The 72,089-nt window shown below is 42.6% G+C and overlaps 1 protein-coding gene across 1 annotated transcript; it reads right to left on the bottom strand.

Annotated features, from left to right (window-relative positions):
• Positions 1-15,380: 15,380 nt before the first annotated feature.
• WNT11 (Wnt family member 11) lies at positions 15,381-53,126 on the bottom strand. The gene is made up of 5 exons (XM_070751620.1): positions 53,047-53,126; positions 40,306-40,541; positions 36,950-37,227; positions 34,258-34,550; positions 15,381-15,627 (listed from the first exon to the last, which is right to left on the bottom strand). The coding sequence occupies exons 1-5, from the start codon at positions 53,124-53,126 to the stop codon at positions 15,453-15,455; spliced, it is 1,062 nt and encodes a 353-aa protein (XP_070607721.1). The 3' UTR covers positions 15,381-15,452.
• Positions 53,127-72,089: the final 18,963 nt, after the last annotated feature.

Raw genomic sequence — 72,089 nt, 5'->3', positions numbered from 1 at the left:
TGGCTGATGGTCATGTTTGCATAAAAATTCCTCACTCACTCACTCCTTTCCCCCTTTCCTTCCTTTCTCTTCCTTCTTCTCTCCCTATCCCTATTTCCTTCCTTCCATTCCTCCCTCTCTCCCCCTCCTCTCCCCCTTCCATTCTCTCTCCTTCCTCCCTTCCCTCTTTCTCCTTCTATCCACCTTCCCTTTCTCTCCTTCCTCCTTCCTCACAATTTTATTCCTTCTTTTTCCTCTCTTCTTCCCCTGCTCTCCCCATTTCCTTCCTTCTCTTCCTCCCTCCTTCTATCCCCCTTCCCTCCTCTCTCCTTCCTCCTTCTTTCCCTTTCCCAATTTCCTTCCTTTTCTTTCTCCCTCCTTCTATTATTATTATTATTATTATTATTATTATTATTATTATTATTATTATTATTTAGATTTGTATGCCGCCCCTCTCCACAGACTCGGGGCGGCTCACAACAGAATAAAACAATTTATAACAAATCCAAATATAATTTAAGATATTTAAAAAAACCCGGTTTGATTTAAAAAAACCCATTTACTAAACAAACATACATACAAACATACCATGCATAAATTGTATATGCCCGGGGGAGATGCCTCAGTTCCCCCATGCCTGATGACAAAGGTGGGTTTTAAGGAGCTTACGAAAGGCAAGGAGAGTAGGGGCAGTTCTAATCTCTGGGGGGAGTTGGTTCCAGAGAGTCGGGGCCGCCACAGAGAAGGCTCTTCCCCTGGGGCCCACCAACCGACATTGTTTAGTTGACAGGACCCGGAGAAGGCCCACTCTGTGGGACCTAATCGGTCGCTGGGATTCGTGCGGCAGAAGGCGGTCTCGGAGATATTCTGGTCCAGTGCCATGAAGGGCTATCCCCCTTCCCTCCTCTCACTCTCCTCCTTCCTTCCCTCACCTAATTTCTTTCCTCCCCCCTCCTTCTCCTTCTATCCCCTTCTCTCCTCTCTTTTTCCTCCTTCCTTCCCTCTCTCAATTTCCTCCTTCTCCTTCTATCCCCCTTCTCTCCTCTCTTTTTCCTCCTTCCTTCCCTCTCTCAATTTCCTCCTTCTCCTTCTATCCCCCTTCTCTCCTCTCTTTTTCCTCCTTCCTTCCCTCTCTCAGTTTCCTCCCTCCCTCCTTCTCCTTCTATCCTCCTTCCTTTCCATCTCTGCCCCCTCCCTCCCCCCTCGCCCCTCTCATTGTGTGCCAGGCATCCTAAAACCATTTGCAAAGTTACTTCCTGTCTTGAAGCCTCTTTCTAAATGTTCCCACATGGTTTCTATCGTTGGAGGCTGCCAGAGTAATAGCACATCATTAGGGACTTGGGATGGAAGGCCTAGACGTGAAGTGGAATTACAGCCCTCCGAAAGCCATTCTTTGCCTAATTACAGCCGGGCTGGGAATGGTGGACTCGGGGCAAAGAGATCTTGCCCCAAAGGAGAAGCAGAAGGAGAAATCAGTTGTGATTAGAAATGTTTCTTGTGTGCTTAAGGAAAGCCCTTCCTTTTGTATCCAAAGGCATTGGTTTGCATTTGGATTCCGGTAATCCCGAAACTGCCCGGCCAGTTTTAGATTACGGCAGGGTCCATGGAAAAAGTCAGAATAATGGAGAGCAACAGCAAAAACCAAACAAATGGTTGGGAGAAACAAAACAGGTCAAGGGTTTGGACTTTTAGAAAAGTATTTCTGTGCTGCCTTTATTTAAGAAAAAAGAAGAAAGAGAAAGAAAGAAAGAAAGAAAGAAAGAAAGACAGAATGGTAGAAAGAAAGAAAGAAAGGAAGAAAGAAAGAAAGACAGAAAGAAATAAATAAAGAAAGAAGGAAGGAAGGAAGGAAGGAAGGAAGGAACAAAAGAAAAAAAGAAAGACAGACAGACAGAAAAAAAGAAAGAAAGAAAGAAAAAAAGAAAGAAGAAAAGAAGGAAGGAACAAAAGACAGAAAGACAAAAAGAAAGGAAGGAAGGAAGGAAGGAACAAAAGACAGAAAGAAAGAAGAAAGAAAGAGGGAAGGAAAGATAGATGTAAGAAAGAGAAGAAAGAAAAAGAAGAAAGAAATGAGAGAAAAGAAAGTAAAAAGAAAGAAGAAAGGAAGGAAGGAAGAGAGAGAGAGAGAAAGACAGAGAGAAAGAAGGAAGGAAGAAAAGAAAGAAAGATAGCTGGAAGAAAGAAGAAATAAGAAGAAGAAAGAAATGAGAGAAAAGAACGAAAAGAAAAGAAGGCAGGAAAGAGAGAGAAAGAAAGAAAAGAAAAGAAAGAAAGAAAGAAAGGTGGGAGGAAGGTAGGAAGGAAGGAAGGAAGGAAGAAAGAAAGAAAGAAAGAAAGAAAGAAAGAAAAAAAGAAAATAACGGGCTCCTATGAGAACATTGTGAGCCTTAAGAAAGACCCTGATTCCCATCCTATTACAGCCATCAAAACTCTACGCATAAGTCGAGGGCTTCCTGCATGTAACCTGTTAGAAAAGGATTTCTCTGTGGAGCAAGATAAGTTCTCCACGTTTAGGAAACGGCAATTTATTTGTGGACGTGATTGAGTTAATTGATTGGGTTTTTTAATATAAGGGGATTTTAGTTTAGAATTTTAACTATTAGATTTGTACATATAATATTATTGTATTGTATTTTGTGAGCCGCCACGAGTCCTCAGAGAAGGGCGGCATACAAGTCTAATTAATAATAATAATAATAATAATAATAATAATAATAATAATAATAATAGTAATAGTAATAGTAATAGTAATAGTAATACAGTAGTAATAGTAATAGTAATAATAATAATAATAATAATAGTAATGGTAATGGTAATGGTAATAGTAATAGTAATAGTAATACAGTAGTAATAGTAATAGTAATAGTAGTAATAATAATAATAGTAATAGTAATAGTACTAGTACTAGTAATAGTAATAGTACTAGTACTAGTAATAGTAATAGTAATAGTAATAGTAATACAGTAGTAATAGTAATACAGTAGTAATAGTAATAGTAGTAGTAATAATAATAATAGTAATAGTACTAGTACTAGTAATAGTAATAGTAATAGTAATAGTAGTAGTAGTAATAATAATAATAATAATAATAATAATAATAATAACAACAACAACAACTTAAGAGGAGGAGAAACGGTTAAGTACGGGAACCCAGCCTTTGAGGGCAACCGGCATCTCCACCTACATGGGTTCCATTCCCGCCCTTGTGAGCCAAACGTGAAAACACTTTTCCCTGCATTTACGTGGCCCCCGTGACACCACCTTGACGGATATTAATTATTTTAATAACCGGTGACCCCCAGATGGGGTTGGCTAAGCTCTTTCCAAACTTTTAACGTGTCTCAGACTGCGGGGAGAACCTTTTGATCTCAGTTCCCCACGCTGGCCAGACTTCCTGACAAGCTAAATAGGAACAGATTTCCTTCGATGGGCAAAGAACCCCATGGAAGGATCCGTCATAATTCCCTTGGCTGCCTTTGCATCGTTTGTCCGGGAAAGGAAAATGGTTTAGAGATAATTTACAGCCCGTTTTAGTGGGAGCTGGATTCCCACTATTGTCCTATTCCGTCTCATCTTTGTGTGTTTCTATTCCCTCCATCTCTTTCTCTGTTTTGCTAAAAAAATAAGAAAAGCATGAGTGACATTGATGGATCCCAACAGTTCTTTGCCACTGGTAGTTGGTAGTTTTGGCACAAGTTCCAGTGGATCATATAATAATAATAATAATAATAATAATAATAATAATAATAATAACAACAACAACAACAACAACAACAACAACAACAACAACAACACTAAAAAAGGAGACCGAAGGACTGGTACTGGCAGCACAAGAACAGGCCATTAGAACAAATGCTGTCAAAGCCAGAATTGAAAAATCAACAGACGATCCAAAGTGCAGACTCTGTAAAGAAACAGATGAAACCATCGATCACATACTCAGCTGCTGCAAAAAGATCGCACAGACTGACTACAAGCATAGACATGATGCTGTGGCACAGATGATCCACTGGAACTTGTGCCGGAACTACCAATTACCAGTGGCAAAGAACTGGTGGGATCATGAGCCCAAGAAAGTGGTCGAAAATGAGCAAGCAAAACTACTGTGGGACTTCCGACTTCAGACTGACGGAATTCTGAAGCATAACACACCAGACATTGTGATCATGGAGAAAAAGAAAGTATGGATCATCGACATCTCAATCCCAGGGGACAGCAGAATTGAGCAGAAGCAGCTAGAGAAATTAGTGAAATACGAAGATCTAAAAATCGAGCTGCAACGACTCTGGCATAAGCCCGTGAAAGTGGTCCCAGTGTTACTTGGCATGCTGGGCGCAGTGCCAAAGGATCTCAGTGGACATTTGAAAACCATCGGAATTGACAAAATCTCCATCTGTCAATCACAAAAGGCCGCTTTACCGGGATCGGCAAACATAATTCGCCGCTACATCACGCAGTCCTAGATGCTTGGGAAGCGCCCGACTGCTGATGAAATACGAAATCCAGCATAGTGATCTCGTTTGCTGTGTTGTATTGACATAATAATAATAATAATAATAATAATAATAATAATAATAATAATAATAATAATAATTCCAGCTTAGGAATTCTGAAGGAATTACCCCCCCTCTCCACTTCAAACATTTTATTCCTCTCCAGAGTAAATATTATATATCCCTGATGGCTGTTTTAAAAAAGAATTATATAACCATCGGGTTATTGGGGAAAATAATAGAATAGCGGAGAAACACGCGTTTGCAATTTATCCAATCGGCGGTAATTACACTGTTGGGTTTAATACGAAGGCAGCAGGGGAAGAGAATGTCAGGTCTTATTTCCGTAATTGTTGGTTGCTATTCTCCTTTAGGCTGATCAGACGTAAAAAAACACCATTTGCAAGTAGGAAAATATCCCCATGCAAAGGTAGAACCGGAGCTTGTATTTCCTCTCTGCATAGTGTATAATTAATTTATGTTGAACTGCATTCATATAAATCAAATCAATCAATTAATCAATCCCAGTGTCCAGTTAGGTCTCACAGAGTCGGCCTTCTTCAGGTCCCGTCAACTAGACAATGTCAAGGGGAAGGGCCTTCTCTGTGGGGGGCCCGGCCCTCTGGAATCAGCTCTCCCCGGAGATTCAAACAGCCCCTACCCTCCTCGCCTTTCGTAAGAATTTGAAAACTTATTTATGCCACCAGACTTGGAGTCATTAGATCTCAGCCTCTAGCCACGGAATACAATACTTAATATGCTTGGTTAGTGTTTGAGTGATATTTAACTTTTATAATGTTTTAGATTAACTATTTAATTAATTGGATCCAATTGTTTTTTCTATACTTTTAAAAATTGTTGATATGCTGTGAGCCGCCCCAAGTCCATGGAGAGGGGCGGCATACAAACCAAAGAAAGAAAGAAAGAAAGAAAGAAAGAAAGAAAGAAAGAAAGAAAGAAAGAAAGAAAGAAATTTCATCTGCACAACTATTCCATTTGCACAACAGCATGTGAAATTGATTGTCAATCAGTGTTGCTTCCTAAGTGGACAGTTTATCTATCTATCTATCTGTCTGTCTGTCTGTCTGTCCGTCCGTCCGTCCGTCCGTCCGTCCATCCATCCATCCATCCATCCATTCATCCATTCATTCATTCATTCATTCATTCATTCATTCATTCATTCATTCATTCGACTTCTATGCCGCCCAATTCCCGAAGGACTCGGGGCGGCTTACAACAACAATAAAAATAAAAATATAAATACCGGTAGATACAAAACAATAAAGGAAGTCGAACATTATCAAAGACTAAAACATTATCTAAAACTAAAACCCCATTAAAAAACGTTATTAAAAAGGACGGTCATGGTCAATGAAATCAGTTTGATTTCACAGAAGTTTGATTTACTTGAAGTTATATTCTGTTTTGTAAGTGTTCCCTTTATTTTTTTGAGCAGTGTATATATTTTTTGAAGGTTCAGGAGGGAAGTGTTTTTAATAGGAAAGTGAACACAAGAACAACGGGGCACAATCTGAAGTTAGTTGGGGGAAAGGTCAGAAGCAACGTGAGAAAATATTATTTGACTGGAAGAGTAGTAGATGCTTGGAACAAACCTCCAGCAGACGTGGTTGGTAAATCCACAGGAACTGAATTTAAACATGCCTGCGATAAACATAGATCCATCCTAAGATAAAAAATACAGGAAATAGTATAAGGGCAGACTAGATAGACCAGGAGGTCTTTTTCTGCCATCAATCTTCTATGTTTCTAGGATCCAATGTCGCTTGGTGCGACCCAGGGGAAGAGCCTTCTCTGTGGCGGCCCCAGCCCTCTGGAACCAACTCCCCCCAGAGATTAGAATTGCCCCCTTGCCTTTCGAAAGCTGCTTAAAACCCACCTCTGCCACCAGGAATGGGGGAATTGAGATCCTCTTTCCCCCTAGGCCTTTACAATTTTATGCATGGTATGTCTGTATGTATGATTGGTTTTTATATAATGGGTTTTTAACTGTTTTTAGTATTGGATTTTGTTATATACTGTTTTATGGCTGTTGTTAGCTGCCCCGAGTCTGCGGAGAGGGGCGGCATACAAATCCAATAAATAAATGAATGAATGAATGAATGAATGTTTCTAACTCCAGGGGAGGTCTTTATTTTGGCAGGGGGAAACAGGGTAAAATAAAAAATGAATTCGAAAGTTGAATCGGAACTAAGCGCAGAGCGAACGAAAGCACTTGGGGGACAGGAGCACCGATCTTCCTTTCGCCCACGAAGAGGATGAAATTTCCCAACAATCTTGACAAGCCAGGACACAAAGTTACACAAAGCAGAACCAGCCCATTAAGCTGAAGGGCTTCAGTATGTACTTAGGGCTGTCAGGGTAAATCCTAGCCGAAAACCACAGAAATAGGCCTGAGGAGAGAGGGGTCCTTTCACCGGTTTTATTGTAATCTCTTCCGCTGTCGATCCCGGTGATGCAAGAGTGATAAATGTCTCTAGGGCAGTGATGGCAAACCTTTTTTTCCTCCGGTGCCGAAAGAGTGTGGTTGTGCACTATCATGCATTCTTTTAATTAATTAGATTTGTTGTTGTGTTGCTTTTCTACCCTGTGAGCCGCCCCGAGTCTTTGGAGAAGGGCGGCATACAGATCTAATAAATAATAATAATAATAATAATAATGTGGTCAGGCGGTAGAGAAAGCAAGTAGAATGCTTGGCTGCATAGCTAGAGGTATCACAAGCAGGAAGAGGGAGATTGTGATCCCCTTATATAGAGCCCTGGTGAGACCACATTTGGAATAATACTGTGCTCAGTTCTGGAGACCTCACCTACAAAAAGATATGGATAAAATTGAACGGGTTCAAAGACGGGCTACAGAAATGGTGGAAGGTCTTAAGCATAAAACGTATCAGGAAATATATTGTTCTCACATGTATTTGTTGTGTGCTCATGTGTTGTTGTGGTTGAAGCTGAAGTAGTCATTGACAGGAAGGACATTGTAGCAGATGATTTTATGGGCTATGTTTAGGTCGTGTTTAAGGCGACGTAGTTCAAAGCTTTCTAAACCTAGGATTGTGAGTCTAGTTGCGTAGGATATATTGTGTTGCAAATGGAGGTTGAAACTAATTGAAACTAATCAAGGTTCTGTCCCAGCAAAAACTTCAGAAGAGAAGGATTGAGGGGTCGTGATTTCTGACAGCCTCAAAATGGGTGAACAGCGCGGTAAGGCGGTAGGGAAAGCGAGTAGGATGCTTGGCTGCATAGCTAGAGGTATAACAAGCAGGAAGAGGGAGATTGTGATCCCGTTGTATAGAGTGCTGGTGAGACCCCATTTGGAATAATACTGTGTCCAGTTCTGGAGACCTCACCTACAAAAAGATATTGACAAAATTGAAGGGGTCCAAAGACGGGCTACAAAAATGGTGGAAGGTCTTAAGCATAAAACGTATCAGGAAAGACTTCATGAACTCCATCTGTATAGTCTGGAGGACAGAAGGAAAAGGGGGGACATGATCGAAACATGTAAATATGTTCAAGGGTTCAATAAGGTTCAGGAGGGAAGTGTTTTTAATAGGAAAGTGAACACAAGAACAAGGGGGCACAGTCTGAGGTTACTTGGGGAATGATCAGAAGCAACATGAGAAAATATTATTTTACCGAAAGAGTAGTAGATGCTTGTAACAAACCTACAGCAGACGTGGTTGGCAAATCCACCGTCACTGAATTTGAACATGCCTGGGATAAACATAGATCCATCCTAAGATAAATTACAGGAAATAGTATAAGGGCAGACTAGATGGACCATGAGGTCTTTTTCTGCCGTCATTCTCCTATGTTTCTATAATAATAATTCATGAATACCCACATACAGTGCCTGAGGAGGGCGAAAACAGCTTCCCCTGCCCCCTGGAGGGCCTTTGGAGGCCAGAAATGGCCTGTTTCCCAACTTCTGGTGGGCCCCGTAGGCTCGTTTTTCGCCCTCTCCAGGCTCCACCCTCCACATCCTGCTAAAGGATCTCTGGAAGTCAAAAACGCCCTCCCAAAGCCTCTGTGCGAGCCAAAAATCAGCTGACCGGCACAAACAATGCATGTTGGAGCTGATCTAGGGCAACAGCTTGTGTGCCAGCAGATTTTTCTCCGCGTGCCATCTGTGGCATCCGTGCCATAGGTTCGCCATCACTGTTCTGTCTCTGTCGTCCAGATTGTCCTAAAGGTGATTATTTTGTGACAGCTGTGTCAGGAATTAAAAATCCCTGGGTGTTGTGGTTAGCTCTGGCCCTGCTCCTGCCCCAAGGACTGTGGATGTGGGGGAGACATCCACATGCTGCAGGCCTGTTTTGCCTCTGGTGGAATCTGCTGATGAAGGCTCCTCTGACCAAGAAGACATGAGTGGCAGGGAGGAGGAGAGTGTGGCAGACAGCTTAGAAGGAGATCAATTATCTAGCTCCTCCTTGGATTCGGAACAAGAGTTAATGATACAGCCACGCATGCGGAGAGCGATGCATAGGAAGCAACAACTGAGAGATTATTATCAAAGAAAATGAGGCCACCTGTGGTTGGGTGGGGCTGTGGTCATTAGTGAGGCTGCTATAAAGAGCAGCCTGTGGGTTTGGCCATTGTGGAGGATTATCTGATCGTTGTGTTTCGTGACTGCTTTACTGACTTTGACCTTTTGTGTGCTGATTTTCCCCCGCTTTGAAACTAAACCAGAGCAAAGTGTGTTTCACTTTGTGAAAGAAGAAGGACTGTGAATTGCCTCACAGCTGCAAGCTAAGTATCACAGAACTGATAAGGGACTTGTACCAATTACCAGTTTGTTTGGAGACAAGGGCTCTTTGCTATCCCAAAAGAGGGCTTGGTTTAAGTGAATTTTCCTTATAAAGAACATTGTTTTGAATTTTCAAACGTGTGTGTGTCTGAAATTTGTACCTGTGAATTTTGGGGAGGATTCTACCAGAGAGCCCGACAGGACACTGGGTAATATCTTAATGCAGAAGGTAGGCCTGTGTTGAGAATGTTGAGTTATTTAGAGGCAGTTGAGCATGCAGCAACCTAGTAATTATGTGAAAAGTATTTAACTGGGCAAAAGCTCTGTGCTCTCTGTCTGTTCGCTGTGTGCTGTTGCTGTTCAAGGAAGTATGCTTTGAAGAAGCTGTAACGCTGTAGAAGTTGGTTCCTGTGAGTTATTGAACTAAGATAGCTGTAGCTTCCCTTGTTTCATGTCCTGCCTTCAGGTGCATTAGAAAATAATGCATTGCCATTCTCTCTTTTATATCCTGCTTGCAGGACAAGGATGTGATGTGAAGAAATATATGGATATTCAATTGCAATTCAGTTCAATTTATTAGATTTGTGTGCCGCCCCTCTCCGAAGACTCGGGGCCAAAGACTCGATGGCCAAAGAGAGAAGGGGGAAGTAAAAGTCCTTCCCCCAAAGACAGGTGAGCAGTTTTTACCCACAGCTCTGTTTTCTAACAGGAAACAGGGTTGATCCCTCTGGGAGCCCTTGATCACTTTGCTAATGAAACCGCAGTTAATTGGAGTCAGACCGCCAGATCCTCCTCCCACCCACACTGACCCCTCACCTGAGTCACCCCCAACCCCCCCTCCACAAATTTAATCTACAGCAGCTTTAGCTTAAAAACCAAGGCAGCTTTGGACGTGAAGGGGTTGAGTTCAGCAGCAGATTCCTGTTACCGTGCGCAGCTTTCGTTAGCTTGGGTGCGCATGTGTTCCACTGTGGTTTTGCTTCTGCACATGTGCATGAATCAAGATTTTGTTAGGGTACACATGCAAGAGAGATTTTTTTTTTGCTTCCGTGCATGCGTGGTAGTAAAAAAAATCACCAAAATCTCTCATGCGCGCACATGCGGAAACTTCAGATTGTGCAGAATGCAGCCGCGAGAGCAATCATGGACTTTCCCAGATATGCCCATGTTTCCTTAACACTCCGCAGCCTGCACTGGCTGCCCATCAATTTCTGGTCACAATTCGAAGTGTTGGTTATGGCTAGCGTTGGGTGAACCGAACTTGCATAGTTCAGGTCCGTGCAGAACGTTGCGGTGTTCGGCATACCGAACCTGGACATTTTACAAAGTCCATGTTCGGGTTTGGCGTTCACTCGAACACCGCGGTGGGCGGGAGGGGGAAGCGGGGAGGGCTCTGAGGCTCAAGCCGCCAACTCGGCTTGGGTGGGGAGCAGGAGGGGCGAGTCCAGACCCGGAGCCTGACCTCTCCCCCCACAGTGCTTCACCTCACGCCAGGCCAGAGGGGTGGGGAGGCAGGTTCTGCTGGCCGGCTATTCAGGATCCCGGCCGGCAGCTTCAAGCAGGTGGTGGGTGGGAGTCGGAGGCGGGGAGGACTCTGACTCAGAATATTTAAATTTAAAGAGTGTTTTAGTCAGCCGCTGCAGGACCCGGCGCTGGGCAGTTATGATGCTTACGGGAGGAGGGCGAGAGATGGGCAACACGAGATTCAGCAAACAAACTGGTGAAGATTGAGCTGGACAAAAAATGTAAGTGTCTGAAATCTGCGGGGAGCTTCTGGATTTGGGATTAGCCCTCAAAGCTGCCACCGCCAGCCCCAGATAACCTCAGCGGTGGTGGCTACGGTAAAAGAAACCTAATCCTACGTAGCTTCTGCTCTGGCAATCTCACACTACTTACCAGAGCTTACAAAACTTTTGCCAGACCCATCCTCGAATACAGCTCATCTGTTTGGAACCCATATCGCATCTCAGACATCAACACCCTTGAAAATGTCCAGAGATACTTCACCAGAAGAGCCCTTCACTCCTCTACCTGTAACAGAATACCCTATGAGACTAGACTTTCAATCCTGGGCCTAGAAAGTTTAGAACTAAGACGCCTTAAACAAGATCTAAGTATTGTCCACAAGATCATATGCTGCAACGTCCTGCCTGTCGGCGACTACTTCAGCTTCCACCACAACAACAAAAGAGCACACAACAGATTTAAACTTAATATTAACCGCTCCAAAATTGACTGTAAAAAATATGACTTCAGTAACCGAGTTGTCGAAGCGTGGAACTCATTAGCGGACTCCATAGTGTCATCCCCAAATCCCCAACACTTTACCCTTAGATTATCCACGGTTGACCTATCCAGATTCCTAAGAGGTCAGTAAGGGGCGAGTACAAGTGCACTAGAGTGCCTTCCGTCCCCTGTCCTATTGCTCTCCTATATCTCCTATCCTATACCTTTCTTCTATTCCTATATCTCTTCTTCTATTCTTTCATTGATATGTTCTATTCCTATACCTTCTTTTCTATTATTTCTTAGATATATTTTACTATGAGTATCTCCTCTATAACCTTCATCATGTATTTTACTGTGTGTATATAGATATATACCCACTAAAACCCTCATTGTGTATTGGACAAAATAAATAAATAAATAAATAAAAATAAATAAAAGAAGACGAAAGCGACCCGATCATGGGGAATGAATGGGGTGCCCCCAACTCGATCCAGCTCCCAGAAGAAGGTGGGTTTCACTCATTCCCCATAATCGGTTCACTTTTGTCTTCTTTTACCGTAGCCACCACCACTGAGGTCATCTGGGGCTGGCGGTGGCGGCTTTGAGGGCTAACCCCAAATCCAGGAGCTCCCCGCAGATTTCAGACACTGACATTTTTCGGCCTTCCCGTAAGCAGCATAACTGCCCAGCGCAGTTGGAGGGCGAGAGATGTAACCGAGCTGGTGAAGATCACGCTGGACAAAAATGTAAGTGTAAATAGTAGAGGGAGGAAGGGGAGAAATAGAGGGAGGGTGTAGTGGTTAGCTCTGGCCCAGCTCCTGCCCCAAGGACTGTGGATGTGGGGGAGACATCCACATGCTGCAGGCCTGTTTTGCTCCTGGTGGAATCTGCTGATGAAGGCTCCTCTGACCAAGAAGACATGAGTGACAGGGAGGAGGAGAGTGGGGCAGACAGCTCAGAAGGAGATCAATTATCTAGCTCCTCCTTGGATTTGGAACAAGAGTCAATGATACAGCCACGCATGCGGAGAGCGATGCATAGGCAGCAACAACTGAGAGATTATTATCAAAGAAAATGAGGCCACCTGTGGTTGGGTGGGGCTGTGGTCATTAGTGAGGCTGCTATAAAGAGCAGCCTATGGGTTTGGCCATTGTGGAGGATTATCTGATCCTTGTGTTTCGTGACTGCTTTACTGACTTTATTTATTTATTTTATTTTTTTATTATTATTTATTTTATTTTATTATTTAGATTTGTATGCCGCCCCTCTCCGCAGACTTTGACCTTTGTGTGCTGATTTTTCCCCGCTTTGAAACTAAACCAGAGCAAAGTGTGTTTCACTTTGTGAAAGAAGAAGGACTGTGAATTGCCTCACAGCTGCAAGCTAAGTATCTCAGAACTGATAAGGGACTTGTACAAATTACCAGTTTTTTTGGAGACCAGTGCTCTTTGCTATACAAAAAGAGGGCTTAGTTTATTTGAATTTCCGTTTTAAAGAACATTGTTTTGAATTTTCAGACGGGTGTGTGTCTGAAATTTGTATCTGTGAATTTTCCGGGGGATTCTACCAGAGAGCTCGACAGAACAATTACCAAAGTAGGTAACCTCATCAGTTTTAGCATCATCACAACATCACCAAAAATTAGGATGTTACCTAGTTTGGGTCATGAAACATAGGCACGAAAACCCCCAAGCTCAGAGGGCACCAGGGACCCCTCATTATGACAAGAAACACAAGGAAGCATTATTACCAATGGGTTTATCCACGGATTTTTTTGCTCTGTCAAATGGTATTTTTTTTAAAGATTATTTTTTAATAAATGAAAGGAGCCAAACAGCTGGTTAGCTGCGGAGCAAATCAGCAGCCATTAGCATCATATTTATTTGCTATAAAGCTTTGGAGCCCCACAAGAGATTTCACCAAAACAGAAGCGAATGTCCTTGATCAGATGGCAAACTGGGCTCGGTCCGTAATGTCAGCCATATTGTGAGTGCGCCCACCACATGCTCTCGAAAGTCCAGAGGTTTCTCTCAACCCCTCCCCTACCCCTGAGGCAGGTTCCTCCCGAATCGCCCAAACCGGTAGCAAGTCGCTGGTGATGTCACATGATGTCAACAAACCAGTTCTGTTGGTGGCGGTCCGTAGGCGCCGCCATCTTTTATTTTTTAAAAAATTATTATTTATTTTTAAAATTTTCTTCTGCACATGGACAGAAGCCAAATTTCCGACACTGCCCATGCGTCACCATCTTGTCTTTGGCTTTTTTTAAAAATCAGAGTTTTCAGCCACATGCACCGCAACGCGGGAGGAAGAAAACCGGTGGCGAGGTAGGTTAGAACCCACCCAGGCAGGAATTGCCGCTACTGTTGCTACCCAGGTGCTGCGTGTGCAGCTTCAGGTATCTGGCGTGCGCATTCATGCATCCCAGTGATATTTTACTTCTGCGCATGCACAGAAGCAAAATCTCACTGGGACAAATGCTTCGCACCCCAGAGCCCCAAAGCGGAGCGCGCAGCTCCAGTTTTACTACCAGTGCAGACTCCTCATCCATACCAGTAGGAACCCACTACTACTCCCTCCCCTCCACACAGAAGTAGCCATCCCATCTGTCTCCACGGCCTCTTTCATGGAAAAAAAAATATATCACCAGATACAGTGGTACCTCTACTTACAAACTTAATTCATTCCGTGACCAGGTTCTTAAGTAGAAAAGTTTGTAAGAAGAAGTAATTTTTCCCATAGGAATCAATGAGAAAGCAAATAATGTGTGCGATTGGGGAAACCACAGGGAGGGTGGAGGCCCTGTTTCCTCCCAGGAGATTCCTAGAGAGGCCCCACAGAGGCTTCTCCCCAACTTTTCCGGCCTTGTTTCCTCCCAGGAGATTCCTAGAGAGGCCCCATGGAGGCTTCTCCCTGCCTTTTCTGGCCCTGTTTCCTCCTAGGAGATTCCTAGAGAGGCCCCACGGAGGCTTCTCCCCGCCTTGTCTGGCCCTGTTTTCTCCCAGGAGATTCCTAGAGAGGCCCCACGGAGGCTTCTCCCTGCCTTGTCTGGCCCTGTTTCCTCCCAGGAGATTCCTAGAGAGGCCCCACGGAGGCTTCTCCCTGCCTTTTCCGGTTACAATTTCAGAGGCTCGGGTTTGTAAGTGGAAAATGGTTCTTGAGAAGAGGCAAAAAAAAATCTTGGACACCTGGTTCTTATCTAGAAAAGTTCGTAAGTAGAGGCGTTCTTAGGTAGAGGTACCACTGTAAAAGGACACAAAAGGAGGGGAAGAGTTTTCCAGCAAATGTTGGCAAGAATAAAAACAAAACAAACAAACAGAACATTTTAAGGGTTGAGCATTTCCATTTGGGCTTTTCAAGCAATGCTTCCAGTTTCAGGGGGGGAAAAACAACAGAAATAGCAAAATGGAGGCAATGTTTTAAGGGTGAAGAGAAGCAAAGCTAGAAGATAAACCATTCCAGGGTGGAAGAAGTTCGACAAAGCACCCCCTTTTTTAAGGGGGGGGGGAGCTGAACGTCATTGTATAAATCGTCCACTGCATTCCTGCAGAAAAGCCTAAATTTTCCTGCATTGGGTCCGTGCATTTTAGGGAAATTCGTTTTCTATTCCCCCAACGCATTATGACGCCCAAGACCGCTGACACTCTGAGGTCCCAAATGGCGAAAGGTGGGCCGGCCGTGACCAAACCCGAGATTCTCCTTCTCCACAATTTCTCACGACAATAGTGCCTCCTTGATGATGTTCAAAGTCCTCACTTTCGAAACAGTTTTTGACGACTTTGACGTCGTCGACGAGCGATTGTTCGAAAAGATGGTCGAAGAATACAATCTCCGTTGGCCAAAGTTTAGGATTGGTTTCTTTGGATTAAACCCGGCAAGGAAGTTTGTTTGGTTTTTTGGCCCCCTCCTTCTTTGAGGGTCCCGTTGGCACCGATGTCTCCCATTTGTCACACCAGGAAGCAGCGGAGAGACGCAGGGGAGGCCTCACTTGCACACGTACCTCTCGACAGTCCGCTCGCATTTCTTGCAGGTGACGTAGCAACACCAGTGATACTTGCAGTGGCATCTCTCCACCACCGTGTCCATGTAGGGATTGTAGCCCCGGCCGCAGCACATCAAGTCACAACTGTCGCTGCCGTTGGAAGTTTTGTTACATTGCCTGGAAAAGAAAAAGAAACAACAACAGCCAGTGAGGGTGGACCAAGGCTTTTACAGCATCCTTCCAGTCTTTGTAGCACATGGAAAGAAATCGGCGAAAATGCCCAAAGATGTTATTTCTGCGCCAACTCAGGAAGCTCAAACTGTCCATGGAACTGCTGATCCAGTTCTACAGAGGAATCATTGAGTCAGTCATGTGCACCTCTATAACTGTCTGGTTCGGTTCTGCAACCCAACAAGACCGACACAGACTTCAGAGGAGAATCAGAATTGCAGAAAAAACAATTGCTGCCAACCTGCCTTCCATTGAGGACCTGTATACTGCACGAGTCAAAAAGAGGGCCATGAAAATATTGACTGACCCCTCACATCCTGGACACAAATGGTTTCAACTCCTTCCTTCAAAACGTCGCTACAGAGCACTGCACACCAAGACAACTAGAGACAAGAACAGTTTTTTTCCCCCAAATGCCATCACTCTACTAAACAAATGTATTTATTTATTTATTTACTTACTTACTTACTTACTTACTTACTTACTTACTTACTTACTTACTTACTTACTTACTTATTTACTTATTTACTTACTTATTTACTTACTTATTTACTTATTTATTTATTTACTTACTTACTTACTTACTTACTTACTTACTTACTTACTTACTTACTTACTTACTTACTTACTTACTTATTTATTTATTTATTTGTATGCCGCCCCTTTCCATAGACTCGGGGCGGCTCACAACATAATAAAACAATTCATAACAAATCTAATAATTTACAATTTAAAAATTTAAAGTACTTACGAAAACCCCATTTTTAAGCAGCACTGTCAAACCTTTTACTAAATCTGCACTTCTATTTCTAGTAGTTTTTCTCACAATTCCTATCATCCTTTTCCTCCCACTTAGGACTGTACGACTGTAACTTGTTGCTTGTATCCTAAGATTTTTATTAATATTGATTGTTTCCTCATTGCTTATTTGACCCCTATGACCATCATTAAGTGTTGTACCACATATGACTCTTGACAAGTGTATCTTTTTCTTTTATGTACACTGAGAGCATCTGCACCAAAGACAAATTCCTTGTGTGTCCAATCATACTTGGCCAATAAAATTCAATTCAATTCAATTCAATTCTATTCCATTCCATTCCATTCTATTCCATTGTATTCTAATATTTATTGTTTCTTCATTGCTTATTTGACCCTGATGACAATCATTAAGTGTTGTAACCACGTGATTCTTGACAAATGTATCTTTTTCTTTTATTTACACATATGCACCAAAGGCAAATTCCTTGTGTGTCCAATCACACTTGGCCAATAAAGAATTCTATTCTGATTCTATTCTATTTCTTCCTCCTTTTTCATTCCCTTCCTCCTTCCCTTCCCTTCTCTTCCTTTTCCTTCCCTTTCTTCTTCCTTTCCCTTCTTCCTTCCTTCCCTTTTCCTTCCCTCTTCCCTCTTTCCTTTCCCCTCCTCTCCCCTCCAAACCCTTGCAGCTCTTTCCCAAAATGACCCAGAGGGGAAGGGTCTGCTTTGCACAAAGCCATCCTTGATGCCCCAGTCAAGTCTGGGTGAGGAAAATTGGGGGGGGGGGTTGCTCTCACGTCAGACCCCTCCATGTGAAGGAGGGAGGAAAATGAAGTAGACCCAGAGGCAGGGTTTTGAGCAATCGGTACTTTTATTCAGCTCAGAGAACCAGTGACAGCTCAGCAAAGCAAAGTGACAATTCAGCGAGTACCGACTGACTCTGCCTGGAGAAACCGCTCCTTTTATACATTTGCGGTTCCCGCCAAAGCTAGAGCCGGCCGCGTCTGAGCCAATCAGGAGCGACTTCCTGCTTGGGCTCAGACAGCGCTGGAAAGAGGAACAAACTATTTACAGAGTTACAAGGTAGCCATTTCAGGATACAACAGAAAAGAATCCAGCAAAGATTTATGGGAACAGCCCCCCCCCCTTTCAGCGCTCTGGGATTGATGAAGTGTTGAGACCTTGTTCCAGGTCTGCCCCGCGTATTATTCCTGATGCCGCTGCCCCCTCGCTCCGTTTGTTATTCCAGATCTCCGCACTACAGGTTCAAGTCCTGTCTCTCCCCCACCCTTAGGCCCCTCCCCTCCCTCTCTTAACCCCCCTCTTTTTTTCCCCAAGCCTGGTGTTGTATCCTGAAATGGCTACCTTGTAACTCTGTAAATAGTTTGTTCCTCTTTCCAGCGCTGTCTGAGCCCAAGCAGGAAGTCGCTCCTGATTGGCTCAGACGCGGCCGGCTCTAGCTTTGGCGGGAACCGCAAAAGTATAAAAGAAGCGGTTTCTCCAGGCAGAGTCAGTCGGTACTCGCTGAATTGTCACTTTACCTTGCTGAGCTGTCACTTGTTCTCTGAGCTGAATAAAAGTACCGATTGCTCAAAACCCTGTCTCTGGGTCTACTTCACTGGCGACGAACGAACGGAAGAAACTTCGCGTGCAACATGGACAAAATCCAGATCGGCCAGGCTCCGGAACTCTTCGATCCCGAGAAAATGACATGGGACGAGTACATGGCCACCTTCGAGATCTTCCTCGAGGCGGCGGGAATGCAGGACGCCGGAGCCGATCGCAGACGGGCTATTTTTCTCAACTACTGCGGCGCAGAGATCCGTAGACTTGCCCAAACTCTCACCGAACCAGAACAAGCAAGAACCACAGCGTGGGACGTACTTCAACAGAAACTAGCGAGCCATTTCAAACCAACCAGACCAGCCATGGTTTACCGGCATCAATTCCACATGATGGCTCAGAGAGAAACCGAGTCGATCAGCCAATTTACAACGCGGCTTCGAACGGTACTTGCTCAATGCAAGTTTAAAGACCCGGAAGCTCGCCTCACCGACGCCTTGGTTTTCGGCATGAAGAGCAACACAGTGAGAAATAAACTCCTCACCGAAGAAGAGCCGACTCTACAAACCGTAATTAAATTAGCGCAGACCGCGGAAGCAGCCGACGCAGCGGCAAGAGAATTAAAAGAGCACGGAAGGCGAGAAATCATTGCCAAAATCGACGCCGAGTCTCCCAGCGCCGTGGGAACAGACGACCTCAGCCAGCCAACTAGCAACGGGGACAACTGCCTCCTCCTGCAAGACCAGCCGAGACACCCTAGAGCTACTCACCCAGCCCCCTGCGCGGGCTGCCGGGGAAATCACCAGCGCCATCGATGCCCCTTCCGAGACGCTACTTGCCGCCGTTGCAACCGGAGAGGCCACATCGCCATCGCATGCAGGGCAACGGCACCAGAAGAAACTTTTGCCACACAACAATACCAGCGACCTCAAAACCACCACCCCCAATCGCGGGAAAGGAGACCGTTCCGCAACTCGGGTCAAAGGAACTACTCAACCGCTAACCGCGACTACACTAGAGGTAACTCTCAATTTTCCGTGAATAACACGGCAACCAAAAAGGGGGCTAAAATTGTTATCTCATTGTTACTAAATAACCAGCCTTGCTCAATGGAGCTGGATACGGGCTCGAGATATACCATCATGCCCTGGGAAAAATTTAAGCTATATATGCCTAATGTGTCTAAGGCTGACCTAACTCAAACCTCTTTGGTGATCAGAGACTTCCAAGGGGGGGTAATCTCGGTCCTGGGAACAGCAAATGTACCTATTGCATTTAAGAATGTTAAATGTACCCTTCCCATGCTTATTGTAACGGGGGCCAAACACTCCCTGCTGGGTCTAGCGTGGATGGAACCGTTGGGGATCGAAATTTCGGGTGTGTGTAATGTAAACTGTGATAATATGCCTAACTTTGTGAAAGAGTTCCCTGAAGTGTTCAGCCCCACCTTGGGATTGTATAAGGGACCTCCTATATCTTTCTCTATTGACCCCAAGGTCCCACCGGTTAGACTGAAACCTCGCAGGGTCCCCCTTCCGCTTCTCCCCAAGCTAGACATACAGCTGGACAAACTCATTAGTCAAGGTATTTTGGTTCCTGTGGAACAGGGGCCATGGGAAACTCCCATAGTGACACCCCTGAAGCCAGATGGCTCCTTAAGAGTTTGCGCTGATTACAAATCAACCCTGAATAAGGCACTCCAACACCACCCCTACCCCATCCCGGTTGTACAACAACTCTTACACTCCCTGGGGGAGGGAAAAAGGTTCGCAAAGATCGACCTGGCGCAGGCTTACCAGCAACTTCCGGTCAATGAACAAACAGCAAACGCTCAAACGATTGTAACGCACAGGGGGGCTTTCAAATGCACGAGGTTACAGTTTGGGGTAAGCATAGCCCCAGGAATATTCCAGAGCATCATGGAACGCCTATTGTCAGGGGTAAATGGGGCAATTCCATATTTTGATGACATCTTAATTGCAGGGGAAAACCAGGAACAAGTGAACAAAAGAATAAGGGAAGTACTTAAGAGGCTACAGGACAAAGGGTTACGAATCAAGCCTGATAAATGTGTCTGGGGAACTAACAGTATTGAATTCCTTGGGTATAAAATAGATAAAGAAGGTATCCACCCCACAACAGAGAAGCTGAGAGCAATTAGAGAAGCCCCAGAGCCACGAGATAAGAATGAGTTGCAGGCATTTTTGGGCCTCCTTAATTTTTATTCCGTTTTTTTAAAGCAGAAGGCAACAGTAGCAGAGCCTCTCCATCGTTTACTCCAGAAGGAAGCCCGCTAGACATGGGGGAAAACTGAACGTGAAGCTTTTTCTCAAATAAAAAATTTATTAACTTCGAAAAGTGTAGTAGTCCAATATAGTGCTTCACTACCCATTAGGCTCACCTGCGACGCTTCGCCGTACGGCATAGGAGGAGTCTTAGCTCACGTTCTACCTAATAAGACAGAGGCCCCAATAGCATTTTTTTCAAGAACCATGACCAGCACGGAGAGGAATTATAGCCAGTTAGACAAGGAGGCTCTAGCATTAGTGGCAGGGGTGAAGAAGTTTCACAATTACATTTTTGGAAGGAGCTTTGAGCTAGTCACTGACCACAAACCCCTACTAGGCCTGCTAGCCCCCAACAAGCCCACTCCACCTTTTATGTCTCCAAGACTAATCAGATGGGCTCTTTTCCTCTCAGGGTATCAGTATGAGCTCACCCACAAGGGGGGGAAGGAAATCAATCATGCAGACGGCCTCAGCAGATGCCCCATAGCAGACTTAGTGGAAGACCCTGTTCCTTCCACAGATGTGCTAATGATAGAACTCGAGGAAAACCCACTAACCACAGCAAAAGAGGTAGCTGCACACACGCAGCAAGATCAAATCCTTAAACAAGTGGTGAACTGTGTTCTAAAGGGATGGCAAAATGATATTGTTAAACCTGAATTGTGTGATTTTAAAAACAAAAGGCTTGAATTATCATATGTAAAAGGTTGTTTGCTGTGGGGGGATAGAGTGATCATCCCCAAACGCCTAAGGGAAAAGGTACTCAAAATGTTACACGTGGGCCATCCTGGGATTGTCAGGATGAAGAGCCTAGCAAGGGGGCATTTATGGTGGCCAGGGCTAGATGCTGATATTGAAAGTTGGGTTTCAAAGTGTGACCCGTGCCAAGAGTCAAGGCCCAGTCCCCCCAGAACAACTCCGGCTGAGTGGGAACAGCCTGCTGGTCCTTGGTCTAGGATCCACATTGATTTTGCTGGCCCAGTTGGGTCTCAGTATTTTTTAATAGTGGTGGATGCCTTCTCCAAATGGTTGGAAATAATAGCAATGAACAACATAACCACAAGTGCCACTATCAAGGTATTGAGCAGACTGTTTGCATCCCATGGTTGCCCCGATCTCTTAGTGTCTGACAATGGGCCACAGCTAACAGCCAGGCAATTCGAATTATTCCTAGATGGCCTAGGGGTCAGGCATGCCCTCATCTCGCCTTACTCGCCCTGGGCTAACGGGTTGGCAGAACGTTACGTACGGGTGGCAAAGGAGGCATTGCACAGGTCAGGCCCTGGGGATGTGCAACAAAACTTGGACCAATTCTTACTAACCCAGCACATTACCCCTAACTCGCACACACATGTAAGCCCTGCAGAGTTATTGATGGGAAGGAAGTTGAGGTCACCATTAGACAGGTTAAATCCAAGGTTCTGTGTTAATAATAACCAAATGTGTATGAAACCAGAAAGAGAAATGTATTTGGGACAAAATGTATATGTAAAATGTTTTGATGGAAATGTAAACTGGATGAAGGGAATTATTGTTAAGCAAAACGCACCCAAGACTTATGTTGTTAAACTAGAGGATGGTCGTTTGTGGAAACGACACATAGACCACATTCGGAAACGAGCTGAAAATCAATTGCCACAACCCGCTGACATGGACTCTCCCCCTTCAACAGACTTTAGTACATTGCCCGAACTAAAAAACACGCAAAGAGACTTATCGGGCCAGGGGGAACCATCCAGCGACGCCGAGCCATCCTCGTCCTCCGAAGCCTTCGTTGGGCCTGCCAGGCCAAGTCCGCCGCACCGGGAGAACAGCGGCGAGCCATCCTCCACAGTCAGTGGCGAAGGAGAAATTGAACTGCGCAGGTCAGCGCGAGAGCCTCGGAGGCCTCACCGATTGGACGACTTCGTCACATGGCTTTCTTGATGGATGAGTCCAACTATGAGGGGAGGGGTGTTGTATCCTGAAATGGCTACCTTGTAACTCTGTAAATAGTTTGTTCCTCTTTCCAGCGCTGTCTGAGCCCAAGCAGGAAGTCGCTCCTGATTGGCTCAGACGCGGCCGGCTCTAGCTTTGGCGGGAACCGCAAAAGTATAAAAGAAGCGGTTTCTCCAGGCAGAGTCAGTCGGTACTCGCTGAATTGTCACTTTACCTTGCTGAGCTGTCACTTGTTCTCTGAGCTGAATAAAAGTACCGATTGCTCAAAACCCTGTCTCTGGGTCTACTTCACCTGGGAAGATGGGTCAATATTTAGAAGCACCTGGAGGCATTCTTGAAAAACTCCATCTTTACTCAGTACCTGTGGCCACAGGGTGTGTGTTTTGTCCAGTGAATGACTCGCAGGAGATTTGTCTGAGTGTTGTGGAGTGTCAGGATGGCCCATCCTGAATACAGCTCATCTGTCTGGAACCCACACCGCATTTCAGACATAAACACTCTAGAAAACGTCCAGAGATACTTTACTAGAAGAGCCCTCCACTCGCAACAGAATACCCTATGCAGCTAGACTTACAATCCTAGGTTTAGAAAGCTTAGAACTACATCGCCTTAAACATGACCTAAGCATAGCCCATAAAATCATCTGTTACAACATCCTCCCTGTCAACGACTACTTCAGCTTCAACCACAACAACACATGAGCACACAACAGATGCAAACTTAAAGTAAGCTGCTCTAAACTCGACTGTAGGAAATACGACTTTAGTAACCAAGTAGTTGATGCCTGGAACTCACTACCTGACTCTGTAGTATCATCACCTCACCCCCAAAACTTTACCCTTAGACTGTCCACGGTTGACCTCTCCCGATTCCTAAGAGGTCAGTAAAGGGCGTGTATAAGTGCACCAGTGTGCCTTCCGTCCCCTCTCCTAAGTTTCTTTTTTCTTTTTTACTAGTACCGTATCTTGTATTTAAATATTATTATATCTTTGTATACCACCAATAGGTACTTGACAAAACAAAGAAACAAATAAATAAATCCTACCAAGATGGGGGAAAGGGTCTTCCTCCGTCATGAGCTTTCTTATGCCCAATTGGCAAAGACAAGAAGCAAGGACAAAATAGGTTCAAACTTTATTTATTTTATTTTATTTTATTTATTTCATTTCATTTCATTTCATTTCATTTCATTTCATTTCATTTCATTTCATTAGTTTAGTTTAGTTTAGTTTAGTTTAGTTTAGTTTAGTTTAGTTAGTCCAATACACAGTGCAGGTAAAATATATCAGTAGAAGAATAGAAGAAAGACATTAGGAATAGTAAGGAAAAAATAGTCATTGGGAGTATTAAAGTTCATATACATGGAGCTAGTAGAAATATAAGATAGACAATGTAAACTCAATGTAAACCGCTCCAAACTCAACTGCAGAAAAGGAATTTACTAGAGCTACGTCACCTTCGATCTGATCTAAATGCAGTTCATAAAATCATCTACCACAATGTTCTACTGGTCAATGAATACTGGAGCACCCACAACTTCTGGTGGCAAGTCATTCCACTGTTTATAATAGAATCATAGGGCTGAAAGGGATCTTGGAAGTGTTCTATGCCAATCCACTGCTCAAGCAGAGATCCTATCCCAGAGGTCTTCAAACTTGGCAACTTGAAGACTTGTGGACTTCAACTCACAGAATTCTTCAGCCAGCATGGCTGACCCTTGACTTAGATGACCTTTCTGGCCTCTTCCAACTCTATCATTCATGGCTGGCTGAGGAATTCTGGGAGTTGAAGTCCACAAGTCTTAAAGTGGCCAAGGTTGGAGACCCCTGACTTACATATCCCTTCTGGCCTCTTCCAACTCTATCATTCATGGCCGACCCAGGAAGGAGAGCACGAGAAACGCAGAGCAAATTGTCACCCCAGCAAGCGACACTGGTGAGGTTGTAAGTTGAGGACTTAAAGGTTCACTTGAACGATGATGATCGTTCAAGCCACTCCCACCTGGTCACATGTCTGGCAAGCAACTCCCACCTGGTCACATGACCATCAAGCCACACCCACAAAATAAGCCACACCCACAGAGTGGCAGTAAAAATTTTGGCTGCCCATTTCTGTACAAATCAATATAAAAGACATTCAATTTAAAATAGTTACAGTCATCCATACATTCACCTCTAGTTGAGGTTCGCCTGGATTTGTGAAGAATGTTCATTTAACAAAAAAGGGAATTTAAAGAAGAAATAATTAAAAAACAGGGTGAGAAAAGAAAAAAACAAAGTTAAGAAATGTATAAGTGACTTCGGACCTTCTTTTCAACACATTTTTATTTCAACTCCTTCCTAAATATTTTGCCAGCCCCTTCAGCCCCTCACTTAATCTCCATCTTTCTTTATCTTCAAGCTATAAATCACACTTTTTTTTAAACTACTTTCTGCAAAAAGTCCATATATGGATTTTCAGTCTTTCAAAAAAAAACCCCAAACCAAACTAAACCCATTAAATGTGGTTTGTTCTCTGACAGGTCAGTTCTGCCATTTCTGCAAATTTTGGATGTGTTCACCATTAATTTTTCTCTCCTCAATTACAAGGTTATTTGCAAATGTCTGGAGCCAACAGCAAATTCAGAAGGAAAATGGAGAAATCGTTGAATTGCCCCACAGAGTAATCGTTACACCAGAGGTGTTCAAACTTGGGAACTTTTAAGACTTGTGGACTTCAACTCCCAGAATTCATAGCTGGCTGGGAGTTGAAGTCCACAGGTCTTAAAGTTGCCAAGTTTGGGGACCTCTGCTTTATGCAATTACAATTGAAATAATGAAATAAATACTTTATTGTCATTGTATGTGTATACACAGTATACACCTACTGGTGGCACAGCAGGTAGAGTGCAGTACTGCAGGCCACTGAAGTTGACTGCTAGATCTGTTCTGTCGGCGTGTGCTTAATTAGTCCAAGCAGACACACACACACGATAGAAGGCAAATAAATGTTCTTTATCAACAGAAGAGAAGAAAAAAACCTTTATCAACAGAAGAGAAGAAAAAACTCCCTTTTAAACTTCAAAGGGATTTCTTGTAGCAAGAAGGCATAGTTGAAATACAATACAAGAACGAAGTCCAGTAACAATGCCTGGATGGGTGTCAACAGACTCAAGCTCAACCCGGATAAGACGGAGTGGCTGTGGGTTTTGCCTCCCAAGGACAATTCCATCTCTCAGCTGTGGCGAGGGGGGCATTTGCCCAGGTTCGCCTGGTGCACCAGTTGCGACCCTATCTGGACCGGGACTCATTGCTCACAGCCACTCATGCCCTCATCACCTCGAGGTTCGACTACTGTAATGTTCTCTACATGGGGCTACCTTTTGCTTCCTGTGCATTTGCTACTGGAACGATGGCATCGTTCGAACCTACTACTGATTAGTTTCCATCCCTCCCTCTTGCACTGCCTTTTGGTGCTTGGCAAACCAACAAATATAAACTTTTCTGCGCTTGAGAAAATTGCAAGCTTTATCCTTCCTTTCCCCGTTCATTTATTCATTTTTTCCCTCTCTCCAATCTCCCTTCCTCTCAACTCCTCTTTTTGAAGATCATTTTTGCAAACCCTGGTCTGGAAAAAAAATCAGCTGGAGCTGTGCACACATCTTCGTTTCTACCGGTGGATTACTGGTCTCGGCTCAGCTCTCCTTTTCTTCCCTACTGCTGCATCTGCGCTCCTTGCTTTTTTCCTCTTTCCTCCTTCCTGGCCTCGGACGAGCTTCCCTCTCTCCTGCCCGGCTCCCCTCCAGTCTCACGCGGCCACCTCCCGCCTGAGGTGCAAGCAGAAGGCATGGGTAGAAGCAGCGTTGGCAGCATTTATGCTTCTGGCAGCACCCGTTCACCTAGCTACCCAGCCTGAGGCGGGGGGGAGTGACCCAGGAATGAGAGCACGGGAAACGCGGAGCAAATTGTCCCTCCAGCGAGCGACACTGGTGAGGTTGTAAGTCAAAGACTTAACAGTTCACGTGAGCAATGATGATCGTTCAAGCCACTTCCACCTGATCACATGGCCGGCAAGCCACTCCTACCCAGTCACATGACCATTAAGCCACACCCACAATGTAAGCCACACCCACAGTGTGGCAGTAAAAAATTTGGCTGCCCATTACTGAATCCGCCCCTGCATGACATCATCACCGGATTACTAAGAACTGGTTAGAACCTGTAGGAACCCACCTGTGGCTACCTATATTTAAGAGGAATGTTCCTATAGCAAAAATATAGAGCGCTGGTGAGACCCCATTTGGAATACTGTGTTCAGTTCTGGAGACCTCACCTACAAAAAGATATTGACAAAATTGAACGGGTCCAAAGATGGGCTACAAGAATGGTGGAAGGTCTTAAGCACAAAACTTATCAGGAAAGACTTCATGAACTCAATCTGTATAGTCTGGAGGACAGAAGGAAAAGGGGGGACATGATTGAAACATTTAAATATGTTAAAGGGTTAAATAAGGTTCAGGAGGGAAGTGTTTTTAATAGGAAAGTGAACACAAGAACAAGGGGACACAATCTGAAGTTAGTTGGGGGAAAGATCAAAAGCAACGTGAGAAAATATTATTTTACTGAAAGAGTAGTAGATCCTTGGAACAAACTTCCAGCAGACGTGGTTGGTAAATCCACAGTAACTGAATTTAAACATTTAAACATGCCTGGGATAAACATATATCCATTGTAAGAGTCTACGGAGAGGGACAGCATACAAATCTAATAAATAAATAAATAAAATAAATAAATAAAATACAGGAAATAGTATAAGGGCAGACTAGATGGACCATGAGGTCTTTTTCTGCCATCAGTCTTCTGTGTTTCTATGTTTCTAAAAATGTGAATCGAAAGAAAAAGAAAGAAACCTGAAGTTAAGAAATGTTTAAGTGACTCTGGACCTTCTTTTCAACAGATTTGTATTGCAACTCCTTCCTAAATATCTTGCAAGGCCCCTCAGCCCCTCGCTTAATCTCCATCTTTCTTAATCTTCAAACCATTAATCATCCAATTATTTATTTTACTTCTTTCAGCAAAAAAATAAAATAAAAATCCATATATGGTTTTCAATACTTTCAAAATCCCACCCCACCCCAATAAATATTATTTCTTCTCCGACAGGTCTGTTTTGCCAATTTCTGCAAAATCGTGATGTTTTCACCAAGTCAATTTTGGAAACTGGAGTCGTTCCAACAATCCACGTTACTTGTTTCAACGACTATGGTGATTCGCTTAACACCGGTGGCGAAAAAAGTCACAAAATGGAGCGAAGCTTGTTTACAAACTCGCTTTAAGCAACAGAAATTTTGGATTTGGTTGTGGTTGTATGTCAAGGACTGCCTGTATAATATAAGGAAAAGGAAGGAAAAACAGAGCTAAACTTTCCATTCGCTTATCACTGATTTATCATGATTCCAATCTGCTTATTTTGGAAACTTCAATTTTCTCAGCAATCTTTTGAAATGCCGCAACTCACTTTGAAGTTTTCTCCCTGACCTGTGCAAGTCTCACGTTCAAATTCCCCACTGGTGGGAAATAAAACACAACTGTTTTTGCTTCTTTTGATAAACTCTTCATTCCCTGCAATTGATCACGTTCTAGCTATTTGGATGCATGATTCATTTTAGGGGTTTTTTAAAATAAAAAAATTAGTTTATAGAATGGTGGTTAGGTAAGGGAAGGTGGCTACAAATAAATGCAATATGCAAATATCTTAATGAAAGGGAGAATAAAGAAGTACTATTGAGGGAGGAGACAGGGTTAGAGAAAATAATAAGAGAAAAAAGTGAGGGTATAAAGGCGCAAGCAACCAATATATATAAATTGCTAGTGCAGTCAGACGGGGACACGATTGAAGGATTGACTAAATGGTGGCAAAATGAGATACAAGTAGAGGTACAAAAGATGGAAAATATAGTAGAAAATTAAAAATACAAGAATTAGGGAAATGAGAAGGAAAATATTACATAAGTGGTATTTTACTCCCGTTCAACTCGCACACTTTCAGCAGAATGTCAGGGGGAATTGTTGGCATGGGTGTCAAGATAATGGAGTGTTTATGCATATGTTTTGGGAATGCCCGATAGTGCAGGATTTTTGGCAAAAAGTGAAAGAGGATATCAATAGAATGCTAAATATACAATGGACAATCACTAAGGAAATGGCATTACTAGTTAAAAGCAATGCGATGGGAGAATTTAGAGAAATAAAAAATGCAGCAATAGAAAGCGCGCAGGCAGTAATAGTCTTTGGCTGGAAGGATGCGACAAAATGGACAATGCAAAATTGGTATAGGTACATGGTGGACCATATTCAATTTGAAATTATGGATAAAAGGATAAATTCGGAAAATGAAACTGAGTTGGGACAACTGATGGGATGGTGGGACAAAGTAAGATCGATCATCACATTCTAGCTATTTGGATGCATGATTCATTTTAGGGGTTTTTTAAAATAAAAAAAATAGTTTATAATACAGCACGCAAAGAAAATGCAAAAGTAAACAATAGGAAAAATAAGGAAGAGAAAAGCAAGGAGAGAAGCGAGGGAACGAAAAAGGGAGAAAAGAAAAAAAAGTCATTGACTTCCAACTCTCTTCGGTACAGTTAGAATGAAGCATGAACATCACACCTCAACTTTTTAACTTTTATGTAATAGTTCCAACCAGCCTAGCCACTTCTATAACAACAAACTTATTTAATCGGTAAAACCCAAAATCAATTTTTTTGGGGGGGGGTTCACCCCAAGCATAAAGTCCAGAAGTGGCTTTTAGGTACCAGTGGAAATAAAAGTATCATCTGCTACAACATCCTTCCTGTCAACGACTACTTCAGCTTCAACCACAGCAACACACGAGCACACAACAGATACAAACTCCAAGTAAACAGTTCCAAACTCGACTGCAGGAAATACGACTTTAGTAACCGAGTAGTTGATGCATGGAACTCACTACCTGACTCTGTAGTATCATCACCCTAACCCCCAAAACTTTACCCTTCGACCAGTGATGGACTCCGACGGGAACGGTCAGGAACGCAGTTCCGGTAGCAAAATTTGGAGCTCCACCCCAGAGCACCAAATTTGCACTGAAAGATGTTGAAACAAAATGCATAAGCCACGCCATAAGCCAGTGTAGTAGTAAAAAATTTGGTAGCCCATCACTGCCTTAGACTACCCACTGTTGACCTCTCCCGATTCCTAAGAGGTTAGTAAGGGGCGTGCATAAGTGCACCAGCGTGCCTTCCGTCCCTTGTCCTAATGTTTCTCTCTTACTAGCATCATGTATATAAACATTGTTATATCTTTGTATACTATCAATACGTACTTGAGAAAACAAGCAAATAAATAAATAGAAACATAGAAACATAGAAGTCTGATGGCAGAAAAAGTCCTCCTGGTCCATCCAGTCTGCCCTTATACTATTTTCTGTATTTTATCTTAGGATGGATATATGTTTATCCCAGGCATGTTTAAATTCCGTTACTGTGGATTTATCTACCACGTCTGCTGGAAGTTTGTTCCAAGGATCTACTACTCTTTCAGTAAAATAATATTTTCTCATGTTGCTTTTGATTTCACCCCCCAACTAACTTCAGATTGTGTCCCCTTGTTCTTGTGTTTCCTATTAAAAACACTTCCCTCCTGAACCTTATTTAACCCTTTAACATATTTAAATGTTTCGATCATGTCCCCCCTTTTCCTTCTGTCCTCCAGACTATACAGATGGAGTTCATGAAGTCTTTCCTGATACGTTTTATGCTTAAGACCTTCCACCATTCTTGTAGCCCGTCTTTGGACCCCTTCAATTTTGTCAATATCTTTTTGTAGGTGAGGTCTCCAGAACTGAAAACAGTATTCCAAATGTGGTCTCAACAGCGCTCTATATAAGGGGATCACAATCTCCCTCTTCCTGCTTGTTATACCTCTAGCTATGCAGCCAAGCATCCTACTTGCTTTCCCTACTGCCCGACCACACTGCTCACCCATTTTGAGACTGTCAGAAATCACTCCCCCTAAATCCTTTTCTTCTGAAGTTTTTGCTAACACAGAACTGCCAATACAATACTCAGATTGAGGATTCCTTTTCCCCATAATAAATATGCAATTCCCCCCCTACTTAATCAAAGTGGTCAAATTTAGCCACCTCTGCTTAACTCCATTAATTTTTGCAGCCATTCGTCCGTTGTGGGGAGTCGAAGTGATTAAAGAAAAAGATTTTGATTCCATTTTAATCTCTGCTTGGAAAGAGCTCCAGAAAAAAAAAGCAAGGGTAGGATTTGGGGGAGAAACGGAAAGAAATGGAAGGTCGATTATTATTGGAATAAAGAGATGCTAAAAATGTCATGGACAAATGTTAAGTTGGATACGTTTCCATTATTCATAGCAATCAAAGAAAGTTGGAAGTTATTCTCATTTCTGTTTGTCTTTTCTTTCATTCTCACCACAGGCAAGTCCTCAACTTGCAATTTTTCATCTAGCGACCGTTTGGAGTTACAACATCACTGAAAACAGTGTCCTAGCACCTCTGTTATTAATTTAACAAGCCACTTTATATAATTTCGATCGCCTGACTAGGGTGTCTTATGTGTGAAAAAGGGGTTGTAAGTCACTTACTTACAGGGGCGGTTGTATCTTTGAATGGTCACTAAACGAACGGGTTGTAAGTCGAGGCGATCTCTTACATGATTCACGGGACAAATGGTTCGGAGTCCGCCTCCTGCAAGCAATTTTAAGAGCAAATTGCAGGGATAAAACCTGGGATACCTTGATAGGTGTGATTAATCGATCTGGGCTCTCTGTTAATATTCTGCTAGGTCTTTTGTATTCCAGCCATAAATCCATTCGCTGCCCCACTGAAATGTTGGAGTGAACCAGAGCAGATGGAAATAGGGAGACAAAAGGGTTGGGTGGGTTGGAGAGCGAGGAGGGGGGAACATGTTCTGGCCGTATCATTGCCTGAACACCCCCTCTTGAGGGCTCCCCCAGGCCCCGTTTCCAGAAAGCTTCAAAAGAGGATTAAGCCCCCTCCTCAGCTGCCAGGCAGAAGGGAGCATCAATGAGAGAGAGAGAGAGAAAGGAGGAGAGGAGAGAGGAATAGAGAGGGAGGAATAGACGAAGGGAGGGAGGGAGGGAAGGAGGAAGGGAGGGAGAGAGGAAATGGAAGGAGACATAAGGATGGATAGAAGAGAGAGGGAGGGAGGGGGAAATGGAAAGGAGGGATGGAGGGAGGGAGGAGAAATAAGGATGGATGGATGGAAGGGAGAGAGGGATGGAGGAAGGGAGGAAGGGAGAATGGAAAGAAGGAAGGAAGGAAAGAAATAAGGAATGAAGGAAGGAAAGAAGGAACGGAGGAGAGGGAAATAGAACCGATAGAGGGAGAGAGAGACAAGGACGGATGGAAGGGAGTAAGGGAGATAGAAAGGGAGAAAGGGGGAAAGGGAGGGAGGGAGGATAGAAAGAGGAAGGGAGGGAGGAAGGAAGGAGAGGGAAATAGAAAGGAGGGAGGAAGGGAGAGACAAGGATGGATGGAAGGGAGGGAGAGAGGGAGAGAAAGAGGGATTAGGGAAGGAAAAGAGGAAGGGATGGAGGGAGAGAGGGAGAAAGGAGAGAAAGAGGAAGGAAGGAGGGAGGAAGGAGAGGGAAATGGAAAGGAGGGAGGAAGGATACAAGGATGGATGGAAAGGAGCGAAGAGGGAAAGAGGGAGGGAGGGAGGAAGGAAAAGAAGGAAGGAGGAAGGAAGGGAGGGAAATAAGAATGGAATGGGAGGAAAGAGTGAAGGCCCCAGGCTAAAAACCAGGAGATAGTGAATTCTAGTCCTGCCTTAGACATGAAAGCCAGCTGGGTAACTTTGGCCCAATCACCAGGAGATGGTGAGTTCTAGTCCCACCGTAGGCACGAAAGCCAACTTGTTAACCTTGGAGTCTTTCGTAGCCGAATCAACCCCATACGGTTGTTACTGTGTGGAAAAAAAACCAGAGGGGTGGGGGATATTGTGTGTGTGTTTGCTGCCTTGAGTCATTTATAACAATAGTCATCAAGTTATTAAGTTAACAAGTTAAGCTAAATAAAAATAGGAAGTAAGAGAAGGAAAGGTGGGAGTGGAAGGGAGAACAAGGCACAGCCAAACAGATGAGAAAAAGGAAGGAGAAATCAGATCAGAACAAAATTTGGAATTACTTAAAGCAGTGTTTCCCAACCTTGGCAACTTGAAGATATCTGGACTTCAACTCCCAGAATTCCCCAGCCAGCAATTGCTGGCTGGGGAATTCTGGGAGTTGAAGTCCAAATACCTTCAAGTAGCCAAGGTTGGGAAACACTGATTTAAAGATTCTTTCGGCCAAACAGCCCTATTCCCGGCCAAAGCAACATTTTAGGAAAGTGGACATTTTAATAGCAGAAAATATTGGAAGGGCCTGAGGGATTGATTAAGCCAGTTGGAAAACATCCATATGTACGCTGTGTTTATACATCTGGGAAGTGTGAACATATATATATATTTTGCACACCCTCCCCACTTTTTCTCTCCCTTCTGGTTGAAGTAAGGCTTGCTCATAGATTAACACGAAGTTGTTTGGCCAGACATTAAAAATATACAGTATATATCTTGGTTTATCAAGTCAGATATTTTGGTCTGCATTCAAATCCAGCCCGACCCTACATCACTTTGTGGACACATATGTAGTTCATTCTCAAAATCATTCCAGAATCTGGAAATCTCATTTGTAATCAGAGATGGAATCGAAGACCACCCGTAGCATGTCCAGTTCTTCATTTCTCATTTGCAAACTAAATTCTATCAACTAAATCAGTTTACATTACATGAATCTAAAAATAAATAAATAAAATATACATTAATGCAAAAGTCCAGGTCATTATTCTGATTGCAACTGAGATCCTTTTTTTATCCTATGTGTGATGTACTCAAAATTTATTTTCCATAGAAACATAGAAGATTGACGGCAGAAAAAAGACCTCCCGGCCCATCTAGTCTGTCCTTGTATTATTTCCTGTATTATATCATAGGATGGATCTATGTTTATCCCAGGGATATTCAAATTCAGTTACTGTGGATTTACCAACCACGTCTGCTGGAAGTTTGTTTGTTCCAAGCATCTACTACTCTTTCAGTCAAATAATATTCTCTCACGTTGCTTCTGATCTTTACCCCAACTAACCTCAGATTGTGTCCCCTTGTTCTTGTGTTCACTTTCCTATTAAAAACACTTCCCTCCTGAATCTTATTTAACCCTTTAACCTATTTAAATGTTTCATCATGTCCCCCCTTTCCCTTCTGTCCTCCAGACTCTACAGATTGAGTTCATGAAGTCTTTCCTGATACGTTTTATGCTTAAGACTTTCCACCATTCTTGTAGCCCGTCTTTGGACCCCTTCAATTTTATCCATCTCTTTTTGTAGGTGAGGTCTCCAGAACTGAACACAGTCTTTGAAATGGGGTCACACCAGTGCTCTACACAGTGGGATCACAATCTCCCTCTTCCTGCTTGTTATAACTCTAGCTATGCAGCCAAGCATTCTACATTTAAATATGTTAAAGGGTTAAATAAGGTCCAGGAGGGAAGTGTTTTTAATAGGAAAGGGAACACAAGAACAAGGGGACACAATCTGAAGTTAGTTGGGGGAAAGATCAAAAGCAACATGAGAAAATATTATTTTACTGAAAGAGTAGTAGATCCTTGGAACAAACTTCCAGCAGACGTGGTAGGTAAATCCACAGTAACTGAATTTAAACATGCCTGGGATAAACATAGATCCATCCTATGATATAATACAGGAAATAGTATAAGGGCAGACTGGATGGACCATGAGGTCTTTTTCTGCCGTCAGACTTCTATGTTTCTATTATCATTATCATTATCATTATCATTATCATTATCATCATCATCATCATCATCATCATTATCATTATCATTATCATCAGCCGCCTCCCAAAAGGGCCCCAAAATTCATAAGAGCCGTCCCTGCCCAACACCTGGACATGCCTTACCTGTCCTGCGTCCCATAGGAGCCCACTTTCTCGTTCTTCATGCAGAAATCAGGAGAACTTTGCAGGTAAACCAGCTCAGATTCCTTCACTGGACGGATGTCAAGTTCCTTGGGCACCAGGTGCTTGCGAGTGCCCATGGGCCGGTGGACCACCTTGGTGGCCGAAAGGTATCTGTTTTTTAAATCCAGGGCAATGTCCTTCAGGTCTTGAAGCCCCTTCCAACATGTCTTGATGGAACAGGAACCGGAGACTCCGTGGCACTTGCATTTCATCTCCAACGAGGCCTTCAGGGACTGTTGGAGAGAAAACAGCAACAGAAGAGCGTTGAAGGATCCATCCCACCTCTTTCTGCCAACATCCAACACTGTTATTGACATGCAGTAATGGGCAGCCAAATTTTTTACTGCCACACTGTGGGTGTGGCTTATTTTGTGGGTGTGGCTTGATGGTCATGTGACTGGGTAGGAGTGGCTTGCCAGCCATGTGACCAGATGGGAGTGGCTTGAACAATCATCATCGTTCAAGTGAACTGTTAAGTCCTCCACTTACAACCTCACCAGTGTCGCTCGGTGGGGTGACAATTTGCTTTGCGTTTCCCGCGCTCTCCTTCCTGGGTCGCCCCCCCATCTCAGGCTGGGTAGTTAGGCGAACGGGGGCTGCCAGAAGCATAAATGCTGCGAGCGCCGCTTCCACCCACGCCTTCTGCTAGCACCTCAGGTGGGAGGTGGCCACGTGAGGCTGGAGGGGAGCCGGGCAGGAGAGAGAGAAACTCGTCCGAGGCCAGGAAGGAGGAAAGAGGAAGAAAGCAAGGAGCACAGATACAGCAGCAGCAGTAGGAGGAAAAAGGAGAGCCGAGCTAAAACCGGTAATCCAGGAAGTTACTGCCACCGGTCAGCTGGAGCTGTACATGCACCTTCATTTCTGCCGGTGGAACTATGTTCCACCCCGTCCTGCCTGCTGCCCACACCTGTACATGCCTGCCCAGGAACCCTGAATGATGCATAACTTTTTGTCTTCAGGGTAAATAGAATCCTATGAGCTGGAAGGGACTTTGGAGGTCTTCAGAAACAACGTGAGAAAATATTATTTGACTGAAAGGGTAGTAGATGCTTGGAACAAACTTCCAGCAGACGTGGTTGGTAAATCCGCAGTCACTGAATTTAAACATGCCTGGGATAAACATGGATCCATCCTAAGATAAAATAGAGGAAATAGTATAAGGGCAGACTAGATGAACCATGAGGTCTTTTCCTGCCGTCAATCTTCTAGGTTTCTAGTTGAACCCCTTTCTCAAGGCACAGACCAGTGATGGTGAACCTTTTTGGCACTGAGCAGTGAAGGGCGCATTTTTTTTTTACTACCGCACTGCAGGCGTGGCTTATTTTGTGAGTGTGGCTTGCCAGCCATGTGACGAGGTAGGAGTGGCTTGACGATCATACGACGGGGGTGGTGGCTTAAAGGTCATGTGACTGACTTAAAGGTGGCCAACTTGACATCACTCATATCAAGGTTTTGGGTTAGGGTTAGGGCGCCTGGCCTCTCATTGTCTCAAAGAGATACAATTTCTCTTACTATTACTGAACATCCAAAATATATTCTTGAAGTCTATGTATATATGCCATATGTATACACACGTATTACACACAGGCACACAAAAATATACATTATCTACTATTGAATTTGAAATAGTTAATACAAATTTAATGTAAAAGAGATAAAGAAATGAGAAGTATGATTGAGAGAACCCAGTTGACGAAAAAGAGAAAAGGAGGCAGCATTAGATAAATATGTAACACATACCTGAAATTAAACTAAAATTGGTTTGAAATGGAATTTTAAGATTGAAGATATGATTATTAGAATTGGGGAAAAAAATTGCTTAGTCTGTCGCTGTTTCAATTAAAATTAGTTATAGTTTCTTTTCTACTAGGCAAGACCGAATAATTTGTGATTTGAAATGTGATTTTGGATACTTTACTATTTTTTTATATGAGAGATTTCACAAACATTATGTTATTCATTGAAGGTATATGTGTTGTTATGTACATGATCGAAACATTTAAATATGTTAAAGGGTTAAATAAGGTTCAGGAGGGAAGTGTTTTTAATAGGAAAGTGAACACAAGAACAAGGGGACACAATCTGAGGTGAGTTGGGGGAAAGATCAAAAGCAACATGAGAAAATATTATTTCACTGAAAGAGTAGTAGATCCTTGGAACAAACTTCCAGCAGACGTGGTTGGTAAATCCACAGTAGTTGAATTTAAACATGCCTGGGATAAACATATATCCATTGTAAGATAAAATACAGGAAATAGTATAAGGGCAGACTAGATGGACCGTGAGGTCTTTTTCTGCCATCAGTCTTCTATGTTTCTATGTTTCTATGTATATATGCTTTTATGGTGGAGAAAAAAAATTAGAAAAATTTACATGGACAAAATGAGTCCTCCCACTTACAACCGGAATAACATCCCCCTCCCCCCCACATCCAGGATCACCTGATCAAAATTCAAATACTGTACTTGGCACCTGGCATGTACTTAATGACAGTTGCGGCATCATAGCAATTGCAAACCAGCTGGTTTTCTAAGCCGGCCCCTTAATCACTACACAAAATCACTATTCATGTGTCCAACCCTCCCGATTTTGATGATTCGCACAATGACAACAACCCTCTTGGATCGGTTACCTGTCTCCCTACTTCACTGTTGTGTAGATGCATCAGTTTATTGGCTTGTGATCCTGATTTTTTCATCTTCATGGGAGCATCTGAAAATTTGGACCCCATGACAAGACCATAGTTGAGGTTGTCAGCACATCCTCCCCAGCGATACCCAGGTCCAGGTGTCTCACCTGGGATGGGACCACAGGAGCAGCCAGGGAGGTCTCCGGTGGTGCAGGCTCGGGCGATGGTGTGGCTGATAGCTGCGGCGGAGAGAGCGTACACAAAGGCCGACTCCCTGGTACCTGGAAAAGAGACCGACAAGGTCACACATTGTTCTGTAGACCAGAGGTCCCCCATCCCTCCAGAGATTCGTACCGCCTGTCACCTCCCCGCCTTCCGTAAGGCTTTAAAGACCCACCTCTGCCAACAGGGTTGGGGGCCACTAAATTTAATCATCTAGCTCCAGCCGATGAATGAAATTACAGGGATACCTCGTTTTACAAACGCCTCGTCATACAAACTTTTCAAGATACAAACCCGGGCTTTAAGATTTTTTTGCCTCTTCTTACAAACTATTTTCACCTTACAAACCCGCTGCCACCGCTGGGATGCCCCCGACTCCGGACTTCCATTGCCAGCGAAGCACCCGTTTTTGCACTGCTGGGATTCCCCTAAGGCTCCCCTCCATGGGAAACCCCACCTCCGGACTTCCGTGTTTTTGTGATGCTGCAGGGGAATCTCTGGCGACGGAAGTCTGGAGGTGGGGTTTCCCAGCGAGGGGAGCCTCAGTGAATTTGCAGCATCGCAAAAACACAGAGGTCCGGAAGTGGGGTTTCGAGGACTTCGGTGTTTTTGCAATGCTGCGATTTCACTGATGCTCCCTTCGCTGGGAAACCCTACCTCCGGACCTCCGTTGCCAGCAAAGCGCTCATTTTTGCGATGCTGGGTTTCCCCTGCTGGGATTCCCCTGCAGAATTGCAAAAACACAGAGGTCCGGATGTGGGGTTTCCCATGGAGGGGAGCCTCAGGAGAATCCCAGCAGCACAAAAATGGGTGCTTCGGCTGGCAAAAGGGGTGAATTTTGGGCTTGCATGCATTAATCGCTTTTCCATTGAATCCTATGGGAAACATTGTTTCATCTTACAAACTTTTCACCTTAAGAATCTCGTCCCGGAATCAATTAAGTTTGTAAGACAAGGTATCACTGTATATGCATGATTGGATAAGTGGCTTTGGGCTCTTAGCACATAAGCGCTTGTAAGCAGTATCTTCATTAATGGGAAGCGAGTTTCCTCTAATCTCCACTGTCCTCACCACTCTCTATAGGGACTTTCTATCTGAGGCACTGCAGCCACCAAACCAAATAGGGATGCAGTTGTTTAAAATGCTCTCAATTGCACCTCATTCAACATAGGAAATGCAGATGTTGGTTTTCATGCTTCACTAAGGATGACGTCTGAAGAGACCAGTTCAGATTGTTAGCTATCTACTGTAGGGCATTGCCAGTTATTTCAATGATAGGCAAACCTATCTTGCTAACAAAGCATCTCATTATTCTGAATTATTTAAGTCTAAAAATTATACTCTCTATGTATCCAGGGTAAAAGTTACTTGCTTATTCAGCTCTTCTGTTGTTCTAGCTAAGAGCAAAGGTTAACTATCCATGTCTACAGTAATGCCCTCTGTAGATATGATAGGATTAAACCTACATGCCTGGTTAAAAGCAATCCACTCCTTTGATTACTTAAGGAAGTAATTATTCATGTAGGCTTTCATTGACCTAAGGTAATTGAAATCCTTCTGCTTGTCTAAGGCAAAAACTAATTAGATACTCTTCTGTTTATTTAGTCACCCTGCTCTGACAGGATTATGTCTGCTTGCTATATGTTACAAATTAATCATTCCCATTGTAACTAGGTTAAATGAAGAATTAATACTTTATATTTGTATACACAAGAACTGGTTATAAATAATAAAGTGTAAGTCCAGAGAAGGAGGAAGCTTCAAACCAATCTGGATATAGCTTTGCTTCTAGAAATCATATCTCTGGTGGTCAGTGATTTCTACAATCTACACCCATCAGATACTTCATACTGTTGACCACCTCTGCAGCTGCGTCCTTGACGCTGAGTGGAACTTGACCATGCCGGCTCTTTCTAAACAAGCTGGCTGGGAGGGTCACAAATGCCAATGGTTCGGGAGGGAAGTGTTTTTAATAGGAAAGTGAACACAAGAACAAGGGGGCACAATCTGAGGTTAGTTGGGGGAAAGATCAGAAGCAACAGGAGAAAATATTATTTTACTGAAAGAATAGTAGATGCTTGGAACAAACTTCCAGCAGACATGGTTGGTCAATCCACAGTAACTGAATTTAAACATGCCTGGGATAAACATAGATCCATCCTAAGATAAAATACAGGAAATAGTATAAGTGTACACTAGATGGACCGTGAGGTCTTTTTCTGCCGTCAATCTTCTATGTTTCTATGTTTCGGGGTGCTGCAACAATCATAAATACAGGTTGTCCTCCAACTTACGACCAACAACTGAGCTCACAATTTCCATCACTAAGCGAGATGTTCTTGAGTTTTGCTTCATTTTACAAGCTTTCTTTGCTATAGTTGTTAGGTGAATCACTGCAGTTATTAAGTTACTAACATGGTAGCTAAGTGAAGCTGGATTTGTTTGTCAGCAGGTCGCAAAGGGGGATCGATCACATGACCCCGGACATTGTAACTGAGCCAGTTGCCAAGTACCTGAATCCTGATTACGTGACCTTGGGGATGTTGCAATGGTTTTAAGTAGGCAAGGGTTGCTGCTCCAGCTGTTCCCAGGGCCTACATGTCTACAATAATGTGGAATGCCCTCTGTAGATATGATAGGATTAAACCTACATGCCTGGTTAAAGGCAACCCACTCCTTTGGTTAAGTTACAGCGTTTCTCAATTATTGATGGGTGTGTGAGATTTTTTTTGTGATTTCTTTTGCATTTGCGCATGCGTGAAAGCAAAAAATTGCTGAAATATCACTCTTGCGCATGTCCCCTTGCGAGATTTTGGTTCCTGCGCATGCGCAGAAGCAAAACCTCACTGGTATGTGGGCAGGCACGCGCCGGATACTCAAACTGTGTGCAGCTATTGTTTTACTACAGGTGCACAGTGTCACCCATACTGGGTAGGAACCTGCTACTGGTTGTAAGGGTGAAAAATAGTTTTATGTCACTTTTTCCCCCTGCAGTGCAGTTTTAGCTTTGAATGGTCACTAAACAAATGGTCATAAATTGAGGACTTCCTGTAAAGAGCCAGTGGGTGAGCAGTAGCTAATGAAGGAAGTCTGGAAAATTTTAGGAAGACATTTCCCTCCTCCCTTTCTTCCTTTACCTCTTTCCAAATCCAGCAGGTAATTTGGAGCTCGCTCAATGGACGAGCAATTCCACCGCATGTCCGAAAAGGCTTTCCGGCATGTCTTGATGACCTCGCGAGCCGCCTGGATAATCGTCTGCATCAGCTCCAGGTTGCTGCGACATAGCTGCACTTGAGAAACGACCAGCCCTTCCAGCTGCTTGCAGTGCTGGCTCTGGTTCAAGGCCAAAGCCGAAGGAGTCTTGAACAAAGCTCTGGGAGGAAAAAAGAAAGAAAGGAGGCCACTCGGTGAGTCAGCTGCAAGGAAACAGCCTCAAGAGGATTGGAAAGGAAAACTCTGCGAGGAGATAGTTGAGGAAGAGAGCTGCAACTGGAGGAGACCTCTCAAAATAGTAGAGTAACATGGCACTTTGAAGAAAGGTGTAAGATTTTGTCAATGTAACCTTATTCTGTAGCTAAAGCTAGCAGTACGGAACGTGATTCTTTTCGTGGACTACCTCGCAAGGCTTGTGTCAATCCCACTGTTCTGTCGGGCTCTCTGGTAGAATCCTCCCAAAAATTCACAGATACAAATTTCAGACACACACACGTTTGAAAATTCAAAACAATGTTCTTTATAAGGAAAATTCACTTAACCTAAGCCCTCTTTTGGTATAGCCAAGAGCACTGGTCTCCAAACAAACTGGTAATTTGTACAAGTCCCTTATCAGTTCTATGATACTTAGCTTGCAGCTGTGAGGTAATTCACAGTCCTTCTTCTTCCACAAAGTGAAACACACTTTGCTCTGGTTTAGTTTTAAAGCGGGGGAAAATCAGCACACAAAGGTCGAAGTCAGTAAAGCAGTCACAAAACACAACCATCAGATAATCCTCCACAATGGCCAAACCCACAGGCTGCTCTTTATAGCAGCCTCACTAATGACCACAGTCCCACCCAACCACAGGTGGCCTCATTTTCTTTGATAATAATCTCTCAGTTGTTGCTGCCTATGCATCGCTCTCCGCATGCGTGGCTGTGTCATTAACTCTTGTTCCGAATCCAAGGAGGAGCTAGATAATTGATCTCCTTCTGAGCTGTCTGCCTCACTCTCCTCCTCCCTGTCACTCATGTCTTCTTGGTCAGAGGAGCCTTCATCAGCAGATTCCACCGGGGGCAAAGCAGACCTGTGGCATGTGGATGTCTCCCCCACATCCACAGTCCTTGGGTCAGGAGCTGGGCCAGAGCTAACCACAAGGGTCAAAGTCCATTTCTCCCCATCTCTTTTACAGCCCAAGAAACTGGGCTGTTTGCCATACTCATAAAAGCCAAATGGGTGACTGTGAGTTCTTGTCCTGCCTTAGCTATGAAAGCCAGCTGAGTGATTTTGGGCTAATCACCAGGAAACTGTGAGTTCTAATTCTGCCTTAGGCATGAAAGCCACTTGGGTGACTTTGGGCCAATTTCTTCTCTCAGCTCAGGGTTGTTATTGTTGTAGCAAAAATAGGAGGAGCATATTGATTATATTATTTATAAAAAATAACAAAAGAAAGATGAAATCCTAATCTAATAATCTAACTTCAGGCCAATGAGTCTAATCGATATTTTGTCTTTGAATACGATTGTCAGTTATTTGGCAAACTTCTGTTCCATCTCCTAAATTCCTCTGTAGACGTAGAATATCACGCTAGAGAAAATAGATTAGGATTAGGATTAGGAATAGGAATAGAATAGAATATGGGATGGAATAGGATAGGATAGGATAGGATGGAACAGAACACAACAGGATATGGAATGGAATGGAATGGAATGAAATAGAATAGAATAGAATAGAATATAGGATAGAATATAGAATAGAATAGAATAGAATATAGAATAGAATAGAATAGAATAGAATAGAATTCTTTATTGGCCAAGCGTGATTGGACACACAAGGAATTTGTCTTTGGTGCAGATGCTCTCAGTGTACATAAAAGAAAAAGAGACATTTGTCAAGAATCAGGAGGGACAACACTTAATGATTGTCAATAATATTTTCTCAAAAGCAACATGAGAAAATATTATTTTACTGAAAGAGTAGTAGATCCTTGGAACAAACTTCCAGCAGACGTGGTAGATAAATCCACAGTAACTGAATTGAAACATGCCTGGGATGAACATATATCCATCCTAAAATAAAATACAGAAAATAGGGCAGACTAGATGGACCATGAGGTCTTTTTCTGCCGTCAGACTTTTTCTATGTTTCTATGTCATAGGATTCAAATAAGCAATCAGGAAATATATATCGTAAGGATACAAGTTACAGTCATACAGTCATAAGTGGGAGGAGATAGGTGATAGGAATGATGAGAAGACTAATAGTAAAAGTAATGCAGCCTTAGTAAATGGTTTGACAGTGGTGAGGGAATTATTTGGAGAGGGAGAGAGAGAGAGAGAAAGAGAGAGGAGATATTTAACTAATAAGATATATATTGCAGGTACCTTGTTGTTTAATAACTTTTAGCAAGTTTAGCCACCTAGTCCTAGTTTGCCTTTAAAAAAAAAAAACAAAGTCAGAAGTTGGAAGGCTTTTATGTGGAGAGAATAGTGGGGTCCTAGCAAGAAGGAAGACTGCTTGTGTTCCGGATTCCAATTCCTCAGAGAAGGAATTACAAAAAAGTTTTCCAATTTGTTAAAAAAAGCTTCCGATAGATATCTTCTCTAATCCAGGACTTTAACCGATGTTATGTAAAACCCATTTACTTCTGCTATAAAATAAACCCATTAAGGACCCTCCGTGGAAGTGAGGTCACAGATCTGATCGGAAGAGCCCCACGGCTAAGATAGAGGCTCCAAGCATGGTGGGGTTGATTTGAGGTCCTTTTACAACTGGGAGTAAACCTGAAGTTACTTTGGATGAGCCAAACGTGGAATGGATGACCTCTCAGTATAAATGCAACCGTAGGCCCCCGTCTCTGAGTGGACAGAGAAATCCGAACATTTTTCTAAGACTCTCCCAAACGGCCAGAATTGTTCTCAGTTCTTGCCAACATTTCCATTTTCTTTTCCAACTCTATTACAAAGATGACCTTCCCTTCTCTGGGGAGAACAAATGGCTGATTGGCAGGCCCCGAAGATGACTCTCCTCTGACTAGGAGAAGATTATTTTTCCACCCCTGATCCGTTTCTAACAAGATGAAATTCCTATCTGGCTATCCATCTTGATCCCTAACTAACCAAATGAAATTTAAGGAAATTTAACGATGTAAAAATATGTTGTCTCTCTGACTCTCTGTCTCTTTCTCTCATCTCTCTCCCGCTCTAGATATATATGTATAGAATATATATATTCTATCAACCTTACACGGGAAAAGTCCTGTACATGCCAAGAACTACACACTGCTCAAAAAAAATAAAGGGAACACTCAAATAACACATCCTGGATCAGAATGAATGAAATATTCTCATTGAATACTTTGTTCTGTACAAAGTTGAATGTGCAGAACAGCTTGTGAAATTGATTGTCAATCAGTGTTGCTTCCTAATTGGACATATTGATTTCACAGAAGTTTGATTTACTTGGAGTGATATTGTGTTGTTTAAGTTTTCCTTTATTTTTTTGAGCAGTGTATATATAATAATCTATCTCTATATCTCTGTCTCTCTGACTCTCTATTTCGTATCTATTTCTTTCTATCTACACATCTACACATCTACACATCTATCCATCTATCCATCTATCCATCTATCCATCTATCCATCTATCCATCTATCCATCCTATCTACCTACCGATCTATCTATCTATCTATCTATCTATCTATCTATCTATCTATCTATCTATCTATCTATCTATCTATCTATCTATCTATCTATCTATCTACTATCTATCTATCTATCTATCTACTATCTATCTATCTATCTATCTTTCTTTCTTTCTTCTCTGTCTCTCTCTATCTCTGTCTCTCTTTTTATCCATCCATCCATCCGTCCGTCCGTCCGTCCGTCTGTCTTTCTATCATCTATCAACTATCTATCTATCTGTCTGTCTGTCTGTCTGTCTGTCTGTCTGTCTGTCTGTCTGTCTCTTTCTATCTCTGGCTCTTTTTATCTATCTATCTATCTATCTATCTATCTATCTATCTATCTACCTATCTATCTATTTATCTATCTGTATCTATCATCTATCTATCTATCTATCTATCTATCTTTCTTCTCTGTCTCTCTCTATCGCTGTCTCTCTTTTTATCCATCCATCCATCCATCCGTCCGTCCGTCCGTCCGTCTGTCTGTCTTTCTATCATCTATCAACTATCTATCTTTCTATTGCTATCATCTATCTATATCTCTGTCTGTCTGTCTATCTATCCTCTTTAAAGAGGGGCCCCAAAGCTTTTGTCAAAGTGGCTAAAGAACAGGCAGGAGTTTGGGACAAGGGATGCCCCAAGAAGACAATCCAAGCAGGGAATTTGACATGCGATTGGGAAAAGAAACGCCTTGCCGTGTGAAAACAAACCAAGAATTCACTTCCTTCTCGGGTTTCACTGTTTTTCATTGAATCCGACGTGCTTTGAGGAGCTGGCGGGCGATGGATAAATGCAGCCTCAGATTGTCTTTCATGGCTGAAGATTCTTGTTTCCAAACTTTTTAACAAGAAACATCCTCTCTATAAACCAGTTTTCTCTGATCTAGAGATTTGGGAATGTGACCACATTATTCCCTTCATGTCGGTTGGCAACAATGGGAATTGTAATCCACTGGGTTCTTATCAGCGCCAGGAGAAAGAGAGACTCACATTGTGACCATTTTTCACACTTAGGGCCATGCAAACATCCCCAGGGTCACATGGATCAAAATTCAAATCTATCTCTGTATCTGTCTCTCTCTCCGTCTCTCTCTCTCTTTTTCTATCTATCTATCTATCTATCTATCTATCTATCTATCCATCCCTACCTACCTACCTACCTACCTACCTACCTACCTATCTATCTATCTATCTATTTATCTATCTATCTATCTATCTATCTATCTATCTATCTATTTGATTTCTATGCCGCCCTTCTCGAGGTGACTCAGGATGGGTACAGCATTACCTCTACTTACAAACTTAATTCGTTCTGTGACCAGATTCTTAAGTAGAAAAGTTTGTAAGAAGAAGCAATTTTTCTTATAGGAACCAGGGTAAAAGCAAATAATGTGTGCGATTGGGGAAACCAAGGGGTGGGGCTGGAGGCCCTGTTTCCTCCCAGGAGATTCCTAGAGAGGCCCCACGGAAGCTTCTCCCCGCCTTTTCCATCCGTTTCCTCCCACGAGATTCCTAGAGAGGCCCCATGGAGGCTTCTCCCCGCCTTTTCCAGCCCTGTTTCCTCCAAGGAGATTCCTAGAGAGGCCCCATGGAGGCTTCTCCCCGCCTTTTCCAGCCCTGTTTCCTCCCAGGAGATTCCTAGAGAGGCCCCATGGAGGCTTCTCCCCGCCTTTTCCAGCCCTGTTTCCTCCCAGGAGATTCCTAGAGAGGCCCCACGGAGGCTTCTCCCTGCCTTTTCTGGCCCTGTTTCCTCCCAGGAGATTCCTAGAGATTCCTATATATGAACATATTTTTTTGCTGATAATAAAAATGAAAGGAGCCTAGTATAGATCTGTGTGTGTGTGTGTATGTGTATATATACACACACACACGTTTGTGTGCTGTCTTTAAAAGAAAAAGAAGTTATTACTGTTCTTCACTCTTTCCGCTGGTAATATAAACAAGTGTCAAATTAAATTTCAACAATAGCGACAGGGTTTTCAAATAATATTAGGCAGGCTGTCAAGTAAGGATAGCGTTCGTGGCAAAGGACGGATCTCGTAAGGGCTTAATTGCTTTGGGCGAGCAGAATAAATTCACTTAGCCTCAGAAAGACGCCACGGCAGAGAAAGCTTTGGAAATAGTTTTTCTTTCAGTCTGGGAAAGTAAAAATGAGGTCTGTGCAATTGGAGACGGACCCCATTGAGAACTGCAGGAAGGACTTTGCAATCCGGAGAACCAAGCGGTAAAAGGCCTTTCAGAATGATTTTTTTCAAAACTACTCGCCGGGAATCCTCAAATGACAGCCACAGTTGTGTCCACAAATTTCTGTTGCTTTGCCGATAAAATGAGCGGCGCCTTCGTTTATCACCTTTTTGCCACAGTTTTGTTAGAATCCTGGGCCTAGAAAGCTTAGAACTATGACACCTCAAACATGACCTAAGGATAGCGAGTCCGCGGAGAGGGGCGGCATACAAATCTAAATAATAAATAAATAAATAAATAGCCCACAAGAACACCTGCTACAACGTCCTCCCTGTCAACGACTACTTCAGCTACACAACAACCCATGAGCTCACAACAGATTTAAGCTTGATGTTAACCGCTCCAAACTTGATTGCAAAAAAATATGACTTTAGTAATCGAGTTGTCGAAGCATGGAACTCTTTACCAGTCTCTGTGGTGTCATCCCCTAACCCCCAAAATTTTATCCTTAGTCTATCCATGGTCAACAAATCCAATAAATAAATAAATAAATAAACCTCTCCAGATTCCTAAGAGGTTAGTAAGGGGCGTGTATATGTATATGTATATGTATACGTATACGTATACGTATATCTATATGTACATACACACGCCCTAGCACAAAAGCACCAGCCTGAAGATGACGAGTGGGACCTCGTCGAAACGTCGCCAGAAATCTCTGAATCCTACACGGGAAGAAACCCGAATATGCCAAGATCTTCATATATATATGAAGGTCTTGGCATATTTGGGTTTATATATATATATTGAATGTATTTGAATATATTTAAACTATTTAAACTATATTTAAACTATATTTAAACTTTGAATATATATAAACTACATTTACAGCAGCACGAAGCTTACAACTTCAGCCTGATGATGGTGAATGTGATTTCACCGAAACGTCGCATAGACATTCAAAATATTACACGGGGTAAAACCCAAACTCAGAACAATCTACATACATATACCCGTGAAAATCTACAAAAACAAATTATGTATGTATGTATGTATGTATGTATGTATGTATGTATGTATGTATGTATGTATGTATTGCAAGAAAATAGGAGGCAGAACACAGGCCTTTGACAAACAAGGTTTGTTCTCTAGAGCAGAATGAAGAGAAGCCAGTTGGAGGCCTTTGCGGACTCCTTAGAGGAACGAAGCGAGAAGACAATTCGACTTTGAAGCATGAGCCAACTCTGCAGGCTTGCAAACGCCAGGGCTCCGGATAGAGCAATGTGACCTAGAAACTTGGGGTTAAACAAATCCGATGAAAAATATGAAGTGCTGTTGACCGACCGGCGCTGAGCCAACAGCCGGCGTTGCTTGATGGGACTTCAAACGGTTCTCCTTGAAGTTTGGGCCAGTGGATGATGGTTAGGTTAGGTTTATTGGATTTATATGCCGCCCCTCTCCGCAAACTCGGGCTGTGCATGGAGAGAAAGCAGCACATCCGTGAAAATTTGCTCAGGTTTTATGTTTTGTTGGCGGATTTCCAGCGGCCCACTCTTTCTCCAGTAGGTTGTCTGTTTCTTTTTCAGCGTACAGAATAATAGAGCTGGAAGGGACCTTGGAGGTCTTCTAGTCCAACCCCCTGCCTAGGCAGGAAACCCTACACCTACTTCAAACAAATGGTTATCCAACATCTTCTTAACAACTTCCGGTGTTGGAGCATTCACAACTTCTGGAGGCAAATTGTTCCACGGATTAAGTGTTCTAACTGTCAAGAAAGTTCTAAGTTGCTTCTTTCCTTGTTTAGTTTCCATCCATTGATTCTTGTTCTACCCTCAAGTGCTTTGGAGAATAGTTCGACTCTCTCTTCTTTGTGGCAACTCCTGAGATATTGGAACGTTGCTATCATGTCTTCCCTGGTCCTTCTTTTCATTAAACTAGTAGACATACCCAGTTCCTGCAGCCGGTCTCCATATATCTCGACTTACAACTGAGGCCGAGCCCAAAATTTTCAGCGAGACAGTCAGTAAGTGAGGTTTTTTGGATATAATGGACATTTAGAGGATTTAAGGCCAGGGGATCCATTCAAGTATAGTACTGTACTTCCATCAATGCGTGGGGTGCTGCTTGTTGTTGCAAAGAGCGCCCTCTACTGGTCTGTTTGGAAACTCCTTCTCAATTCCTTCCTTGGGGTTAATAATAATATTTATTTATTATTTATTAATTGGATTTGTATGCCGCCCCTCTCTGTGGACTCTATGGAATAACAACAACAACAACAGAGGTCTTCTAGTCTGCCCCGGGTCTTCAGAGAGGGGCGGCATACTAGTCTACTAAATAATAATAATAATAATAATAAATAATAATATCCCCCTGCTTAGGCAGGAAACCCTATGCCAGGTTCTCTCCTCCAGGCTTACAGAAGTCCTGAAAACTATGGAGGGTGGGAGCCTGAGCCGAAATCGAATGAAATTCAGTGGGGTTGAAGAGCAGCAAGCACAGAGGTGGAAAATTTAGATATACAGTACTGTACGCCTGTAAGGTTTTTCATGTATTTCTGTATTTATTCCATGCATTACAATCTATTCATTGCTATACTGGACTATTCTTATTATTTTCTTTCTTCTGATCATTCTTTCTTTCCCTCCTTCCCTCCTTCCCTTTCTTTCTTTTTCTTTCTTTCTTTCTTTATTCTTTCTTTCCCCCCCCTCTCTCTCTGTCTTTCCTTCTTTCTTTCATTCCTTCCTTCCTTCCTTCTTTCTTTCTTTCTTTCTTTCTTCTTTCTTCCCCCCCTCTCTCTGTCTTTCTTTCTTTCTTTCTTTCTTCTTTCTTTCCCCCTCTCTTTCTCTCTCTCTGTCTTTCTTTCTTTCCTTCCTTCCTTCTTCCTTTCTTTCTGTCTGCCTGTCTTTCTGTGTTTCTTCTTTCTTTCTTTCTTTCTTCTTTCTTTCTTTCCTTCCTTCCCTCCCTCTGTCCCTTCCTTTCTTTCTCTCCCTCTTCCTTCCTTCCTTCCTTCCTTTCTGTCTTTCTTCTTCCTTCCTTCCATTCTGTCTTTCTTCTTCCTTCCTTCATTTCCTTCCTTCCTTCCTTCCTTCCTTCTTTCTTTCTTTCTTTCTTTCTCCTAGTCCTCTACATGGAATTTTTCTTCAAAACTAGAAGTAAGTGCCAGTTTCCATCAAAAATATAAATCGCAGTGAAATTAATTGCAGAACGCTGCAAAGTCCTCCTAAATGCAGGTTGATTGTTTAGTGCCCAAAACACAGTCATGTGACCAAGGGGGAGACTTGTGGCTCTTGAAACTTTGGAACTTAATTATAAGTACCTTATTGGGTGTGTGGAGTCCGTTGTATTTTTGAAGCCTCACAAATTCGAGGACTAGCTGTAACTGAGCCAACATGGGAACAGTAAAAGGATAGATTGCTAACCTGCACGGAATATTTCCTGAACATGTTTGCAGCTAACCTCCCCCAAAAGAGAAAAGATTTTTCGTAATATGATAAATTACAGCAAAGCACGCGGGGGAGAAATCTGATACACCTGTAATCACACACAGGAATTGAGATGAACAAGCCTGCCAGATCTAATTTTGCTCAGTTTTTTTCCCTAGCCTTAAATTTAAATCTTTGTGTTTTCTTTTCTTTTTTCTCTCTTTCCCTTTCTTTTGTTCTTTCTCCCTTTCTTTTTCCCTCCCTCCCTTTCTTCTTTCTCTCTCCCTTTTCTTCCTTCATTCCTTCCTTCGCTCCCTCCCAATTTTTTTTCTTTTCTTTTTCTTTTTTTTTCTTTCTTTCTTTCCTTTCTTTTCCTCTTCTTTCCTTTCTTCCTTCTCTGTCTCTCTCTTTCCTCCCTCCCTCTTTCCTTTCCTTTCCTCTCTTTCTTCACCTCTCCTCTCTATTCCTTTCCTTTCCTTTTCCCTTTTTCCTTTCCGCTCTCTCTGTCCCTCTCAAAAATGAAATCAGTTTTTTACCCTGAATTGCATTGTTTTCCCAAAGCAAGTGCTTCCTGACTTTAACTTTTAACTTTACACAAATATTCATTTTATATGTTTTCCACTTAGTGCATTTTCTCCACCGACCCCTCATTCTGGTTGGTTTCCCATTACAAAATAGAGAAAATATTTCTGCCTGTCGGCGACTACTTCAGCTTCAACCACAACAACACAAGAGCACACAATAGATTCAAACTTAATATTAACCGCTCCAAACTTAACTGTAAAAAATACGACTTCAGTAACCGAGTTGTTGAAGCGTGGAACTCATTACCGGACTCTATAGTGTCATCCCCAAACCCCCAACACTTTACCCTTAGATTATCTACAATTGACCTATCCAGATTCTTAAGCGGTCAGTAAGGGGCGAGTACAAGTGCACTAGAGTGCCTTCCGTCCCCTGTCCTATTGCTCTCCTATATCTCCTATACCTTTCTTCTATTCCTATATCTCTTCTTCTATTCTTTCATTGATATGTTCTATTACTATATCTTCTTTTCTATTCTTTCTTAGATATATTTTACTATGAGTATCTGCTCTATAACCTTCATCATGTATTTTACTATGTGTATATATATATATATATATCAAGCAGAGCTGAAGGGATTGGATACTGTAGCCTAGAGGGTAAATATCTGCCTTACAAGGCAAAGGTTGCAGGTTCAAGTCCCAGTGGGTATGGCTAGCTGATGAGGCCAAAATAAGGCCAAAATAGATCTATCCTAGTCTCCCTTAATTTTCAAGTTCAGCAAAAAAAAAACACATGTGACATATATATATATATATATATATATATATATATATATATATATTCGTAAATTTTCACGGGTATATGTATGTAGATTGTTCTGAGTTCGGGTTTTGCCCTGTGTAATGTTTTGCATGTCTATGCGACGTTTCGGCGAAATCACATTCACCATCTTCAGGCTGTAGTTCCAATCTTTGTGTTGTTTTAAATGGAATGTTTGCAACTGACATTTCTTCCTAGTATGTAGTGTGGGGGTGGAGATTTGCTTTGAATGTAGCAAATAGATTGGGTGACCACGTTTCAGTGATCTGATTGGTTGGTGTAATCATAGTTATTAGAAGGAATGATATGGAGATTTTTTGGTGTTTTGTTTAAGGCTGATTTCCAAATATAAAATTCTAAAATCATAATTATTAGAAGGATTGACATGCTGATTATTATGAAGTGTTTATTTTGTTTAAGGCTGGTTTCCAAATCTCTGGCAGGCGGGAGGTATCATCTCTTTTATTTAGACAAAGGGGTCTTCTCTCAATTTCGATAGCTTCTAGAGAAATTCTTCTATATAAATTCTCTGTTTTGTGGAGTAATTTAGTTTTTTCAAAGTCAATTTCGTGCCCTGTTTTTTTAATGTGCTGGACAAGGGAGGAGGTCTTTTCTTGTTTTTTGACTGCATTCACATGTTCTGCTATGCGTTGGCTCACTCTTCGGTTAGTTTGTCCAATGTATGTGGCTGCACATGTTTTGCAAGGGATTTCATAGATTCCTTGGTATTCCAATTGGATTTTATCTTTGGGGCTCCTTAGGATATTAGATATTTTTTGGTTAGTGCAAAATGAGGTTTTGATGTTATGTTTGTGCAGAATTTTACCTTACATCAAAGGCACCACGGATAAAATTAGTAAAATTCTGCACAAACATAACATCAAAACCTCATTTTGCACTAACCAAAAAATATCTAATATCCTAAGGAGCCCCAAAGATAAAATCCAATTGGAATACCAAGGAATCTATGAAATCCCTTGCAAAACATGTGCAGCCACATACATTGGACAAACTAACCGAAGAGTGAGCCAACGCATAGCAGAACATGTGAATGCAGTCAAAAAACAAGAAAAGACCTCCTCCCTTGTCCAGCACATTAAAAAAACAGGGCACGAAATTGACTTTGAAAAAACTAAATTACTCCACAAAACAGAGAATTTATATAGAAGAATTTCTCTAGAAGCTATCGAAATTGAGAGAAGACCCCTTTGTCTAAATAAAAGAGATGATACCTCCCGCCTGCCAGAGATTTGGAAACCAGCCTTAAACAAAATAAACACTTCATAATAATCAGCATGTCAATCCTTCTAATAATTATGATTTTAGAATTTTATATTTGGAAATCAGCCTTAAACAAAACTCCAAAAAATCTCCATATCATTCCTTCTAATAACTATGATTACACCAACCAATCAGATCACTGAAACGTGGTCACCCAATCTATTTGCTACATTCAAAGCAAATCTCCACCCCCACACTACATACTAGGAAGAAATGTCAGTTGCAAACATTCCATTTAAAACAACACAAAGATTGGAACTACAGCCTGAAGATGGTGAATGTGATTTCGCCGAAACGTCGCATAGACATGCAAAACATTACACAGGGCAAAACCCGAACTCAGAACAATCTACATATATATATATATATATATATATATATATATATATATATATATATATATATATATATACCCACTAAAACCCTCATTGTGTTTTGTACAAAGCAAGCAAGCAAGCAAGCAAGCAAGCAAAGAATTTTTTTGCTTCTGCGCATGCGTGGAAGCAAAAAAAACCACCAAAATCTTTCTTGTGCACGTGTCCTCTTTCGAGATTTTGCAAAATCTTTTTGGGACGCGCATGCGTGCACACCGTGACAGGCGGTAAGTAGCAAACCCCGCCTGTCACTAAAGGAAGGATTGTACGTTGAGGACTAACTGTCATTGGTGATTGTCTTCCATTATAAGATCATTCCTGCGGCTCTGAATAGATCTCAGCTTGTTTTCGAAAGAGGAGATGGAGATTTTTTAAAATAAAGGACTTACAACCATTTGATTCCATTGCACGTCCCATTTTGCAAGGCGAACGCCAGGAAAAAGGAGGTGATTAAAAACTGTCGCTTCATGGTCGTCCTTGGAGGCCAATTTCTTGACGGGGAGGAAATCAACGTGGGCCGTCTCTATTGGCCTGCAGGCCGAGGCCTTCCTGGATTTATCCTGAGGTAAAATGGCGGAAATGTTTTCCTCCAGGCATCCACCTGAAATGGAAGAGAAGAACCGGAAGAGAAGGTCAGTCGGCTCAAGATAAAACTCTTTAATTTAATGTAATTTAATTTAATTTCGTTGATTTAACTTAAGTGCCGCCCAACTCCCGAAAGACTTTAAAGTTCAAAAAGACAAGAAGGTGTGAAGGAAGGCAGCCACCCCTCCCTAAGATGGTTGCCTGCTTTCAGATGATGTTGCATAGAATGAAAACTCATTCGTACTTCTTCCTGCTCCTTCCTTCCTTCCTATCTTCCTCCCTCCCTCCCTTCCTTCTTTTTCTAACTTCTTTCTTTTCTCTTCCTTCTTTCTCCCTCCTTCTCTTTTTACTTCCATTCTTTCCTTCTTTCTCTTTACTTCCATCCTTCCTGTCTTCCTACCTTCTTTCTTTCTTTCCTTCGTTCCTTTCTTCCTTTCTTCTTTCTCTCTCTCTCTCTTCCTTTCTTTCTTTTCATCCTCTCTTTGCATTTCTTTCTTTCTCTTTCTTTTGTTTTCCCTTTCTTTCTTTCTTTCCTTCTTTCCTTTCTTCCTTCCTTCAACCTTTTTCTAACTTCTTTCATTCTGGTGCCAATCTCTCTCTCTCTCTCTCTCACTCACTCCTCCCATATCCCTATCACTGTTACTATGTCAGGTGGCCTGACACCTTCCTTCTTGCTCTCTCCCTCTCTTTTTTCTGTTTTCTTCTTTCCTTCCAGTCTTTCCTTCTTTCTCTCTCTCTCTTCTTACTTTCTTTCAGTTTATTCTTCCTCTTTCTCTCTCCTTTCTCCCTCCCTCCTTCCTTTCTCTTTCTCTCTCTCTTTCTTTCTCCCTTCTTTCTCTTGTTCACCCTCTCTTTCTTTCTCTGTTTTCCTTCCTCCTTTCTTTCCTTCCTTTCCTTCCCCACTCCTCCTTTCTCCTCCTCCACCTCCTCTTCTTTCTCTTTCTCTCCTCCTCCTTCCTCCTCCTCTTCTTTCCCTTCCTCCCCACCTCCTCTTCTTTCTCCTCCTCCACCTCTTCTTCTTTCTCTTTGTCTTCCTCCTCCTCTTCTTTCCCTTCCTCCTCCACCTCTTCTTCTTTCTCTTTCTCTTCCTCCTCCTCTTCTTTCCCTTCCTCCTCCACCTCTTCTTCTTTCTCTTTCTCTTCCTCCTCCTCTTCTTTCCCTTCCTCCTCCACCTCCTCTTCTTCTTCCTCCTCCTCCCAAACATCACCCCTTCTAGCACTGATGATGTTACCTGGTTGGGTAATGAAACATCTCCGAGTAAACAATCAAGCTCAGCGAGCACCAAAGACCCCCAGAGTTCAACCCTGAGCTCCAAATATTCTCTTCTATTGGTACAAATTATAGGTGGCCAAAGGATCCAGCTTTTAAACCTGCCACTCCTGGAAAAAACAGAAATCTAACAATGGAGATCCCCCCTGCCCCCGAAGCCCCTGTCTTCTTTTTTCAGAAAGCCAATCTACGCAAGGAGAGATAAGTCCTGCCACAGCAAAGCTTTTATCCATTTTTTTATCCGTCTGTTCCAGCAGCTGATGTATCTCAATGGCTTTTATCTCGGCCTTAAATAAGTCCACTTCAAAACTTCATGCCTTAATCCTGCAGGGTTTGGATGGGCTGTTTCAGAAACCACTTGTTATCTCTCTGCTAATTTGGGCTTCTGGACAGCAGAGACTACTGTTGGGAGGAAGAAGACGAGGAGGAGGAGGAGGAGGAGGAGAGGAGGAAAAAGAAGAGGAGGAGGAGGAGGAGGAGGAGAGGAGGAAGAAGAGGAGGAAAAGAAGAAGAAGAAGAGGAGGAGGAGGGGAAGAGGAGGAGAAGGAGGAGAAGGAAGAAGAAGAAGAAGAAGAAGAAGAAGAAGAAGAAGAAGAAGAAGAAGAAGAAGAAGAAGCAGCAAAGAAACATAGAAACATAGAAACATAGAAGACTGATGGCAGAAAAAGACCTCATGGTCCATCTAGTCTGCCCTTATAGAAGGAGGAGGAGGAGGAGGAGGAGGAAGAAGAAGAGAAGAGGAGGAAGGGTAGAGGAAGAGGAGAAAAGAAAAAGAAGAGGAAGGGGAAAAGGAGAAGGAGGAGGAGGAGGAAAAAAGAAGAAGAGGAGGAGGAGGAGGAGAGGAGGAAAAAGAAGAGGAGGAGGAGGAGGAGGAGGAGAGGAGGAAGAAGAGGAGGAAAAGAAGAAGAAGAAGAGGAGGAGGAGGAGGGGAAGAGGAGGAGAAGGAGGAGAAGGAAGAAGAAGAAGAAGAAGAAGAAGAAGAAGAAGAAGAAGAAGAAGAAGAAGAAGAAGCAGCAAAGAAACATAGAAACATAGAAGACTGATGGCAGAAAAAGACCTCATGGTCCATCTAGTCTGCCCTTATAGAAGGAGGAGGAGGAGGAGGAGGAGGAGGAAGAAGAGAAGAGGAGGAAGGGTAGAGGAAGAGGAGAAAAGAAAAAGAAGAGGAAGGGGAAAAGGAGGAGGAGGAGGAGGAGGAAAAAAGAAGAAGAGGAGGAGGAGGAGGAAAAGGAGGAGGGGGAGGAGGGAAGAAGAAAATGAAGAAGGAAGAGGAGGAGGGGGAGACAAAGAAGAAGGAGAGAGGAGGAGGGAGGGGAAAGAAGAAGAGAGGAGAAGGAGAAGGAAAAGAGAAGGCGGGAGGAAGGGGAGAAGGGGGAGGGCAGAGACTGAAAGAATGAAACAGGAGGGAGAAGAGAGAAAGGAAGAGAATAAAGAAGGAAGAAGAGGCAGAAGCAGAGGAAGAAAAAAAGGAGAGCCCAACAGGAGGAACAAGTACAGTATTTTCTGCTAAAACCAGCAATTTTTTAAAGTGTTCCTATCTATTTTTTTAAAGCCTGAAATTTTGTTAAAGATGTTTAACCTGCCAGGCAATATTTTCTAACCACTATAACCCATTAGATAATGCACTCTCTAAACACTACACATGCTGGTTGAGATTTATGGATGTTGAAGTCCAATTCTTGGAAGCAACCAGGAGTATTAAAATCCAATTCTTGGAAGCAACGCAAGAATCTTCTAGACTATAGTTACTTATCATAAAGGAAGGATGAATAGAAATCTAATAAATAAATAATAATCCTGCAACAAGGCCTGTTTTCCAAACTGCAAACTACCATCTGACCACTAGAGGGAGATATACAGTAGGAAAAAATCATTGCTCTGTACTGCCATCTATGGGTCCTATTCAGTTTTACAGTCAGAATATTGTAATCCAACCCGACTTTCATTTCAATCCACAACCCTCATCTGATACCACATCCTGAATTCAACCTCATATAACCAGACAGACAAGGACCACATTCACACATCCTGCTAAACCAGAATGGGTTGCTTGCTACCCCGACTGCGTCCCTCCCCCCTCCCCGTGTGGGCAGCAGCCCATTATTACTGGGCTAAGGTTAAAGTTTTGGGGGTTTGGGGAAGAAACCACAGAGTCAGGTAGTGAATTCCAGGCATTGACCACTCTATTGCTGAAGTTGTATTTTCTGCAGTCGAGTTTAAAGCGGTTTGCATTGAGTTTGAATCTATCACGTGCTCATGTATTGCTGCAGTTGAAGGTGAAGTAGTCATTAACAGGAAGGACATTTTGGTATATGATTTTATGAATGACATTTAGATCAGATGTAGTTCATAAAATCCTATACTATTTATAACCTACTACTAATAAAATAACCTAGCCTAATAAAATAATCTAATCTATTAATAACCCACTTTGTTTCCAACTAAGTAGGTTATTAATAGAAAACCTTATTGCGTCTTGCTGCTTCCCTGTTATATTATCATTTTGCAAGCTGTTTTTTGCATGCAAGGCAAAAGGGAGGAAGGGCGCTAGAGGCTTGGATGAGAGATTAAACAAAGAAAAGAGATTTTTGCAAGCAGGCTTGCAAATCCACAGTCTGCTCCACCAGGATTCCTTCCCTTTTCAAAGAATTCAGGAATGTTTTGTCTTAATTTTTGGAGGGGTTGTTTTTCCGACATAACGGTGTGATCTGTTTTGGCATGAAGAGTGGGGTGAAAAATAGACAGGGGGGAATCTATTAGGGGTGATCTGTTTCTCTTGCAATGGATCTACCCCACGGATAAAACCACCACTTTAAATTGCCTAAAATAAATTTCGGGAAGATTGAAATAACCCAGAATAAATCTTGTATTAAGCCCCAAGCAGAATCGTTCTTTTTAAATTCATTTACATGCATTGTTTTAACGCCTACCCTCAAAGCAATGCTATAGAGCACTGCACACCAAGATAACTAGACAAAAGAACTGTTTTCCCCCGAACGCCATCACTCTGCTAAACAAATAATCCCCTCAACACTGTCAAACTATTCACTAAAGCTGCATTACTATTACTATTAGTCTTCTCATCATTCCCATCACGTATCTCCTCCCACAAATGACTATATGACTGTAACTTGTTGCTTGTATCCTTACGAATTATATTCATATTGATTGCTTCCCGATTGCTTATTTGTAGCTTATGACAATCATTAAGTGTTGGACCTCATGATTCTTGACAAATGTATCTTTTCTTTGATGTCCACTGAGAGCATCTGCACCAAAGACAAATTCCTTGTGTGTCCAATCACACTTGGCCAGTAAAGAATCCCATTCCATTCCATCATTCCATTCTCTATTCTCTTCTCTACTCTCTTCCTTTGTCTTTTCCCGTGGTCTTAGGCGACCCCCACGTTGAGAACCACTGCTTCAGGGCTTCCTGTCCTCTATCATTCCTCTGGAGTCCATTTAAACTCACGCCGACTGCTTCAGTGACCCCATCCAGCCACCTCGTTCTCCACCCTCCCTTTCTTCTGTTCTGGTTTCAGGCTAATCCAGATAATAATTGGAATAAATGATTGTTCAATGCATCTCTTTGTAAAAACACAACATCTTCTTTATTTCTCCTTGTTCTTTCATTCATACACCAACTTTGCAAGCAGTGCTTTCTTTTCTCATCTCTATCTTTAGCAAATAATTAGATTAGTGCACTTATGCACGCCCCTTACTGACCTCTTAGGAACCTGGAGAGGTCAATCATGGATAGTCTAAGGGTAAAATGTTGGGGGTTAGAGGTTGACACTACTGAGTCCGGTAATGAGTTTCATGCTTCGACAACTCGATTGCTAAAGTCATATTTTTTACAGTCAGCGGTTAATATTAAGTTTGAATCTGTTGCGTGCTCTTGTGTTGTTGCAGTTGAAGCTGAAGTAGTCATTGACAGGCAGGATGTTGCAGCATATGATCTTGTGGGCAATACTTAAATCGTGTTTTAGGCATCGTAGTTCTAAGCTTTCTAGACCCAGGATTGTTAGTCTATTTTCGTAGGGTATTCTGTTTCGAGAGGAGGAGTGAAGGGCTCTTCTGGTGAAGTATCTTTGGACGTTTTCAAGGGTGTTGATGTCCGAGATGTGGTATGGGTTCCAGACAGATGAGCTGTATTCAAGGATGGGTCTGGCAAAGTTTTTGTAGCCTTGAAAGAATGCTATGTGGCTGCATTGCTCCCTCGTGAAAACCACCCCTCCCAAGTAACCATAAACATGAGGCCTTCTATAGATAGTGTGGCAACTAGCTGTTAATTTATCACCAACTTCTGCACCGGTTTCAAACCTTAAAACTTTCCATAGGTCAACTCAGGATAAACCCTGCAGAATTCTCTAGCGGGCTGACCAAAACTTGGGTAAGAAAAGAAATATTTTTACATCATTCTTACAACAGAGAGAAAGCCCAGGTCTACACACCCTAGCCTAAAAGCATGAACCCTTTGAGTCTCCTTTACACAATGTTTACCTAGCCCTCTCCTTATCGTCCCAAGGCAAATTCTAGGGAGATCTAAAGTGTTTGTTCTCTGCCTTTAATCCAGCTACTCCAAAGAGCCAGACCAGATGTTTAAACTACCCCGATTTAAATACCCAGAGTTAAACTTTCTTGCCCTCCGCCCCCGTTAAACGCAAACTGTGGTTGTTCCCAAGAATGGGTGTTATACGGATACAAATCAACATGGATTGAAAAGCTGGTCGGAGTCACCCAGAAAAACTTGTTTTTCTTCACCCAGTCCACAAAAACCAGATGGCCTTCCCAATAAATGGGATGGCACATCTGTCTTCTCCTGCATTTATAACAGTTAGTCACTGGCGATGAAATGTGTAAATGGGCCTTTCCACGTAAAATGTATTCTTTCCCTTTCTCTCAATTCCCAGCTTCTTGGGTTTTTTGCAAATAAATATCTGTGCTTTTTATATAAATACCTGGATTTTTTAGCACCAGCAGCGAAGAAAACCAGAACCTACCCCTGATATATATACAGTGATACCTCGTCTTACAAACACCTTGTCATACAAACGTTTTGAGATACAAACCTGGTGTTTAAGATTTTTTTGCCTCTTCTTACAAACTATTTTCACCTTACAAACCCACCGACGCCGCTGGGATGCCCCGCCTCCAAACTTCTGTTGCCAGTGAAGCACCCGTTTTTTGTGCTGCTGGGATTCCCCTGAGGCTCCCCACCATGGGAAACCCCACATCCGGACTTCTGTGCTTTTGTGATGCTGCAGGAGAATCCCAGCAACGCAAAAACGGTGCTTCGCTTGCAACGGAAGTCTGGAGAGGGGGTTTCCCAGCAAGGGGAGCCTCGGTCAAATCGCAGCATCGCAAAAACACAGAGGTCCGGAGGTGGGGTTTCAAGGACTTTGGTGTTTTTGCGATGCTGCGATTTCACTGATGCCCCCTTCACTGGGAAACCCCACCTCCGGACTTCCGATGCCAACGAAGCACTCGTTTTTGCGATGCTGGGATTCCCCTGCTGGGATTCACCCTGCAGCATTGCAAAAACACAGAAATCCGGAGGTGGGGTTTCCCATGGAGGGGAGCCTCAGGCGAATCCCAGCAGCACAAAAATGGGTGCTTCGGCTGGCAAAAGGGGTGAATTTTGGGCTTGCACGCATTAATCGCTTTTCCATTGATTCCTATGGGAAACATTGTTTCGTCTTACAAACTTTTCACCTTAAGAACCTCGTCCCGAAACCAATTAAGTTTGTAAGACAAGGTATCACTGTACTGTATTTTTTGGAGTGTAAGATACACTTTTTCCTCCTCCTAAAAGTGGCTGAAAATTTGGGCACCTCTTATATTTTGAATGTAGCTTTTTTGAAGCTTTTCCCCCCCAGACCTAACAAGGTGCTAACGATCTTCACAGCTTGCAGGATTTTTTGATTGCTACTCCCTCCAAAGTTTTTTTCCAGCCTTAAATCTTTGCAGGCTTTTTTTCAATTGCTACTCCCTCCAAATAAGGTTTTTTAAAACCCTAACCAAGAGATATAATAATGTGCTGAAGCTGACCAGACTAAAGATGAATACCTGGTAGGCAAATTTTTTTCCCCTCCCTATTTTCCTCCCCCAAAACTACCAGTAAGTTGTGTCTTCTACTCCAAATGTAGCTTTTTCTAAGCTTTTTTCCCCCCCAACCCTAAGGAGGTGCTAAGGATCTTCCCGGCTTGCAGGCTTGGTTTCATTGTTACTCCTTCCAAAAAGGGTTTTTTCAGCCCTAACCAGGTGCTAATAATCTTCCCAGCTTGCAGGATTTTTTCATTCTTTCTCCCTCCAAAGTATTTTTTTTAGGCCTAAGCCTTTGCAGACTTGTTTTCATTGATGCTCACTCTGAAGATATTTATTCAGCCCTAACCAGGGGATAAAATAATGTGCTGAACCTGGCCAATCTAAGGACACTAGCCAGATGAATACCTGGTAGGTAGATTGGTTGCCGATCAGTTTCCGGTCACAATTCAAAGTGTTGGTTATGACCTATAAAGCCCTTCATGGCACCGGACCAGAATATCTCCGGGACCGCCTTCTGCCGCACCAATCCCAGCGACCGGTTAGGTCCCACAGAGTTGGCCTTCTCTGGGTCCCGTCGACAAAACAATGTCGTCTGGTGGGACTCAGGGGAAGAGCCTTCCTCCCCCAAAGCTAAGGTCAGTCTTATATTCCGAATGTAGTTTTTTCAAAGCTTTTTTTTTCAGTCCTAAAGAGATGCTAATGATCTTCCCGGCTCTAACTAGCTTGCAGGCTTTTTCATTGCTACTCTCTCCAAAGAATGTTTTTTCCAACCCTAATTCTTTGCAGGCTTTTTTTCAATTGCTACTCTCTTCAAATAAGGTTTTTTCTAAGCCCCAACCAAGAGATAAAATAATGTACTGAAGCTGACTGACTAAGGATGTTAGGAAGATTTTTTCCTCCCTCTTTTCCTTCCCCAAAACTAAGGTGCGTCTTATACTCCGGTGTGTCTTATTCTCCAAAAAATATAGTATACTGTATTCCCAACCCCTCTTGGCCCTGCCGATGTTCTTTCTTGCCGATGTTCATCCCCAAAACCCTTCCTTTTTTTAATTTTTACAAATCCATTTTTATCCATTGATCAAATTTAGAAACCGCCCGTTCTCCTTCATAGAACTTTGCAAGGCATCCCAAAATCCCTCCTTTTTTATTTTAGAAATTCCTTTTTATTCATTGAAATCTCTTTCCCCCCACCCTCCAAACATACACTAAAAAAAGTTTCATATTCTGAAGCTTAAATCACATGCTAGATCTACAGTTAGTCCAGTTGAGTCTAAAGTGTGCAATGGGGTTGATATTCCTGGAGGTGTCTGTGATATGGCAAATGATCTAGCTTTAGTAGATAAGTGGTCAAAGCAATGGAAACTGCAGTTTAATGTTTCCAAATGTAAAATAATGCACTTGGGGAAAAGGAATCCTCAATCTGGCTTGTCAAAATGTTACAAAATGGGATCCCTTGGAGACACAGCAACCGTCGTAAAGACGAGTCAGTTGCCAAGCATCCAAATTTTGATCACATCATCATGGGGGAAATACAATGGATGTTAAGTGTGGAAAAATGGTTGTAAATCAACTTTTTTCAGTGCTGTCGCAACTTCAAATGGTCACAAAGCAAACTGTTGTAAATCGAGGACAGTCTGTAGATTTCTGGATTTGAGAGCTATTGGTCTCTGCCACCTGATTTTACAAGCTGTTGTGTTGAATAAAAAGTTGGGGGCATTCCTTATTTTCAAACTAGGCTTAAAATATAAAATGCACATGGAGAATTGAACAAGTCCAAGCCAGAGTTCTCATTTCAAGGACCAGGTTTAAATGATGCTGTTTTGGACAAATGATGTGAACATCCAGCTCTCTGGAGAAGGCTTTGAAGCTGGGAAAGGTGGAAGGAAAGAGAAGATGATACCGACAGAAGAGAAATCTGTAGCTCGGGGTTGAAATAAGGGGGAGGAGGAGGAAAAGGAGGATGAGAAGGAGGATGTGGTCCTTGGTGCTCTTTCCCCTTGCAGACATTTCATGACCAAGCTAGGTAACATCATCAATCCTAGAAGGGAGGAGGAGGAAGAGGAGGAAGAGGAGAAGGTAAAGAAGAAGAAGAGGAGGAGGAAGAAGAAGAAGAACAAGAAGAAGAACAAGAACAAGAAGAACAAGAACAAGAAGATAAAGAAGAAAAGAGGAGGAGGAAGTCGGTTGGCGGGATGTCAGTTGGCAGGCCCTCAGGGAAGAGCCTTCTCTGTAGTGGCTCCAATCTTATGGAATCAACTACCCCCAGAGATTTGCACATCTCCTCCCTACCGGTCTTCTGCAAAGCCATTAAGACCTGGCTTTTCCGGCAGGCTTGATTATAGTGTATGTATAGTTCTTTTTAGGATATTGTTTTATTGTTTTATTATATTACAGATTTTATTGTATATTTTGATCATATCTTAGTATTGTTATATTTATCCCACCTGTATGCTGCTCTGAGTCTGTTTTTGGAATGAGCGGCATATAAATACAAAAAATACTTAGATAGATGGACGGATGGACGGACGGACGGACGGACGGACGGACAGACAGACAGATAGATAGATAGATAATGATGATGGAGAAGGAGAAGGAGAAGGAGAAGGAGGAGGAGAAGAAGAAGAAGAAGAGGAGAAGAAGAAGAAGAAGAAGAGGAGGAGGAGGAGAAGAAGAAGAAGAAGAGGAGGAGGAGGAGAAGAAGAAGAAGAAGAAGAAGAGGAGGAGGAGGAGGAGAAGAAGAGGAGGAGGAGGAAGAAGAAGAAGAAGAAGAAAGGGGAGGAAGAGGAAGGGGCAGAGGAGGAGGAAAGGATGAGGAAGAAGAAGAGAGGAGAAGGAGAAATAGAAGTTGAAGGAGAAAGGGAAGATAAAATAAATAAAATAAAATAAAAATAAATGTTGGCAGCATCTCTGCACTCCCCACCCCCACCCAGAATTTTTTTGAGCCTTAAAGATGGATTTCCCAAATAAAAGGATTGTTGAATTCCATTTGACAAAAACAGGGATTTCAAAACGATGTGGATTTTTCAATATTGCAGTTTTTTTCTCCATAGATGACATTTTTCAACACACATACACACACACACATTTATTATTTATTCTATATTTTTTCTGCCTCCCATCTCCTCTACAAGGCCACCAACCAGCTCACGGAGGACCAAAAGACAGACCAAAAGAAAAAAGAAAGAATTGAAATATTAAAAAACATATCCAAAGCAAAATTTTAGATTTAGATTTATACCTATAGGAGTGGAGCTGTCTCGCTGTCTGTCGAAGGCCTTCTCCACATGCAACCCCACTGAGTCCGACTCCCCACGTTTTTCTGAGACACGGAAGAACTAACTGGCTGTCGGGTCTCCCCCGAGCTCTGGCTGGTCCCACTTGTGACTTCCCCACATCCCACACACACACCCCTAGCTTTGTGGGTGCTCCATTACTGGAGGTTTTTCAAGAAGAGACTAGACAGTCATGTGTCCCAGATTTTATAGGTCCTTCTTCATGAGCTGGGGGTTGGACTAGAAGACCTCCAAGGTCCCTTCCAGATCCTACGCTACTCCACTCCACTCCACTCTATTCCTTATTCTATTCTATTTCTTATTCTATTCTATTCCCTATTCTATTCTACTTTATTCTTTTCTCTTCTACTTTCTCTTCCACTCTACTCAACTCTATACTCTACATTCTTTTCTATTCTATTCTCTTCTATTTCTCTTCTACTCTACTCAACTACATTCCTTTCTCTTCTATTTTCTCTTCTATTCTACTCTACTCTTTTCAATTTTCTCTTCTGTTTTCTCTTCTATACTCAACTCTACTCTGCATGCTTTTCTCTTCTATTTTCTCTTCTCTTCTATTTTCTCTTCTACTCTACTCTCTTCTTTTCTATTCTATTTTCTCTTCTGTCTTCTACTCTACTACTCTGTTCTTTCCTATTCTATCATATCTCCCCTATTTTCTACTATACACTACATTCTTTTCTTTTCTCTTCTATTTTCTCTTCTCTTCTAATCTATTCTATTCTACCCTGCTCTTCTCTATTTTCTCTTCCTTCTATTTTCTCTTCTATTCTCTTGTAGCCTTACTATACTCATTCTCACAGCTCCTGCCGCCGCCTTGTCCTGGTTACCAACCCCCCCCTCCAACTTTCTGCCCCAGGGACCTCAAAAACTATCTCAGAGCTTGGTTTGTATAAGGAGAAAAAACGGATTTTCCAACCGGGCCGCCCCGTCGCTGCAAAACTCAGACCGCTCCAGATGGGCTCTCCCTCCGCTCCAGATTCCGCAGCGCTTGAGCGCGCTCCTCACCCGTGGGAGCCCCGAAGTTTTGGTGCGTTTTTGCTTTTAAAGGGGGGGAAAAACCCAACACTTTGGGGAGGGGGTGCTGGTTTAATGGATTTCAAGCTCTCCTTGTCCCCAGCGGTCTCCCAAATTTTAATAATTTAACAAAAAGAAGTTCAGAAAAGTTAGAGGTCTTTCCTTACCTTTTTAGTAGCTTTCTTTTATCTTCTTTTCTTTTGTCCTCTTTTCTCTTCTTTTCTTCCTTTCTCCTTCCTTCCTACCTTTCTCTCCTGTCTCTTCCTTCCTTCCTGCTTGCCTGCCTTTCCTTATTTCTTTATTGCTTTCTTCCTTTCTTCTTTCCTCCCTCCCTCCTGTCTCTTCCTTCCTTCCTACCTGCTTTCCTGCCTTTCCTTCTTTCTTTACTGCTCGTCTTCCTTCCTTCCTTCCCTTCCCTCCCTCCCTCCTTATTGCCTGCCTGCCTGCCTTTCCTTCTTTACTGCTTGTCTTCCTTCCTTCCCTTCTTCCCTCCTTCCTTCCCTCCTTATTGCCTGCCTGCCTTTCCTTCTTTCTTTATTGCTCTCCTTCCCTCCTGTCCCTTCCTCCCTCCCCCGTTCAAAAAGGAGAAGAAACTTTCTCTCCCACCGCCTTTCTCCTCCTGGTCCACTTTCTCTCTCTCCAGCCGGCACCTTTGGAGTGGGAAGGTGGGCGGGCGTGTCCTGGAGGAGGACTTGGCGGATAATCCGACGGAGGCAAAGGCTCTGGCAGGGCAAAAGCGGCCGGGAGAGGGCTGGAGGGGCAGGCGGCGGGGGTGGGTAGAGATCCAGGCAAAGCCTCCCCCAACAGTCGAAGCAGAAGGACCCGGGAGGACCGAGACCAGGCTCCGGGAGCGCAGCCTCCGGCCAGCTGCAAATCCCAGCCTCCCTTTCCCCGCTTTGGCTCCGGGAGCTGCTTTATACGCCTTCCTCGCGGGCTTAGCGAGCGGAGTGGTGGTGATGTCAGGGTGGATTAGCATAAGAAAAAGGCTGCCGGGTTTGATGGCTCCCAAACTGGACGGCTCGCTTGGTTGGTCTGTTCTTGGTGGAGAAGGGAGAGAAGGAAGAAGGGAAGAGGAGGAGGTGGAGTGGGAGGAGGAGGAGGAGGAGATGACAAGGAGGTGGAGAAAAGAAACAGGAGGAGGAAGAGGGAAGAGGAGAAGCAGGATCCAAAGAAAGGGAAGGAGAAGGGAATGGAGAAGAAAGAGAAGAGGAAGAAGAAGAGAAGGAAGGAAGAAAAGGAAGAAGGGAAGAGGAGGAGGAGATGACAAGGAGGTGGAGAAAAGAAACAGGAGGAGGAAGAGGGAAGAGGAGAAGCAGGATCCAAAGAAAGGGAAGGAGAAAGGAATGGAGAAGAAAGAGAGAGAAGAGGAAGAAGAAGTGAAGGAAGGAAGAAAAGAAGAAGGGAAGAGGAGGAGATGACAAGGAGGTGAAGAAAAGAAACAGGAGGAGGAAGAGGAAGAAGAGAAGCAGGATCCAAAGAAAGGGAAGGAGAAAGGAATGGAGAAGAAAGAGAGAGAAGGAAGAAGAAGAGAAGGAAGGGAGAAAAGAAGGGAAGAGGAGGAGGAGGAGATGACAAGGAGGTGGAGAAAAGAAACAGGAGGGGGGAGAGGAAGAGGAGAAGCAGGATCCAAAGAAAGGGAAGGAGAAGAGAATGGAGAAGAACGAGGGAGAAGTGGAAAAACGAATCAGAAGTAGGAAGAAAGAAACAACAATGAGGGAGAAGGAGAAGGAATAGGAGGAAAGAAAACAGGAGGAGAAGAAAGAGAGAGAAAGAGAGAAGAGAAGGAGAAGGATACAAAGAAAGGGAAGGAGAAGAGAATGGAGAAGGAGGGGGGAGGAGAAGGAAAGAAGGAAAGAAAGGAAGGATGATGTAGGAGAAAAAGGATGGAAAGGAAGGGGAAGAGAAAAGGAGAAGGAATAAGAGGTGGAAGGAGTGAAGGAGGAGGACTGTGGCGTCCTTGATGCTTTCTGAGCTTGGTGCCTTTCTTGAAGACATTTCATGACCAAGCTAAGTAACATCATCAATGCTAGAAGGAGAAAGGGAGGAGTGTCCCAGAGTCATGTGATCACCTTTGGCAACTGACTGCTGAGCAAAATCGTTGGTAAAGGCAATTCACTTAACCACCATATTACTAATTTAGCAATCACCACCATCATAAATATAAATCGGTTGCCAAGGATTTGAACATTGATCATATGATCATGAAATGCTGTGACGGTTGTAAGTAGGAAAAACAATCAGGAGTTGCTTTTCCAATGCCATCAAAACTTTGAATGGTCACTAAATGAAGCATGAATGTAACTCGGGGACTACCTGTATTAGCCTGTATTTTATTGACATGCAACGCAATGCAATACAACACAATAATTTTTTCAAACAATGGAAACCCTCAAAGTGGTTTACAGAGTTTGTTCAATATTTCAAACAATTAAACAATTTCAAACAATTATACATGGTATGTTTGTATGTATGTTTGCTTTTAATAATGGGGTTTTTAGTGTTTTTTAAATTATTAGATTTGTTCTTACATTGTCTTTGTTATTGTTGTGAGCCGCCCCGAGTCTACGGAGAGGGGCGGCATACAAATCTAATAAATAATAATAATAATAATAATAATAATAATAATAATAATAATAATAATAATAATAAAACCTCTGCACAGATAAAGAACCACCGGACATACTTAAAAACAAAAGAAAACTCAGCCAACAAAATACTTTAAATGCTCCCAGTTTTAAATAATTCTTTTTCTTTTCAAAAGACTTAAGCCTTCCTTACATTTGCCACTTGCTCTTTGAAGAAAATCTTCATAATATAACCTTTGTTTTCTAGGGGGCGATTAATAATTGCCAAGAAAAATGAAACAGTTAATATTTCTCCACCGGAAATGTGTTATGTTACCTTTTTGAAGTCTGGTAGGTAGGCACGGATTTGCAGCTTGGTTTCACCAGTAAATTTCCCAATAATTTTAGAGGTTTTTTTTTAAAAAGTCTGTTATTCCATTCTGCTCTTTTCTGGTCCTTTGGAATTAGAACTCATAACCAGATTTTACTGGCTGCACCCAAACGTGTCTCAAACAATGGCCTGACATCTGACTTTTTCTTTCTTTTAACTTTACTTTGTATTTCCCCCCTTCTTCTGTTCAATCCTAGTTTTCTTCAAACAGAACCCCAGCAACTCAGCTTCAATTTATTTTATTTTGTTTTTATATGATGTGACTAAGTCCTTCTAAAGTTTTAGGGTAACACCCTTGTTTTCTCAGGGAACCAAGTTACCTCTGCAAGTGTTCTTATTCTCTACATTCATTCATTCATTCATTCATTTCCTCCCTTCCCTTCTCCTTCTCCTTTCCCTTCCCTTTACTTTCCTTATTTCCCTTTCTTTTCCTTTCTTTTCCATTACTTTCCTCCTTTCTTTGTTTCCTTTTCCTTTCTTTCCCTTTCTTTCCCTTTCCTCCTTTCCTTTCTTTATTTCCTTTTCCTTTCTTTCCCTTTCCTTCTTTCTTTTCCTCATTTCCCTTTCTTTTCCTTTACTTTCCTTCCCTCCTTTCTTTTCCTTATTTCCCTTTCTTTTCCTTTCTTTTCCTTTCTTTCCCTTTCTTTTCCATTCCTTTCCTCCTTTCTTTGTTTCCCTTTCCTTTCTTTCTCTTTCTTTTCCTTTTCTCCTTTCTTTTCCTTGACTCCTTTCCTTTCCTTATTTCCTTTTCCTTTCTTTCCCTTTCCTTTCCTCCTTTCCTTTCCTTATTTCCCTTTCCTTTCTTTCCCTTTCCTCCTTTCCCTTTCCTTCCTTTCCTCCTTTCTCTTCCCTTCCCTTCCCTTACTTTTCCTTTCTTTCCCTTTCCTTTCCTCCTTTCCTTTCCTTATTTCCCTTCCCTTTCTTTCCCTTTCCTCTACTCACTTCCTTTCCTTCTTTCCTTTCTTCTATTTCTATAGCCAGCCATATCAGTAAAAGACTCAGGGAAGCACGAACCCAGAAATACTATATTATAATTAAACTCTTTAGAACATTTCAAAGCAATAACAACAGAAAAAAGCACATTAAAACACTAAAAAAAACCACCACATTAAACAGACGCTTAAAAGTCTAATTCGACTACATACCAAAAATGCATGGATGCTGCCTTGTGTGCCTGCACACAACCACACACACCTGTGTGTGATTTTTTTCCAGCCGTACCTGGAGAGGACAGAAACTCTCCATCCTTAGCTTGTCTGCACCAAAAGAATGTGCAAAGAATGAACAAGCATAATTTTTGGAAGGTAGACGTTGGAGCATTTTCCAAAAGAGGGTTTTTGGCGAAAGGGATAAAAAAGAGAGCAAGGGAGAAATGTTCATTCTTTACGTCGCACCGGGAAAAAATTCAGTCCTGTCAAAAAAAATTAAAAAAATAAAAACCCGTGATGAGCCGAGGAAAGAAAAATCCGAAGCAGCATCTTGCAAAACCAAGCCAAGGAGATGCTTGGATGTAAATGGGGCACGATCCCTCTTGCAAAAGAAATAAAAATGCATTGGGCAGGAAGCCTCCATTCCAGATGCCAGGCCTCAGGGACCGTTTGGGGGCTCCGGAAATAAACCGTGTTCGCAACTAACTAATTTGTGTGGACTCACAGCAGCAATTTCTTTCAAGAAACAAAAGCAGTTGCTGCTGGGGGTTTTTTCCTCTTGCTATTCCTGGAGAGAAACATGTGCCTCGAGGCCTTTTCTTTTCTTTTTAAAATTTAAAATAAAGTTTTATTTGTTTGTTTGTTTGTTTGTTTGTTTGTTTGTTTGTTTGTTTGTTTACTTACTTACTTACTTACTTACTTACTTACTTACTTACTTACTTACTTACTTACTTACTTACTTACTTACTTATTGGATTTGTATGCCGCCCCTCTCCGTAGACTCAGGGCGGCTAACAACAGTGGTAAAAACAACATGTGACAATCCAATACTAAAAACAGCTAAAAACCCTTGTTATAAAACCAATCATACATACAAACATACCATGCATAAATTATAAACATATATACACATGACACACAAAACCAAGACATTTCAAAAACATTGGACATTTGTGTAGCAAATCTGTGTTACAATTCTTGTTGTGCTCGTAATCTATTACACCACTATTTTTACATATTTATCATATACATTAATCTGATTTTAGTTTATATATCTAACTTCTTGATTGTATCCTAAGATTTTTATTAATATTGATTGTTTCCTCATTGCTTATTTGGCCCCTACAATCATTAAGTGTTGTGTGTCATGATTCTTGACAAATGTCTCTTTTCTTTTATGTACACTGAGAGCATCTGTACCAACGACAAATTCCTTGTGTGTCCAATCACACTTGGCCAATAAAGAATTCTATTCTATTCTATTCTATTCTATTCTATCCGCGAGAGCTATCGTGGGGCTTCCTAGATTCGCCCACATTTCTACAACACTCCGTGGCTTGCATTGGCTGCCGATCAGTTTCCGGTCACAATTCAAAGTGTTGGTAATGACCTTTAAAGCCCTACATGGCGTTGGACCAGAATACCTCTGGAACCGCCTTCCACCACACGAATCCCAGCGGCCGATATGGTCCCACAGAGTTGGCCTTCTCCGGGTCCCGTCGACCAAACAATGTCGTTTGGCGGGCCCCAGGGGAAGAGCCTTCTCTGTGGCGGCCCCGGCCCTCTGGAATCAACTTCCCCCGGAGATTAGGACTGCCCCCACCCTCCTTGTCTTTTGCAAGTTACTTAAGACTCACCTATATCGCCAGGCATGGGGGAACTAAGACATCTCCCCCAGGCTTATTATATTTCATGTTTGATGTGTATGTGCTGTATGGTTTTTAATTGTTGAGGTTTTTATATATTTTATTATTAGATTTGTTCCATTGTTATACTGTTTTTATTACTGTTGTGAGCCGCCCCGAGTCTTCGGAGAGGGGCGGCGTACAAATCTAATAAATTATTATTATTATTATTATTATTATTATTAGTAGTAGTAGTAGTAGTAGTAGTAGTAGTAGTAGTAGTATTAATTATTCTATTCTATTCTATTCTAATGATTCAAAGCCCTAACTTCATTCCAACTTCGGAGCTATTTCTTAACCTTGTATCTTTCCCTTTATCCGTACTTATTGTTTCATTCATTCTACCAGGTATATCTACAGTTATTCTAATGCTGCCTCCTAAGCAATTGAGACATCAGTGAACTGTGAGAAAAAAATAAAACGAACCTTGTTGGAACATGTGTGAACCAAGCCATCGTGGACGTGTTGAAGGATTAGGTGTCATGACATAATTTCTGTTTCCTAGTAACCACATAGTTTTTCTCAACCTCCTCTCTCAACAGGGCTTCCATGACCACAGTAACAATCCACCAAACCTTAACAGAATAACAGTTGGAAGGGACCTTGGAGGTCTTCTAGTCCAACCCCTTGCTCAACCAGGAGACCCTATTCCATTTCAGACAAATGGCTGCTCAGTCTCTTTTTAAAAGCCTTCCGTGATGAAGCACCCACAACTTCTAGAGGCAAGTTGTTCCACTGGTTAATTGTTCTCCTTGCCAGGAAATTTCTGAGCCAACTCAGGAAGCTCAAACTGCCCAAGGAGCTGCTGATGCAGTTCTACAGAGGAATCGTTGAGTCTGTCATCTGCACCTCTATATCTATGTCTGGTCCAGTTCTGCAACCCAACAAGACCGACAAAGACTTCAGAGGAGAATCAGAACTGCAGAAAAAAACAATTGCTGCCAACCTGCCATCCATTGAGGACCGGTATACTGCATGGGTCAAAAAGAGGACTGTGAAAATATTTATTGACCCCTCACATCCTGGACATAAACTGTTTCAACTCCTACCCTCAAAACGTCGCTACAGAGCACTGCACACCAAGACAACTAGACACAAGGACATGTTTTCCCCAACACCATCACTCTGCTAAACAAATAATTATCTTACTGCTTATATCCTTACAATTTATATTGACTGGTTCCTAATATGATTGGATTGCTTATTTGTACCCAGATTATGTCATTAAGTGTTGTACCTTATGATTCTTGACGAACGTATATTTTCTTTTATGTACTCTGAGAGCATAGGCACACTTGGCCAATAAAGAATTCTATTCTATTCTATTCTATTCTATTCTATTGCATGGCATCGGACCAGAATACTTACGGGACCGCCTTCTGCCGCACAAATCCCAGCGGCCGATTAGGTCCCACAGAGTTGGCCTTCTCCG

This window comes from Erythrolamprus reginae, chromosome 4, assembly GCF_031021105.1.
Source record: "Erythrolamprus reginae isolate rEryReg1 chromosome 4, rEryReg1.hap1, whole genome shotgun sequence".
In the NCBI taxonomy this organism is placed as follows: Eukaryota; Metazoa; Chordata; class Lepidosauria; order Squamata; family Dipsadidae; genus Erythrolamprus; species Erythrolamprus reginae.
This window is presented reverse-complemented; position numbering and strand designations above follow the sequence as displayed.

Bases quoted from the DNA above. Each gene is read 5' to 3' on its own strand.
- WNT11 (XM_070751620.1), bottom strand. From the start codon at position 53,126: ATGAAGCGACAGTTTTTAATCACCTCCTTTTTCCTGGCGTTCGCCTTG. The intron at 40,542-53,046 runs GTAAGTCCTTTA...TTTTCCTCCCAG, and splicing joins TGCAATGGAATCAAATGGTT to AGCTTTGTTCAAGACTCCTT. The intron at 37,228-40,305 runs GTAAAGGAAGAA...TCTCTTTTCCAG, and splicing joins CCTGCTGGATTTGGAAAGAG to GTACCAGGGAGTCGGCCTTT.